This window comes from Physcomitrium patens, chromosome 9 (genome assembly GCF_059467195.1).
Source record: "Physcomitrium patens ecotype Gransden chromosome 9, ASM5946719v1, whole genome shotgun sequence".
Lineage (NCBI taxonomy): Eukaryota > Viridiplantae > Streptophyta > Bryopsida > Funariales > Funariaceae > Physcomitrium > Physcomitrium patens.
The window spans coordinates 1,417,552-1,489,640 of NC_143418.1; the positions used below are offsets into that span (position 1 = coordinate 1,417,552).

Sequence of the window (72,089 nt, forward strand, 5' to 3'; positions counted from 1 at the left end):
AGATCATGTCATGCCTACAACTTAATTTTTATCAAACTTAAATTGTTTGCTGATTGTTATTTAGAAAATACATGTCTATTATAGCATGTGCAAATAGTAAACTCTTATTCTATATTACCCCTTCTTTTTAATTTTCAACTTTTGCAGAACTGTGAATGAAAATGTTCTCTAAACGGCGCTTCAAATACCTTTCTCAGGCACCTAATCTTCAACCAGGTATAGATTCTTCAAAACCTGGAACACATATTATATCACATGCGAGTGGATCTGCGCTGCCGCCTCTCACTAGCTCTGCATCGTAATTCAGGCACTATCCTTCTACTCATACACACCTCTGGACAAGGATAAAGATGCTAAAATAATTTCGGTAAAGAAACAGCCACATCACACGCAACAAAATGTGCACTGTGTAAATGAATCTTTACGGCAAAAGCCTCCACTCGGCGATGATTCGTAATACTGAATACACTGAAACAAGATACATTTCATTAAGAAATGGAGCACTGTAAGCTCCAAATTATACTTCTACACTTACTGTTGTAAGTCGGCCAGGAAGGACATAAATGGCCTCTCTCAAAAAGAAGTTGAAAGAGGGGGAAAACTGATACTGCTTGAAACCCCTGAACCACTAAATCTACGACAAAGATTAGTGGATAACACTGGACCTCAGAGGCAAATGCAGTGCTAAATCTTGCACAGTCAGAGCATGCACTGAATAATAAACCCAAGAGGTTTCCAGTTACGAAAGCTACATAGATACTAAACTCCTTGTCTGATTTACACAGCGATTCTCCCGTGACCCGCTAAATATACTACGGAAAAAAATTGTCGTTTTCATTGAATGGGACAACCCTTGTATACACGAGCCAGGTGGGACTCTTTGGATGAAGAGGCACTAACTTTACACTTTTTGAAACACGCCAGAAAAATTCGGAATCTTGTTTAAGTGCTTCAATGCCTTCTCGGCCAGCTGCTTGGCTTGATTATTGCCGTACCTGAATGCATCAACAAGAGCAGTATGAACATGTGGATCACCAGAAATTTGACGCGCCAAGTCACCGTTGCGAAGAATTCGCTCCACCATCCACACTGCCCGTTGGCGCAGCACTTCAGTTCGATGCTCTTGCATGATCACCAAAATTGGTTGTATACCTCCTGCATTTTGTAGCTCCTGAAAAGCCAACCATGGTTACTAGCGAAATTTTCTGCTCGACAGAGAACTTAGAGGCGTTGATATGAAAACTCACAGAAGAAACTAACTCAAAAAGTGGTCTTCACAAACAAATACCAAACGTAATACATGCATTCTGCATTTGCTGCTAATTACGGCGACATGCAAGCAAAAACAGGTGGAAAAAACAGTAAATTGGGTGTGCGCAATGACAAACTTCATTTATACCTGTGATCCTCTTTCCATATCAACAGTGTCCATCAGCAACGTCGACAAGGCCCCAATGGCTGCTTCCACAATGCTAGGATTCCTGTGATCTAAGCAGGACACCAAAGGCAGAAGGGCTTTGGCGTGCAACAGGCAAAATGTCTCTTTAGATGTGCACACCCCCGAGTGTACAGGGCAAAGACCAATCAAGGGAGTAGGCTGCTTGAAGCAAGCGAGTCGATAAATTCCTCTTGGTTTGGGAGGGTCTGGAACACTAGAAAGTTGCGGTGTCTTCTCGGACAGATTTTCCAGTGCCTTCGCTGCTGAGTTCTGAAGTTCGTCCGATCCCCCACTTTGCAAAAGTGATGTGAAAAGCTCAGTAAAGTTGTACGTACTAGCTAAGTTTAGGATCCTTTGGTCGTCGAGAGCACAGGTAAAGCGAACTAATATCCCAACCATGCCCGTTTTAAAGGGAGTTATGTGTCTCCTGTCGCTTGGACGGACAACCCCCCTCTTGAGATCGTCTAAGCGTTTGAGCAGCAAGGCGGGAGCACCCTCATCTAGCATGGCCCGAGTGAGGTGATAGTCTCTCATGGGCAAGTTTGCGAGCAGACCCGCAGCCACTGCTTGCTCCTCCATAGGTTGATCTGAGTCTAGGAGCTTTATCAAGGTCCCTAGCTGACGAGTCGTGACACGAAGACCATCTGCAAGCTCTTGATCCATGTGTGAAGAAAGGAGCATCAATAGCTTCACTGCTGTCACTCGCAAATCAGCTTGCGGCGCTTCTAAAAACTGAATGAGGCTTACAGTCGCACCTGCGCTCCTTATGTGTTGGACTAACCTGGTAACAGATTTATTTGAAGAAGCCAGTCCAACTAGCACCTGCAACATGAACCCAAAAGGCTCAGTACTCCGAACTTTAATGCAAAATCCTATCGCTTCTTGGTGCTGACCAAAAAAAATAAAATAAAATAAAATAAAAATAGAAAAGCCAAAGCGAGAAGGTACACTGACCTGCAGAACCTTTGCCCCAATGCCTGGACCAGTATTACTGACTAAGTGTAAGAAATTATGCACGATCTTCTCTGAAGCCAGAAAATTTCCTTCCTTATCCACAGAAACAGTCTCCCAATTTGCACCAGAACCAACCACATTGGCCAAGACACCCGCCGAAATCTCCTTTTGCTTAGTAGGTACTTGGTTAGGGCCAACAATAAATAGATCTCGCATCAAAGGTGACAATACACCAGCTTCGATCAGAAGATTTCCATTACTCGGAAGAGTAGACAAACTACGCAGGGCTTTCAGCGCTGTTGCACGAGCCACAGAGTTGTGACTGCCAAGCATCTCCACAAGTGCAAAAGCTGCTCTCTGAGCAGCTCGGCTCTTGTCTTCAGAAGTTAAAGGTACAATGGACAGATCTTCCGCCATTTCAATGCGAACCTCTTCCGGTCCTGAACATGGGAAAATTAAACAAGGGATTAAACAAAGAAAAGTACTACAAATTCCTATAGCTTATCACGAAAAACTCATCCACCGGCACATTGGTTCATTCCTGAATTGATCAACCAACAAATTAACATGTAAACAATAACAAATCCATCAAAAATATATATCTTTATCAAACGCATTTTACCACTTAGATTACACTTTCCCTACCTTCCACAAGTCGTTTAAGGAGTGGCTGAAGGCGTCCATTCTCAGCCATCTGCTTCACATTGTTATCACACCGCTCCAGATTGGCCAGCGCCTTCTCGGCATGGTCAACTACAGCCACATCCTCAGAATTGCTGCTAAGTATTCCTACCAATATCAAAATAGCACCATTTGTTTCTCCAATTTTATTGCAAAGTGAGTATGATTTTGATAGTTCATATAGCAGGTACACAGCCCCCTCACGCTCTTTCGTATGTTCACGTGACAAGCACTTCACCACGCGTTTAAGATCCGTGGCACCAATCTCTTCCTGGAATATGAGCACGCCGGGTTCAATATACACAATTTTCAACACCAAATTCGTATTCAAAGAGGAAACACTGAAATGTACCAATCTATACCTTTATGTCATCGTCGTTCTCTGCAAGTAGGCGAAGGCTGCTCAAGGCGAGACATCGCACTTCCTCACTATTCTTCAGAAGATCGACAATCAACGGTATCAACCCTTCGGTACGTGCTCTATGCTTGTTTAATCGATTTTTCCGACACAGAATCTGCAGGTCCGAGAGCGCAAACGCGATATCAGCATCAGCCTTGCCGGACGTGATAATCTGCTTCACAATCTCCATGCGAGCCTGCTCATTCCTCTGAGTCCACTCCTCGATCGTGTGCCATAAAGCCAAGCTAGGCTTCACCGTCGTGCTCACTTCCTGCCCCGTCATGGGACACAGTATCGGCCGACCGTTTTCCTTGCATTCCTGGAACCAGCGCTCAATCGCCGCTCGTTCATAAGTTTGCCCATTCTCTAGAGTCACAGGATCCTGCATCACTTGCTTCGTCAAGGGGCACACAAACGCCTCATACAGCGGCTCAAGGCGTTTGTGACATGGGTGCACAGCAAGTGCCTCTTCCGATTGACTTGGTTGCTCATTCAATTGCAGCCATTTGTTGAACAAGTCACTGACCACACCAAACAACCGCATATCGTTCGTATTTTTCGAGTCCTCCACGTCTCTCCTCAACAGATCCAGCTCAATTCTGAACGCTGTTGGGTTTCTCGACAAATCCTCGATCCCCACAGTGCGAGCAATGTCCATGAGAATGGCCTGCTGCACACCCACATCACTTAGTATGTTCCTATTCTCTGGCTCCAAGGTCTGGCATAGCTTGGCCTCGTTATCTTTATAAGGAAAGAGAGCAGATTTCATTTCCAGGGCCAGGTCATCCACAACGGACTTCTGTTGGTCGTCACCACGCAGAGAGGAGGACGGTATGGATGCGAGGATATGTCCCATTCTATGGGTGACATCTTCCAGCTGCTTCGAGATCACACGGCAATGGAAAAGGAGATAAATCCGGCTCCTCACAGTGCAGAGGACGATGAGCCCCAGTGCTTCGTCCAATTCTTGCTCTAATTCTCGCATTGGTGCCTCCAACTGAAATATGTCGCCACCGTCTTCCAAGTCTATGAACACCTGCTTAATACTATCTAAGAGGTCTGCAAAGTTCTGAAAGTTGTCAAGCTCCACAATAACCTCGTTGCAGGCACGAATTGCATCCGCAAGCTTGTCCACAAGAAATTGGGTTGCAGCCTCTGCCATTGGCGGCTGCAGCCTGTCGTCACACACCACTAGGTTAACTTTCAGCGCACTTACTGCATACTGATCAAGGCCAGCAATTCCAACTTCGCCATTTCAGTGGTTAAACTCCCACAGAAATAAGAACTAAAAAATATTGTGAAAGATCCCCACATTAACAGCCTTCAGGTTCGTGGGCAATACTCCTAAGGCAAAAACTGCTTGTAAATGCTGCAAGTTGGTAGAGAAACGTAAGACAATTGCCAGTATCACGGATAGCTAATGCTCGACCTAATCCGTAAACAACAACCGGAGTTCGAAAACATTGCTTCAGAAGTACACTACGTTGCAGTTCCAGAAGTTGGAGGACTTTTTTTGAAAAAATAAAATAAAGTAAAATAAGAACAAAAAATAAAGTCAAGTTATACCGATCTTCTAACATTGCCGACAGCTCATAGTACTGAAGTCTTTAAAAGAAACTCTCACTCAAGTTAGGTCGCTTGAACGCCGACTAACAGTCCATCATGTAATGCAGTCTCCCGGTCCTACACTTAGTAAACGAGAACCCAATTTCTCGAATTCGGTACAAGAGTGACAAGCTCCCAGCTGCAAAAACCGAACTTGGGAATCGGACATAACTCCCTCGCTGACGCCCTCACAGACGCCACAACCTCGGATGGCAACTTCAAGGATGCGAATCAGCTAAAAATCTAACCACACTCTACAGGGCGGACACTCGCTCGCTTCGTTCGCGACAACACCTGTAAGGGGAAAAAAAACTTAACACGTACTCCCCGAGTACCGACAGACCCGCTACGTGCGAAGATCATCACGGGCAACAAAATATCACTACCATCAAAAACCAATCAGAGGCTCAGTTCAAAGAGATGTACAGGTCCAAGTCGCTATTCATCTTGCCCGCTGCCACAACCACCTCCTCCTCCTCCACCTCCTCCAAAGGAAAAACCCTAAAACATCTTCAGCTAGAGTACGCCCGTCGCCCAGTCAAATCCACGACCTCGGAACCATTAAGAAAACCAATGCACCGTTAAGCTCGGCACCGTAGCAATGCGCCACCAACCTGCTTTGTCGGAGTGTTTTGGCTGTGCAGAAGTGGCGTTCACAGGGCTTAGCTCATGAGATCCCCTTGCAGCAGCAACCCACCACACGGCTTTGGTCCCCTTCTACTCTACCTCTGCTCTGCTATCCTCTTCCCTGCCCTGTCCTGCGTTGCCCTTCCTTCGGATCGTTCCGTTGCCCTTGTGTTGCCCTTGCGTTGCGTTGGTTTGCGTTGCTTTGCATAGCAATGCGTTGTTGCCTCGCTGACTTCCTTCCTTCCTTCCTGCCTGCTTCGCTCCGTCGCTTTCGTTCGATCGTTCGTTCGTTCGTCCTTCCGTCCGTCCACTGGACTATGAGGTGGGCGCAGGAATGAGGGGAGGTTTCTCCGAAGGCCATGGTCCACGGGGGAGCCACCTCCGCCAGAGACGTTGGGAGCAGGGGCCCACTTGGCAGCCTGGCTGGCCTGCCTGTACCGCCGCCAGGTACCAACTCATCCCCCTCTCTTATTACCGCTATGTCAAACACTCCCTTTGTATGCTATCCTCCCTCGCTTTGTATCCTACTCTCCCTCCCTCTGTATTCTACTCATTGTATTTCTCCCTCGTATTTTGTATTTTCTGTGGGAATCGCTCATGGGGGGGGGTAATGCGGCTTTGCTGGGGTCGTGCTACTGTGTCTTTCCAACTCTGTGTGATGGTGGGTGTTTATGTTTGTTTTTTTCTTTTTTGGGTTAGACTACAAATAGCTTTTTAAGTGGTAAAGAACATGGTTGCTAAGTGTGTTTTTTGAATAGAGGGGTTGACTCAAATTTGAGTAAAACATTTAACTTGCAACAGGTGATATTGGTTAGTAATTCTGTTGTAAATCAAGCAGGTGTGTCAAAAATCAAAATGAATCATTTTTACATAAAAAAAACTCCGATGAAGACTAATCTTAATATTGCAACTAGACCATCAAATATTGAAAATACTTTGGATCTTCAATAACAGTGAAAAATGAAGAAAGAAAGAAAGAAAAAGGTGATTATGATTTCTTCAAAAAAGTCAGTAAAACTCGAATTATAGCATACTTTGACAAGTATATACATATTTACACACACATCTACAATATCAAACAGTTCTCTTTTGCTATTGAATAAAAATTAATGATATGATATTTTGGCTTATTCATTATTTCTATTTCATAATCAATTGTTCTTAATATTACAGAAGAATAATTAAATATCATTACCAACTTTGAATAGAAATTATTATTCAAAATATAAAAATCTCATCGTGTTTCTAAAGTAATTCAATATTTTTAACTCAATCTTCATTAGTACAATTGTTTTTGAAATTATACTTGCCAAACTTCTACTTTTAAGATTATTATTGTTTCTATTTATAGATTTATAAAATTATAGATAATAAATTTATACTTTAAATTATATTTATTAAATTATAAATAATTTTTATTATTATATAAATTTTTGATTATAAAGTAAGCCTTATTCAATTTTCTTATTAATAATTGATATTACTCTGATTTAAAAATATATTTTTTGCTTATCTATTAATTTGAGAATAAACAATTTACAAAAGAATGTGTTTTCAATCCCATTGCATTATAAGAATAATCATTTAAGATAATTAAAAACTAATTTAATAATAATTAGCAATTATTTTGTAAAATTTTATGCCTTATACCATTCTAAAGTTTTCAATCTAAAACTTTGTATGTTTCTAAATTTTATTTATAGAAAGCCATTTGGTATAACATACTCTAAAAATATCATTCGAATTTTTTCATGTATACATTGTTTAATCTCAACACATAATCTAAGATCTTAATTTTTTTTAATATTAGATAAATGTGGTGTTTACATTATTTAGATTCTTGAAAGAGAAAAAAAATGTTGTCTAAATAACAAAAAATAAATAAATAAACAATTATCATATATATTACAAAGAATTATAAAATAATTGGATTATTTGTGAGTCCATGAGACATAATATCATGTTGAAAACATATAAAAATACTCTCTCTCTCTCTCTCTCTCTCTCTATATATATATATATATATATATATATGTAAATTAATTAATTGACTGCATATTATATTGTGGGCTCATTCTAGATTTGTTTTAGAATATATTTCAGCTTGACCTAGCTTTATAGAAAGTTTTGACTTAAAAAATAAAATACAAATTAAAATAAGTTCAAATTATTCCAAATGGTTGTTGAATTTTTTCTTAGAAGTCAATTGTATAATTAATGATACAATGTTAAGATGAAGTATTTATGTCATTTTAAAAATTGCATCTTAGAAGTTATAATATTGATCTAAAATATTATCAGAAGATTTATGTAAATGAGAGCTAGATTTTTTATGTGTATGTGTGTGAATACATATATATATATATATATATATATATATCTGTATATATTATGAAATTTGCATGAATATCCTTGATATAACAAATAAAATTTTATTTTTATTTTTAGTTTAAAAAAGATCAATTATTTTTTTTGAATTTTTAATTAACATGAAATTAATGACATTAAAATGTCTACTTTATCAAAACATGATATTTCTTCAATTGAATAACCTAAAATAACTACACTAATTAAAAATTATTATTGTTATGTTACTATGACAATATATAAATACATTCACATAAAGAGTTGTATGAGTGATACGTACTAAGGCAAAGATATTTAATTTACAAATAAATTATTGTATTTTAAAACACTTTTTTATTTAAAATTTGAGCATTAAAAAAAATTGAAAAAAATTACGTCATATAATATAGTAATTCATGTATTAATTGGTTGTTAAGTACAACATTATTCAAATTGACATTGATGTTTGGTTGTTAAAGCTGTAAAACACACATGAATACAAAACAATTTTTTTTGCAAGTTCTAATTTTTTCTAGTTTTTTACGAATAATGTCATATTTATTTTATTAATGTGAAAAAATTATATCTGAAATATCCAAAATGAAATCTTGTTATTATTAAATAATAAGAAATATTTTTTTTACAAATTGATTTTTTGAAATTTACGAAATTTAATTTGAGATCCTTGAGTAGGAAAACTTTAATGTTGATATTCACTAAAAAAGTATTTGATTGATGAATCCTTCAAATAGGGGTATGAAACCATCAAACTTAAAAATAAAAAAAAATAAAAATCCTTTAGCTCTTTAAGATTTTTTTTGTATTTATATAATAACATGCAATAAATATATTTGCTTAAGATAGTAAAGTTGTTAGAGAAATCTCTATTGTCTGCATATTATCAAGGTTAGTGATGTTAGATGTTGGTTGTGGTGGTTGAAAAAGTAGATATTATTACAAAGATAAATTCTTTTAGTTTTTTCTTGAAGCTTTTTTATTGAACTATTTATTTATAATAATTTTAAATAAATTTAATAATATGTAATTACATGTATAAGAATTCAAATAATGAACAATTATCAAATATAAAAGAAAATAATTTGCAATCTCTAAATTATTTTTATGTTAATTATTTTATTCAGTTATTGTCTAATTATTATAAATATATATAATAATTTAATAATAATAACAAAGAACTAAATTTAATTAAATCTGAAAAAATATATATTCTAGATAATAATTTATTATAAATTATATTAAAATTAAAATAGATAAAATATTAAAGTAATATTAGAGCAAAAAAATAAATTAAATGTCAAAGATTTTCTTAGTTTTGCTTTAATTCATTATAGCTAACAAAAAATATATGAGGATTTTGTTTTAAGAAACAATATACTTACAAGCTATGTGTATAATTTTTTTAAATACGTTTATATTAGCTTTATAAGAGTAGAAACTTCTAATAATTTTTTTTATAGCCACATGGCATAACTTTACATCTAATCTATGTGTAAAAATGTATTTTAATGCTTCTTGAAGAAGAATTTACGTACTTAATTTGTTTTTAATTGTTTTTATTAATTTTAATTATTCAAATAAGACATGTAAGTATAATAATAAGATACCAAAGAATTTTTTAAGACTACAATTAGATCTTATATTAACTTTTGACAAAAATATTACTATTTAGTAGAATAAATCAAATAATAATATGATCATAAATTATTCTTTTAGGATTATAGAGCAATCCTTTTAAAATATTACAATTTTTTTATATATATATATCACTAATTTTTTTAAAATTGATATATTTTTATTTATTTTTTGAATAGTTATTTATTAAATTATATAAATTAATAAAAACTACTAAATATTAAAAAATTAAATAATCTTCTATTATGAAATTTTTTTAATTTTATTATCTTATATGTTTTCATATTTTATACCAATTTTATGAAGTAAGATATTTACACATCTAAGCTCTTAGACATAACTATTAACTTACTAATCAAAAAACTTTTATAAAAGTTGTATTCATCTAAAGTTCTATGAAGGGCACATCTAAAACTTCAGTTATGAAGGAATATTTTTAAGAATTGAAGACTAAGATGTGTATAAAGAAAGAAGGAATAGTTGAAAATATAATAACCAATAATTAATGTCAAAAACAAGAAGGCCTAAAGGCTACAAGAAGTATAAAGATGAGTTGAAAAGACTGAGAAGGGTCTCAATCTTGTTTCTATTTATATTACTTGCAAGACCTAAAGCTTGAAGTCTAAGCCTTTCATGTCTTTCTACACAAGACAGTAGATGACTTCTTGACAAAGTCTCAAAAAGTTTCTTAAGAAACTTCCTAAATAGATTTGTGGTCCAAGTTAAATCATGTAGCTTAATTTCTAAACTATTCTAGAAGTTTCCTAAAATGCCATCTAATGTAGCTTAGTTTCTAAGCTTCTCACCACATATTTCTACAAAGTTCTTTGAATATTCTAGAAAAATCTATTGTGATGTGTAAGATTGTTTAAAGGCTCAAAAATTTTCTTTGTATATATGTAATAAGTTCTTTAACATTTATTTGTATATTTTATTATTTTTCTAAATTCTTATATCTTCTATTATTTTATACTTGAATATAAAAACATAAAAAAATAAAAATAAAAACTCATGGTTATTATATACTCACATATTTTAAACAGAGTATTATTAATTCTATAATTTATTCTAGTATAAATTTTAACATTACAAGTGTAAAGTTGGTAATATTTCCATTTATTTTATGATGATGTTACACACCTCTTATGTTGCAAAATGTTCTATTTATTTGGATTTGTAGATTTACAAATTTTATACAATAGATTACCTTTCTTGCATGCTAAATATTTGAAATTCTATCTTGATAAATCTAAAAAAAATAAAATGAAAATTGATTAGTTAAAGTGATAGAAAAAAATCAATATGTTTTTTTGGTCTAAGTAAAACCCTTAAACAACTAGACAAAAAATGTGTAAGATATATTCTAAAATCCATTGCTGAATCTAAAATCTTAATGAGTGTTTTTTTGTAATTTTAAAATTATAGTGAATTTCACAAATCACAAAGATAAGGGGGCCTTAAGATACATAGAATTTGCAAACAATTTCCTTACAAATCATACCTTATTTGATATATCTATATTTTTTATGTCTTGATTTATAATTTGGATTCTATATTATTTTAGTTTTTCAATTAGTGTAATAAAAGTAATTACATTTTTCTGGTCTTTTAGAAAAAATCAGTAATTTCAAGAAAGTTTTTTTTTCCTCTCCAATAATCTTGATTTAAAAAAAATATATAGATTTATTTATTTATAAATAAATTATCTTATGATTTTAGTAGAAAAATAGTCATTATTTTTATTTTATGATCTACTCACAACAAAAGGTGAATGTTTTGAAGCACTTTGTTGTCATAATACTTTTTGAACTTAAATTATTGTTTTTACACTTATAAGGTCTTGACATGTTTGTATGTATGTAATAATTTCATAGTTTCTGTTCTTTATAATCGTGTTTTGATTTTTTTATATAGTCTTTGAATTCTATATTACAATTCATATTAATTTCTGTGAGATTCTTCTAAAACATACTAAAATTATTTTAATTAAAAAATTGTATACTAAAAAAATATAAATATTTCTAAATGTATCATTATCATTATCATGTAAGATTTAGTTTTGAAATCAAGTCAATATTTCCCAACTCATATGACATACGATTCTTAACAAAAGTCCATATTTAAGTTTAGAACTATTAAGCACATTACAATTTTCTTAATTGTCTGTTGTTACTTTCTTGTAATATGCAGCTCCATACACTTCGTAGTAATTTTATTTCTATTATTAGAAATTGAGTTAACTTTGAACTTTATAATATATTTATATATATATATATATTAAATATATTAAATTAATTTAATTATATATATAAATTTATGTAATTGATGTTCATATATATATATATATATATATATATATATAAATAAATAATGAACATCAATTAATAAAGTGTTGAACTTTGCTATGTCCATAACAATACCTACTTTTAAGACAATTTTCAGCAGTGTGTTTTAAGTATATTTGTTTATTTTTGTCTTTAGGATCGCAACTTCATAATGTAGTGTAGGATTATTTTCGAAATATATTAGGCCTTTGTAATAGAGTTGAAAATAAATTAAAAATACATCTATTTTCTCCAAACACCAACTAAGTGTTAATTTAGAGTTTCCAATAATCAATTATTAGACCAGGTAGTGCATAAGAATAGTATTTGAAATTGGTGTTCATCCTAAACATATAATTTGGACTAAGCTGAAAATTGTGAGCATGTCTACTTCATTTGGAAGTTTAGCCCAAAGAATGGAGGCCAAAGGTGAAACAAACTCACAAAAAAAGATCTAATCTTCCAAAATCAAGTTTGATAATCAACGCATGATAAAATTTGATGCAGCCAGTACTAATTAGGGTTATGATTGGAACATCTACAATTCAAAACACTTTGGTTTACCACACTAACAAGCATAAATGGCACTTACGTAATAGGATAAATATACAGTGATTTACAAAATGTACAGCTTTGCCCCCTTACCCACTGCCCACTTGTTTGGAGATAATATTCCATGGGGGTGTCATTCATTCACGGGTACAAGTGGGACAGGTTGTTTGGCAAAACCCCATTTATACTTGCAATTCCTCTTGAAGATAAACCACGAGTTTTTTTTTGAAATGGAGCAAAAATAGAATTGTTTATAAACAAAATGTTACCACCATATTGTCTGCTAGTAAGTCTCTGTGGAGTAGTGCACCCGAAACCCTAAAAAACGAACCAAGAATGTACTCTGAATGACAAAATCATCGCTGGCAAGAGAATCAATCCCCCACTCCCCTAAAGATGTCCTTAGTAGACCCAGAAATGATGCATCCCATAAATGTAGGGAAGCCAGGAGGGCATGGGATCACGTGCAAGAGTAAGGGAACACGGGGAACAAGGGGAATGGGCATAAGGGGTGGAATTCGTCGAAGTGGGCAGGACCCGGAAGCAGCAGCAGGAACTGCAGACGCGGCGCTCATTTGGGAGAAGGATCGTGCATGGGCTTCATCGCAATTCCCCCGATCGCAATTCCTTGGAACCAGGCACACGGATTTGCGACTACCCAATGCAATGTTCTAGTGACTTCGACGATGATGATTTCGTCGCGGTTACTTTGCCATCCAAAACAGCGACGAAACCTCTTTCCCCCGTCGCGCGCATCTTTTCTTCATAGGTCGCATCTCTCATGACCTTGTAGAGTCCTACATTTTCGAGATGCGTGAGATTGCAATACGGAGCTGACGTGCAGGAGTGGTAGGTAGCGCAGGAGTGGTAGGTAGCTGGGACGGTAAACGCTTCGTGGAGAGACAACAATTCGGGAAGAAGGTTGGGTTCGAAGTGGGAGGTTGTTGACGAGAGGGTGATTGATCGATCCTCGGTGGAATTGAGTCGTGAGAATTCTGGAGGAGACGACACGGCTCATGACTTCGACCGTTTTCTCAAGCTGGTGCACTCGCTGGGGCAGGTAGGCAGGATAAATGGTGTTTTGGTGTGTCCTGAAGTTGTTAATTGGGATTAGGTCTATGTCTTGGCGATTGGGTGAGTTCGACCGGGAGAGGTTGTCTTTGTTGTGAGTAGCTCCATCCTTGGCTGTCAGATTAGTTTCATTCATTCCTAGCTTGACTGTAGGAGCAATGTTTGAGTTGTGGGAGTGTAATTCAACGAACTGTAGAGGAATCTTTTGATTGGCAGCAAAGTTAAGCGTAGTTAGACTTAACTTTCTTTTAATGTGTCGTGTGCATGTTCGGACGTTTCTTGATCGTGGTTTGGCTTATGTCAGTTCTGCGTGCACCGATTTGTCGGTTCTTTCTTCGAGGTTGGATATGAGCTGAGGACAGTGGTTAAGAGAGTCCAATTTTTGCCGGCCTCCTTTTTTTTTACTTCTTGCGTAGTCTTTGGATCGGTTGAGCGCAGAGAGTTAGTAATCGAAGCCCTGATGTGGGGCGCGGAAGAAAGCCCTGTCGCATTTTAGTGTACAATTCTCAATTTAGCATGAGAGAGAAATTGCGAAGTGTGTACGACACTATTGGGTGGTTGACACAATTTTGTCCTCAGAGGTTGGTACTCTAAACTATCTCCATATAGTGTGCATTCAAAACTGCAATTTCAGTCTCCTGTGGATTCATATACATGTGCAGGGGTTGCTCAAATTGGTGATCTTATTTGAAGATGCTATTCTTGGACAGTAGACCTGTAAGTGATTCGGGGATTAGTACGAAAGCAAGATTTCGTTATACTGGCGTTCTGGACACGTTCTGAAAATTTGAGAACCGCATTGTTCTAGGATTCTGGATTGGCACAGGCAGCAGTCACGGTGATATGGTCTCGCTAGCTGATGGGAAGAAACTGGAGTAATGTACGCAATATCTTAGATTTTGGGGAGACACTTGGTAAACCTTTTTGTTGCAAGACCAAGACTTACTGAAAGTTTCCATTGAGGACCTTGTGAAGATACTGTAGGAAGTTTTGATAGGGGAATCGGTAGAGGTTATCAGCGCGTCAAAATGAGCTTTGTATTCAGAGGAGCCCGACCAGACTTGGAGGGTGGGCTGGCAGGGTTGATGCCTGATCGGCGCTATGTGGTATACTTTCTTACCAATGCTACGTTTTTCTTTTCTTTTCCACCGAATTTAGTCTTTGGACTTTGGGTTATACAAGATGTATGATCTACATTGTGATTTGGCTGTGAAGTTCACCGTGCGGGTACCATTATGTACTACACCTATTACAAGGTTTACATAATAGAAGTGTAATGGCTTGGAAAGCTTAGAGGAATGACATTCTCTGACTACAGTTTTATTAAATTCTGATGGCTGTTATGTTTTGACAGTCTGGACATGGATTTCATGGAACTGTGCGTCATGTGAATACTAATTCCATGGCATTCTTAATTTCAGGTATTTAAGAGTCACCTCACCGATTGTTAGTGTCAAGTTTTTACTGTATCTTTTAAAACGTTCGATCTCGTTGGGCCTTTGACGTTACTCCTCGTTCCTCCGATCAGTTAACTTTCATTTATCCTCACAGTTTTTCAAGACTGGTTCATACTTACCGTGTTTCATGTGTCGTGCAGTGGCGTTATTATATATGATCCTCAGTTCTGAACAAATGTCCCTAAACCTAATGGTGCGTCCTTGTACCCTTTTCAAACGAAATGGATATACTCACGGTCTTCGTTGGTTATTAATAAACAATTTAATAAATAAATTACAATATTGTGAATCAGGTGTTGCAAATTTCTTGGGGCGACAGTGACATACATTATTTGCAATCAATATCTCTCGGAAGCTCGGAAATATTTTAACATTGGTATAGACGTTAGGCACTTGGGAGTTGCAACTATGGGTTTGATTTTCTTTATCTCATGACATGTTCTTGCAGATTTGGGTGGGAATGGGCGTACTTTTTCTGGCTTCTAGTTTACGTATGTACTCTATTTGTCACCAACTTCAAGCTCAGGCACAGGCAGCTGCAGCGGCGGCGACTGCGGGTGGATTTCTAAGCCACGCAGAGCTCCGCCTACGTATGCACCCCACTCTATCTTTTGCCATCAGAACCCAGCTCCACGGTTTTCGTTTGCAGCTTGCCCTACTTGACAGGGAATTGGATGACCTAGGTGATTCCCATTTCTGGTCGTGGTCCCAGCATTCACGATGTGGTCTTGTAGGTAGAGCCCAAGTCTGTCGTGATTGAGCGGAGTTCAGTGTTGTTGGCTATCAGCTCTTGGGACAGTGCTTTTATCTAGAAGTGTGTGCACGATCTATGTATCTTCTGCGTGTAGATTTATTCGTGTCTACTTGGCAGAAACCTAAGTCGCATGTTAAATAGAGGTTAAAAATACCATTACTCAAATAGCGGACTTGATGTTGTATACAGATTACGATGCTTTAAGGGCATTGGATGGAGTCAATTCCCCTGGCGTTCCAGCGATGAGCGATACAGATATTAGCAGATTACCGGTTCGTGTGTACAAACGCTCCTCACAGATACCTGCAGCTGATCAATCACAACTCAGGTACGTCAATCCTCTCTAATCTCTATCGCCTCGTGATAACATCGTGTTATCCACTTCCCCCGTCCTCATGCTTGTGAAATGCCTGTTGCAGCAGCGAAGGAGAAGAGCTGTCCTCTGAGGAAGTCAAAGTCGACGTTGTCGATGAAACTCCGGTACGTGTACCTGAAAAGAACAATTTTCTATTTTGACTGATTTAAAGATGTGCAAACCAATGTTGAGGATGTCACACACAGAAAATAAGTTTGGCGTAGCATTTTTCATCTTTCTTTAAGTTGCAGTTTGCTTACTTGTTAGTTCTTATCTTTCTGAATTCTAGAACATCCTTTGGTACAAGGAATCTCATGATATCCTTTCGAGAGAATTTTCGGATGTATACTTAGTGCATTGGAATGATGCTGGGACAATGCAGGACAAGATTGTCCAAGGCGAGCAGAAAACATTGGAGGAGTTGACGTGCAGTGTTTGCTTGGAGCAAGTGGTGGAGGGTGAAATAATTCGAACTCTTCCATGTGTACATCAGGTTTATACGATGTCCTCTTTGGTCTTATCGACTGCCTTGAATCAGATATAGTTCAGAAATGAGTTAGACATGTAGGTGTGTCTGTGCGGGTGCCGAGATGATATCAAAGCTAAAATTTTGAGGTGGGTTTCTGCAGTTTCATGCTGCTTGCATCGACCTGTGGTTAAGGCAACAAGCGACTTGCCCCGTGTGTAAATTTAGGTTGGGTGGGCCAGAAACTTCCATGGCGAGCAGCGCCGCCACGACTACTGCTTTCATAGTGTAAGGTTGGTCATTCGGTCTTTCGCTGGAGTTGGTATCCTTGATATTTTTACAAGACCAATGATCCCAGACTTGAGTGTACACTTTGGGCTCAATGAGCACCTATGGAAGCAATTTGCACGGTAGTTGGGTAGCGCAGAATGAGCTGAGGGTCGGGAAGGCAGTATTTCAGTCACATTGTATAGTATGTAGCGCTGAGTTGTTATACCAATATTCATCTAAAAATGGTTTTTTTATATATTTATACTGAGTTTAGGAACCGACAGTAGTCACAATTGCAAGGCTCCATGTTTCGAAGCAGGAATTGGAATTAATGTATACGCATGCTAGTTCACAGTTGACAATTCAATTACGTGGTTACTCATTGACACATTCAACCCAGATCTGGGACAGTTGTGAAACAATGGTGTGTACAATATGCATGGTGAAAATACAGGCTTATTTCGATGTCAATTTTTTGTGGTTTTGTACAATTTTCTCAGAAACTGATATTAACCTACTGCTAGAAATCTTAAGTGGTAGGGCTATTACGATGGCTAGACTCCAGGTTTTAAAGTACGCAGACTCCGTATGGTCGCAGTTTCGCAAATCTGCCTGCACACACTAAACTGCCGTTTTTGTAGAGAAAATTGAAAATGATATTAGAGCCTCGGAGGCATTGAATAGTCTCGTATTGAGGTAGAATCTGCCTTGCCCTTGAGGTGGCATATGTTTATTGAAAGCTCTCGCATCGAGGTCTGGAATCGGCCAATGAAACCACAGCTTCTACTTTTGCAAGCCCAGTAAAAGTTGGATGAGTTTAAAAAATCTTCCTTCAAGAAACGCCCTTAACATGGCCTGCTTCCAAAGTGTAAAGGGAGGATATCGTATGGGAGCATCACCTGACTGGCTCTTGTTGAAGATACTCTTGAAGTGGCTGAATGTGTCAAACGAGGCCTTGCCGTGGTATGCACCTGTGCCACTCTCTCCCACTCCGCCGAAGGGCAACTCAGGGACGATGAATTGCATGATGCAGTCGTTCATCACCAATCCGCCACTAGATGTTTCTTCAGTGAACATCTTGACATAATCCTTGTTGGTGGAGAACAAATGAACTACCAATGCCTTCGGCTTATCGTTGATCAAATCAATGGCGGCGTTGACATTTCTTACCTACTCCCTCGAAGTCAAGCGCAATTTACTTGGTAAGAATTTCACAGACAGCACAGACAATTCTCTATCATATTTTCCTTAGGAGTTTAGGTTTTCAGAGTTTGAGGTGTACAATTTAGAATGAACTTACTGTGATGATTGGCAGCAAGGGGCCAAAGATTTCATCAGCCATGATGGGGGAGTCCAGCGCAGGATCTTCTATCAAGGTTGGAGCAATGTATCTGGAAAGTTCAGCAGCATCGTAAGCAATTGTTTGATTCAAAGGAACCCCTAATGTTACACGTCAGCATGTGGATGTTAATCGAAGGGCAGGACTGCCTTACAACGAATCCTCGTCTCGTTCTCCCCCATGCACGATCCTGTCGGCTGTGGCAGGATCGTCCAAGAGTCGTGACAATCGTTGGAAGTGGTTCTTGTTCACAATGCGTGACAAATCCTTGGAGGTGCGTGGATCTTCTCCGAAGAACTCCACCAATGTACTTCGGAACTGCTTGATCTGTATTGAAAGACGAGCTAACCCTCAGTAACTCAATTCTTCTAAACAATAGCAAATACAGTAACATCCTCCACAGAGCTATGGTTAGCAAGAATGACGTAGAGGATGTACCAGTTTAGGTGCAAGATGTTCTTCAACCAGAATATAATCTGGAGAAATGCATGCTTGGCCACTATTACTTCCATACTTCCCTGCCATAATCCGCCTTGATGCCAGCTGCAGATCAACTGTGTCGTCGATGAAGACGGGACACTTACCTCCAAGCTCGAGAGTCACTGGGGTTAAATGTTTGGCAGCTGCTCCCATGACGATTCTCCCCACCTTCGGATTTCCTGCAGGTTCAGCCAGATTGCAACAAAGTAAATTCCACAACCGTAGATTTCAGCATTCCCTCTACACAGGGTGATCAAAGTAGGCTTCTTTTTGGGTTTTTGGAAAGATGAAGAAAGAGTTGTAACAAAGTGAGGGTAAAGTCAGAGTACCCACCGGTGTAGAAAATCTTGTCCCATTTCTGTTCCAGTAGCGCCGTAACCTCAGGCACTCCGCCTTCCACCACCTTAATGGCATCATTGTCGAGATACTTCGGGACCAACGTGCTCAGTAGTTCAGAGGTGGCTGGTGTGACCTCCGACGTCTTGAGGCAAACTGTACAACCGGCTGCAATTGCTCCAATTACGGGATCTACCGCCAAGACTGCCGAACATTCAATCCCACGTCATGTACATAAATCACATCATCATCTAGCATAAAAGATAAACTCTCAAACCTGGATTATAAAGTTCAACTCCGACATGATTGCAGTATGAATTTGGGTGGGAAGTATTGAAAGTAAGACAAATTCTTACGGAAAGGAAAATTCCATGGAGCGATGACGAATGCCACTCCAAGAGGCTCTGGTAGTATGAAAGCAGACGCTGGCCAAACGATATAGGGAGTTTCTTTCTGCAGAAAATGCAACGCAACGGTAAATCTCCGCCTCGAACTTGTAGTGCTCACTTTACGCAGTTGACATCTAAATTTGGCCAAACACACAATGAAAGGCTTACATGAAAATCGTGTTAAAGCGAACAACAACCGTCATGTTGAAATTCAAAATAAAACCATTGCTTAGGAAATAGGATCGGCTAAGCTTTACATACGAAAGAAGCTGAATACCTTCACAGGAGCTCTCCACTTGTTCAGATTCTTGATCGCATGCTTGGCAGATGCTGTGACGACAAGGCTCTATATTTTCCAACAAAATTATTTCACTCGGGTTTCTGTTGCATACGGATCATGAGGTTGATTCTATGCAACATGATGGTTCATGTGTAGATAAAACTAATGATATGGCGACGAAGAGTTGGGGAGAAAGCATAACAAACCTCCATCGTTAAGGCTTCGTGCCTTGGCTTGTGTAAATCGGCAAAAAGGGCCCGGCAAATTTCATCTTCGTTCTCCTCGATGAGTTTTACGATTGCATGGAGTTGCTCCAGTCTCCAATTCGACGGTCTGGTACGTCCGGTTCGGAAAGTCTCACGCAAACAGGACGCTACCTTAGCAGCATCTAGCACCGAGTGTGGCTTGATTATCGTCATCAAATCTTACTCTTCCTCGAATCCTACAACTCGCAGCGAAGCAGAGAGATAAAATATAGCAAAGAAGTGTCAAATTGTGACAAAATATTTGCAACGATTTTCCTTATTTGCAATACAGACATCTACTTCGAAGAGAAAAGGTAGCAGTGGAAACAAAGCAGGCCCCAGCATTTGTAAGGACTTTTCATCCTCTCATATAACCCTGCTACCCATTCCCTACATGCTAAAAGCTTTTGCTTCATACAGAGAACGTGAGCGGACTGTCTGTGGAAATTCGCTTCACAAACTTTGACAGTCATTGTGCAAAATGTGCAGCTGCAAGGATGAGTACATCGCAGATGTCTAGTGTTCCTTTTGTTGAACACTAGCTGCAATAGTTGATGATCAATTGCGGGGTCCTACTGTCCTTAGGTTGGCTACAATTTTTTTTTCAAATACTCCATATTATCTTCTATTCTCCGGAATGCTCTTGACTTTCACTTCTTGCAACTCAGTAAGAGAGAGTGTTCTAGCAACCCATTGCAACTTTACGAAATTTTGCGAACACATAGAGAAGAGAATGATACACCGATATCCATCTAAATAGGGTGGTCCCAAACTGGGTTTTCCACTTGAAACTACAACAGTTCCAGAGTTATTAAATTCACTATGATTCGCGGAAGGGTCCATAATGTCGAGCAATCTAGTGAACTAGACACTAAGGCGGAGGATCTCTATTGCGATTGTCTAATCTACTCATCGACTAAATACGGAATTTTAGTTTGATTTTTCTAGGAGGTTGTCATAAAATGTGCTAGAAGAACATATCACTTTGCCTTCCAAGAAACGTTAGGACATATAGTTCACTAAACCCTACTTGCCCACAGTGGAGATTTTAATATTTCACCGTCATCTCTGAGGGCATCTCCTAGAGCAACAATCTCACTTGGACTTGATGAATTCAACATGGTGAGGAGGGAGAAAATAAAAAAACAAAAAAAGTCTCTGGAGGAAGGGGGGAGGAGTGCACCAGTCCTGCCGAACAGTTGCTGAATCTTGTGACACCAGTTGCGGTACATGAGCACAACAGGATTCGGTGGATTCGAAACTGACTCAACGAGAAAGATACACTCCGATTCAGTAAGTCTTTGCGCCAGACTAGGAGTGTGAAACTATAATCAACTTGGTTTTTGCAAGCTTACAGATCTCAAATCTCAACAAGGTCCAACATTGAGCTCAAGCTCAAGCCACTCGAAGGAAGGAAACCTGACTATGTCCTCAATGATTCGAACACCTCTGCAAATTGTAGAAATAGGGAGCTCTAGAGAGAAAGTTCGAGTGATCAAGTGTGAAGAATCTTAGTCATCACAATCACACTTGATCACAACGAATCAGAGGCCTTCGTTCCTTGACGAAAAGTCGAATAGACCACTTAAGTTGACAATTTTGTATAGTTTACTTTTAACAATATCTTAGGATTCTCGGAAGAAGGTAAGAACAAATATAAAAACACTCTGGTGGGGATAAGTTCTTTCCAAAGAAATTCATGACCACATGATTCAACTCCTCAATCACCCCACCATGAGTCTTAGTCGCGAATCAATCGTCGTGACCAGATGTAAACCCAGCTTATTCTACTCATTGCCCTCGCTCCCTGTGCCCACAAAGCCTCTTTCGTAGCTTTCATGGTGACTGGAATCTGTCAAAATCCGTATTGTTGAACCTCTACTTATAGAAACCTGGCGTCATGATACGATGCAGCTGCACACATGAAGCACCTTACACCGTCGAATGGCGTAGTCCACCCTAGTAAAACTGACTAATGACGCTGCTCACCGTGCTAGCGGCGGCCAGAACATGTGGTCTGCCGCCGCAAAGACGCCAGCTTAGATTCACCCGAAAGGAACATTGCTTGACTTCGGTACAACGAACTGCTGACCGATTTAAAAGCTACCCATTTGGCCTCTGTGCAGCGTCCAGTTGACAACTGCCACCAGGAAGCAAGTTGACTCCATTTCCACAGCTAGTTGACACATTTATTATCTTACATCGAAACCTCGAAACACGATCAGTTCAAGCATTTTTCTCGTCGACGGATCCTGGCAAAATCAATCAATGCGCGTCGTCAGTGAGCAGCAATTGCAGCAGCTTGTCGTCAAGGGTTCCACGTCACTCCAGTTATCCACCACACTTATCAGCTTGATTCTTCAGGCTGAGTCATTTCTTTTTCTCCTCTTAGATCCTTGGCTCTTGTGTGCATGCTTGCATATATATATATATATATATATATGTATAGATAGATAGATAGATAGATATGGGGGTTCATTTCTCATTAATTGTTGCATGGTTTCAGTTGAAGTTTTTTTCAACGCAGTCGATCCAAATGTCAGTCCAACATTATTTATTTATTTATTTATTTATTTTTGAAACAAATAGAGATAACTCTATTGCAGTAGAAAGATAAAGTTCAAGTGCCCCAGCCAAGACCGGACAGTGCAGAATGATACAACCTAAATTGACCTTCTTACACTAGGGCTAGGACTTACTAACTTCCATCTGGGTTGAGTGTTGTCCCCAGACATTTTCACAAGAATGGAGTCCAATAAATGCCGTTGAATGTTGCATCGTTTTGTTCCATCCATAAAAGCCAAGGGATGGACTCCTTGGGTAGCAACCACCGACTTTGCAAAATTGTGACTTTGCAAAAATTGTCAAAGCCTTTGATACAGAAAAACACTTTATTTCTAGTTGGGCAATAAAGATTTGCTTCAATGGCGCCATGGAGCTCCATGAGCTTCTAGAGCATTTTGGGCGCCACATGAGACTAGGTAGTTCATAGGGTAATTGATGATTGTATGATATGTGCATCATATGATTAGTTTTTTATTTTTTATTTTTTTTTATTTTTTATATACAGATAAGCATTCTCAAAACTGGTAGAATGCTATTTTGTAAGAGCCATTTATGCAAACATGGCATTATTAATCAACCTAAACAATGACTAGCCATCTTCAAGCATTTATCACAACTGTCTTGTGCCATAATGGCTACAAAAGATTAGCTTCTTTCTTTGTTCTTTCCTTGTCCCATATGTTGGACCATTATAATTTATATATGGTGGATAGAATTTTGGCCTACTTCCATGTGATTATGAGTAGGACATGGTGTTGCTTTTGTAGTAACATTCATTGAAGTTTGGCCAAGTAATCCATGAATGAAGTAGTGATGTTTTCATTGAATATACAATTATTATCAACAATCAATCTATTCCACCTATAATGGCTAGGATCTCAAATAAGGCAATCAATGTGCCAATAAAAGAATAGGATGCATAATTTTTAGGTCCTTGCTTAACTTCTACCACTTGCACTCTTCAACAAATACTTGATACTCTAAATATCATATTTGCCATTTGGGCATTATATTATTTTTTTTACATTTTGGGCTTCCTTCAATATTGGTATTAAAGTAGACAATATGGTATTAACCTTATATGTCTTATATTACAAAGATATCTAAGACCAGACATGATTCACAGTTAGTTGAAATATTGGAGTAATTTTACACACAAAGAATAATATATTATTATAATTAGTATAATATATCTCCATTCATTTGCTTGTGTGTATAAATGATCTTATCTTATAAATTAATAATTCCTATGATTGATATGAAGTATCTACAATGGCACCTCAAGCAATCTTCTCATTAGCTACAAAGCCAAAATGTTCTTGTACATTTTAATATTAAAATAATCTATTATTTGTCTATATATCTTTGTATGTTTGTACTCCTTGTCGATGAAGTTGTACAAGGTAGGTTTTTGAGAAGCCAATTCCAATAGTGACAACCAAAGAACAAAATCACATACTATAATTTAGAAGTTCTTTGTAGTATGTTGGAGGGACAAATGTTAACTTTGATAGGAAGGCTCTCTATGTCATTAGCACCTTATTCCATGTCTTCGATGCTTACCAGTCTTGATGACTTGATAACATACAAAATTCAAGAGTGGATTCCTATCACAAACACATTTATTTATATTAATATTCACTTAGATAATATGAATAGGTAGAAATAATTGAAAGAAAATAAGTTTGATAATATCTTATATAAAAGCTTTGTAGAAGCTTTATAGATATGATTTCACCTTCATATGTATCTAAAGATGATTGATATGTTGAATACTTGGCCAATAAATTAGCCACATATTATATGTATTGGTAGCTTATTATATAAGCTAATGTCAAGGACATAAATGAAAATAAGGAGAATTTCAAAATATTCTTATATAACTCAAGAAGAAGAATTATTTACTCCAAAAATATTGTACTATTAAAACTAAAATGGCTATTATTAAAGAGAAAAAGAGTATAGACTCTTAAAACTAAATTAAGAACAAGAAAGGCATTAAGAAGAATAAAGAAGGCTTCACTCTTGCATCCATATATATTATCTAATTAAGAGCTATGTAGCAATATTCTATAGGTCCTCTAACACGTTTCCAACTTATTGTCAAGAACAAGAACTTGATGAAAGCAAATAATCAAGTGAGACTTTTTTCATAGAAATATGAAAAAATAGAAGTAAAGAATCATGTATATTAAAAAGAAACTGGAATAGTTACTACCAAAAGTCAAAAATATTAAAGACTCTTGGATCTAGACTAAAACAAGAAAAGAGTTGACAAGAATGAAGAAGGCTTCACTCTTGCTTCTATGTATATTATCCACCTTGAAATACCTTCACTAAGTATTATACAAGGTTCCAACCAAGCGATCCCTATTATAGCTAGACAAACTTGTTTTCTAATATACTATCTTCTTCAATAGCCATACCCTTCATTTTGTGGTTGTATTACTTATTTGAATAATATTGAGTTATATGCTTAGATTCTCTATAATACAAGTACAATTCTTTCTAATGATAACGAGTTATTTCTTGTTCAATAAGAGATTTAAAATACATCAAATCAATTTATATATTCTTTATTTTTAAATCTATGTGTTGAAGAGATGTTGATATTGCTATTAAATTATAATAACATTGAGGCACATTTGTACGACTCTCAAATTAAAATTCAAAAAGATGACTGTCATACTTCACAACAAAGTCAATTGCTTGATTCAATGTTTGAAGTTCAGTTAAGTTGAGCATCAATATTTTTATCTCATATTATAATCCATAGAAAAATTGGCTAATAAGTGTAGCATCATTCCACTTGATATTAGTTGTAAGTTGTCAAAATTATAAAGCATATAATATTACTGATTGATTATTTTATTGCAAAATACATATCTTATTAGTTGCAATATAAATTACATCATGTTTTTCATACATGGGTCAAAACTTTGTCAAAAAAAACCTTTAGATTGTCTAATATTAAATCTTGTTGTTCAAAAAAAGATAAAAACCATGATAATACTAAACTAGAAAAAAGTGTATGAATGAATCTAACTTACAATCTTGAAATATGATAGCTTTAGATTTGAAGTTTAATCACATATTATATTTGATTAATAAATCTTCAAAACTTAGATCTTGTGCCATTAAACTTTTTAGATACTGCAATCTTTAGTTCTTTAACACTAGAAGGTTGTTCCCTTATAGGAGAAAGGACATGATTTGGTGCAGATGTTGAAGTAGCTCTACTCATCTCTATATCTTTGCTCCTTGTTATTCTTATTGCTCCTTATAGTAGTAAATTAAGTTGATGCTTTGTAAGCATTAATTCCCTTAATTACTTTTATATTTATACCATTGCACTTGTTATTTAAAGAAGTTCTACCATGATAACACTTATAAAAGAAAAGATGTCTAATAAAAAGAAGATAAATAAAAGAAAATACTTGAGAATAAAAAAATATTAAAGATAATATCAATTTAGAAGAAAGTAATCTGCAACTTCTAATATGCTTATGTCTCATTAAGACAAAGAGATAATCTATTTTTAATCAAAAAAAGACAAAGCTTTGATATTATAAATACACTCTTGTTAATTTATCAAAAACAAGAATCCAATGAAAGTAAATAATCAAGTGAGACTTTTTTTATAAAAGTATAAAAAAAAATAAAAGAAATATATATATATATATATATATATATATATATATATTAAAAAGAAACTAAAATAGCTATTGCCAAAAGTTAAAAAAAGCAAAGTCTCTTGAATCTAGACTAAAGTAAGAAAAGAATTGACAAGAGTGAAGAAGGCTTCATTCATGCCTCTATATATACTATCTATCTAGGAGTTATATGATGACATTCTATAGGACCTCAAACATGTGTTGACTTTATAAGCGACATGTCTTAACTTGCAAGACAAGTTTTCTACGTGAGTACCACATAGTTAGCTTATTCAATAAATTACCTATACGTATCATATGTGGCTAACTTGTTGATGAAGTTTCTAATCTAAAAGCCAATTATAAACACATATAAAGTCAAAATTATGTCTATGAAGCTTCTAAAAAGCTCATTTAGAAGATATTATGAAATTGATCTGTTTTCATTTACTTTTATCTATTTCTACCTAATCATATAAGTAATTATTAGAATAAGCATGTATATCCATGATAGTATGTCCATGACAAACAATTTGAATGAGCATCCTTTACCAAAGATACACAAAGAAGGAGGTTGTCTAATTCCTCATAAAAATATTTAACTTTATTCTTGATTAGTAAATTAAATTCTCTTTAAATTTTTTGTATGTGTTTTCAATTAAGATTTTAAATATTTATTTTTTTTGAAGTGAAATAAAAAATTAATCAATAATTTATAAATATTTTAATTTATTATTAGATTTAATAAAAAAATTATAAGATTTCTTTAAGAAATTGATTGCGATTTGATTAAGGTGGATAGGATTTTTTATAAAATCTAATTTGGATTTTATCAAGAATTTAATAAATTTAGTTTAGAATTTTATAAAAAATATATATGGTTGTTTAAAATATGTTTAAAGTTTTTTTGTTATTTGATTGAGGTTTGTAGTTGCATAAAGAGTGTTAGTAGAATCTATATCTATGAGCTTGAAATACACTCCATTGTCTTAGAGATGAATAAAGGGCATATAAATGTCCTTAATAATTATCTTAAGAAGGCCATTTGAGAATTTTGATTGATTAATGGATAAAATGATTGCTAAAAATTGATTAATTTGAGGATTTTAAAAATGGTCACAATTGCTAAGATGGATGTTTTTAAACACCTTATAAATTTCTTTTTGATTAAAAAAAAAATTCAAGATAAGTTGAAACTTTCTACAACCAGATGCCTAATGTATTCTTCAACTAAATTTTATATTACATGAAAATATTTTAATTGAAATTAAGTTGTATAAAATTCACTTTAAAATTGTGATTTGTACAAAATCTTTTAAGATATCAATAATGGCTTCAATTCATATATATTAGCAAAGACAATAGCAATGAATTGGTGTTGTAGATTGATGTTTAATACAAGGTAGCATAATTTAATAGTATTTAGAAGTCATGAATAAGTCTTAATTAAACTTCTAATAAAATTTAATTAAGCTCTAAATTTCTAAAGTGAGAACAAATACATGTCTACAAAACTAAAGTCTATTTCAAAGGTTTAATAGTAAGAAGTGTTAATTCAAGACTAAGTTTTTTTTTTTTTTTTTTTTTTTTTTTTTTTTTTATTTTTAAATTTTTTATTTCTATAAATTTATAATACTAAAAGAAAAACACCTCTTCAAGTGATGTTAAAAAATTTAAATTTAATGGTTTTATGTTATCCATAAATTTTTTAATAAATAAGAAATCATATTTAATATTAAATTTAATATAAAAAATATACTATATTTGATTTATATTATGAAATTATTAAAATTAATATATGTACATTCTATTTTTAATTTAAAATATCTTTGTCATCTTAAACAACTTAGTTATAATTCTATTATAGTTCTTCTAATTCAATCTTTAATATATAACTAAAAATAATTATAATAATATCTATGCACTTGTTTTTAGAGTATATGGACCAACATTGATTTAATGATTAATTTCACGTCTTTCATAAGAATAATCTTTCATTCATAAAATCAATGGTGCATAATACTAAATTCCATACATATACAATGAATGTTGCACAAGCGATTGGTCAAAATCAATGTTATTGATTTTCAAATCAAAACACAATATTTTATTATTATTTACATACCTATAATCTACAAGAGATACTTTATGCATTACATAGAGTTATCAAGTCAAAAAAATATCCTTAAAATTAAACCACAAAGAATATAATTTTATATTATTTTATTAATATAATTATTTATTATTGGAATCTTTAAATTAACATGAACAGTGATATCTCTTCTCTGCAACTCTCATTTAGGAACTAAGTTCTTAATAATACATTTAAACATCTTATCTTGATGAATCTTCTAATAAATTTTCATGCTTATTTGCTTTAATATTAACAAAGCCTTCATATATATTTGTTACAAAAACATTTCTTTCTATATAAGGTTTTATATCTTCTACATCATTTGGTTATATACTTTTATTGAAATAGAGTCTTATATAGTTAAAATTGGATTTAATTTAAAAAAGACGATCTTCTTTTTTGATTGGATTTTAATCTATTTGTATAATAATACTATAATAAGGTTTTTGTAATTAAGCTAAATATTTCTTTCATCTAACCAAAGAATTTAGTATATCATGATAGAAGTTGAACATTATTACTGGATATTATAGAAATTTGTTCTTAAGACACAACAACATTATAATCAACTATCTTCTTATTTAACTCTTTTGATTTACAACAAAGATGTATTTTGTAAACCTATATTATTTCAATAATAATACAATAATTTTTGAAATTTGGAGGCATATAATAAATCTTCCAAACAAAGTTTTTAGAATCTATAATAGAATAGATCTTATTCTATAATAAAATTACAAAATTTAAAAGCTCTTATATTTTAAGATAAAATGATGTTTGTTATCTTAGAAATTACAATTCATAAAATAAAGATATTATTTTATTAAAAAGATGTGTGAAAAGAAATAAAATTAATTTAAAAATTAACTTATAAAAAAAAGTATAAATAAGATTAAAAAAAAATAAGAGAGTATGAAAAGCAAAGTAGTTAGCCACCTAAGTGTAAAAAAGACAAGGCAATTAAAACCACTTTAGGAAGTTAAAACCACCTTTAATAATTATCATAGTTAAAAATAAATTTATTTTATTATGTTTTAAATAATATTAATAGAAATTTATTATAAAAATATATAAATAGATTCAAAATCATATTATTATTATTAAAAAAATCATAATAAAAAAATATAATTGATATGCTTGCATGTTATTCTATATACTTTTGGTCTAATATTGAGTTATAAGAGTTGTAAGATAAAATGAAAATATAGATGGTTGAAGATTAAATTGAAGAAGACAAAGAAAAGATTAAGTCCATGAAAATATGAATGTTTAAAGAATAGGTTGAAAAAGACCAGATAAAACTGATAAATAAATTGAAGATAGTTTCTAAAGTGAATTTTTTAATCATAATTTTGACAAAATCAAGAGCTGTAAAAAACAAGCACATGGATAGTTCCTATGTGGAGACATAGAAGGAATACTTGAGATTCTTCAAGTATAAGAATCTAGGTGTTTAGTATTATGCATCTATATCTTCTTTAAAAAAATTTGCAATAAAAAACTATTCTATTTGCTTGTTGCTTTTCTTTTGTAACAAAATACTGCCTTATAAATGCATACAAGAAAAAATTTGTCTATCTTGTTTTGATGTTATTTACAAAAATGATATGACTTCATGTTTTTATTTATAAATTTTTATTAAACCAAGTTAGGCTATCATGAAAGACTCACATTTTTTAATTTATCTTCAAATTATTATATCATCAAATCCTAAACAATAGCTTTAAGAGAATTATTTGATATTATCTTTACAATACAATAGTATGCTATTGCAAATACAAGTTATGGATCTTTCTTCTTCTTTATATAAAATTTATGTCTTGTATAACTACTACTATTCTTTGAAAAAAAAATACTCTAATATTTCTAAAGGTTGAAATAGTTTTTTTGTTACTATCAATTCTTATACTATCTTATATGTAATATGATTAATACATGGTTGCTTAATTTTTTTTTTCTATGGCTAAAATTGTACAATATTTGTATCCAAAAATTTATTGAATAAACACAATAAGCAAGACATAAGTAAATAAAAATCAGGAAGGTTAGATACAAGAGAAGTGTGGAATGGCATACCTCCCACTTCCAACACCTTTTACTTATAGGTAGTAGTTGCTAACCAAAGAGACAACTTCCATCTTCTTGATATTACATCCATTTCTACTTCATCCAACTAAATCCTAAGTTCGTTCTTAACTTAGCTGCCACCTAAATCCTAGCTGCCACCTAAATCCTAGCCACCACCTTAGTTACTTCCTTCACCCTTTTGCTGCCCTTTGACTATTAGCAACTTACTTAAGATAATACTTACTTATTTTAATACTCTCACTTTGCTATTGGTCAAAGGCTATTAATTTTAGTACCTTTGTTAATTTTTTTTGCCTATCCTTAACTAGTGCTTTTGTAAGCAAATCTATAAGTATGTCTTCTATTGCACAATACTTCATGTCGATTACTTCCATTTCAATCTTTTCTCTTGTGAAGTCATGTTGAATGTCAATGTGCTTCATTCTTAAGTGATACTCTGGATTCTTTGGAAAGGCAAGGCATCCTTGATTTTTACACTTCATTGGAGTTGCTTCTAGTTGCACAAATCCAATGTCTTTTAAAACTTGTTTTAGCCATATTGCTTCCATTGCACCATGACTTGCTGTCATGTACTTTGCCTTCATTGTTGACCTTGCAATTGTTGGTTGTCTCTTTCAAATCCATGAAATTACTTGCACTCCAATAAAGAACACATATTCTATTGTTGACCTTCTATCATTTGCATCTCTAATTCTTCTGCTGCCCCAAATTGTCACAATGGTTCTAATGGTGGTGAATTTGGTGATTAAAGAAAATATCTCATTAAAATGAACACCAGCAACTTGTGAGTAGCCTTTGGCAACCAATCTTGTCTTATACCTCACAAAATTATCCATTGCATCCCTCTTTATTCTAAACATCCACTTACAACCAATTGAAGCTTTAGAAGTTGAGTCAATTTCCATGTTCTATTGTCCATGAGTGCTTGATATTCTTCTTCTATGGTTTTTTCTGACTTCAAAGCATCTGAGGACTTCATTGCATCACACAAACTCAACACATTAGAAAAAGTACAACATTAGCATGTTCTTAATTTACTTGAAGAAAGATGTGATTCTTCCACTATTCGCCATGTTGTTTTCTATCTTTAAAAAGATATCTCCTTTCATTTGAAGAAGATTCAACTTTTTGTATTCTATGGTCTCCTCCAACCTTCTTTTCTTTAGTAGATAATCTTTTCTTACTTAAAGATTGATAATCCTCATCACCATCATCATCAACATCTTCATGCTCTTTATTGGTGGTCTTAGCATTTTTAAAGGCCTTATTTTCTATCGTCTTTGCCTCTTTATCTTTATTTCCACCTTTATAACCATTATTATTTTCATCTTCTTCTTTCTTTGCTAAATTTGAAGATTTATCCACAAATATACTATTACTTTTACATAGACACATCTCTAAGTGCTTACAAGTACTCTTGTACTCCAAAAACTCAACATCAAGATTTTTGATGATCTTTTTGGTCTCCAAACACATAAGCCTATAAGCCTTTGTACCTTCACAATATCCAACAAATACATATTTTGTACCTTTTGCATCAAATTTTGATCTCATACAATCTGGTGTCTTTGTATATGATATGCATCCAGAAGTCTTCATGTGTGAAACACAAGGTTTTCTCCTACTTCAAGCTTCTTTGAGAGTTTTTAATGTAAGTGCACTTGTAGGGTACATATTCTTTGTATACACTATTGTTATCATAGCTTCCGCCCGATACTCAAATCCAAGGTTTCATACATTTAGCATACTCCTTGCCATTTCTACAATGATATAATTTGCTCTTTCAGCAACTCTATATTATTAAAGAATGTAAAGAGTGAAGGTTTGTTTTGTAATACCATGCATCTTCAAGAAATCATTGAATTGCTTTGATATATACTCACTTCCATTGTCTGTACACAATATCTTGATTTTGCATTCACATTGCTTCTCCAAAAGTGCCTTAAACTCTTTAAATCTTGTAAAACACTCACTCTTTGCTTAGATGATGAAAATCCACACCTTCCTTAAAAAATTATCAATGAATGTGACAAAGTATCTTGCACCTCCTATTGCTGGCATCCTTATAGGTCCACAAACATTAGAATGGATTATTTCCAATAATTTTGTTGCATGTGTTGCAACTCCACTTAGAAATGTAGCCTTTTGTTGTTTGCTTTGAATACAACCTTCACAAGCAAGTGTCATAGCACTGTGGCTTATATGACCAAGATCTAAGCTACTTACTATGGATTAGAGCTCTTTCATACTCTTGGCATTCAAATGACCAAGGCGTTGATGTCAAATGCCAAACTTGTCTTCATCTTGAGGAAATTCAGCAAATGCAGCCACTTCAACTCCATTCACCTTCTTACACTTGATGAAATAGATGTTTCTATCTTTGAAGCTTTTTACAACATCATTTCCTTCCAATGTCTTCACAAAACACCCATTCTTATCAAATTACACTTTACAACCATGGAAAACAAGTTTATTCACCGAGAAGAGGTTTTTCTTCATCTTTGATACATGTAAGATGTCTTTCAATCTGATTTTCTTAGTTTGGCCTTTCACAACAATCTCTACTACAATAGAGCCCATTTCAATAGCTTCTACTATGCCATTGTCTCCCATGAGTATATTTATTGCTGAAATTTCTTTATAAGTGTCAAATGAACATTTGTATGGAATCATGGCATCCGAATCAACAATCCACTTGGATATAGCAGCCATGGAAGTACCTTCTCTTACTATGAATGCATAATTATCACCTCCATATTCATCACAAGTATTATTTGTATTTTTTTTTTTTTTTTTTTTTTTTTTAACCTTGTAGCAATTTCTTGCAAAATGAATTGATTTTCCATAAATGAAGTAAATTCTTGCACTGCAATATTGGTTAGAATAACTCTCCTTGCCTTGTCTTGAAAAGAGAGCCAAATCCTCACTTTGAGGCTCTTTTTCTTTCTTTTTGGTCACTTCATGAGCAAGTCTTGCCGTCACATAATTCATTGTGAGCTCTTTTAGTTTGATGGACTCCAATGCCACAATGAGGTAGTTGTAGGACTTAAGAAGGTTCATAAGCAGAGTCATGAAAATATCACTCTCTTTTAAAGACTTGTCAATAATTGTAAGTTGATTATTAAGTGCCTTTACCTTATTGACATGAGCCATGAGGTCATCACCTTCTTCCATCTTGCAAGCGAAGAATTTTCTCTTTATAAAGATGATATTGGATAAGTTCTTGCTTTGATATATGTTATAAAGGATCTTCCATGCTTCTACTCATCCTTTGCAAGAGATGATGTGAGAAAAATTAGCTTCATCCAAATTGCTGGCAATCATGCCAAAAGCCTTCTTTTCATGTCTTGTAAAGTCCTTCTTCTTTTTAGCATGAGCATGCATGCTTAGAGGCCCTTCAATTTCATCTACAATATTCCAAAGGTCCAAAGATGCCAATAAAAGTTCCATTTTTACCTTCCAATGGTAGAAATTGTCACCTTTAAAATTCTCAATCACTCTCAAACCTTCACCTTTACTAGAAGCCATGTGTAAGAATAGATCTATCAAAAATATCAAGAAAAAAGAGTCTCTATGTACTTAAAATCACCAAAATAATTTTGCATTGGCAAAATCTCAGAATGCCCTCTTGTGAACAAATGAGTGTTTCTTTACTCCAAATACTTCCAACTCAACTTTCAAAGCTTTTAATAAGTACGTGGACTCCAATCAGCCTCACTATCAATTTTTCTAACTCATAAAACTCACTTTCTTACTAAAACTTCCACAACACCAAAGACACTATCAAGGTCTTTGTATAAGGTATTAATCACTCAATCCTAGGAATTAAGAACCTTCAAACAGATGTTAGGAATCTATAAGGCCCAAATTAGAACCTTCACAAGCCAAAATATAAGATTAGATTATACAAATTCTAACATCAAGAAACACCATAAGATTTATTCTACACAAGAACAACAACCAACAAATAACTTTAACTTACTTGAGATGAATAATCAAGTGTGTGTGGGTCCATAACCTTTTGAATAAATACAATAAGCAAGACACAAGTAAATAAAAATCAGTAAGTTTAAATACAAGAAAAGTGTGGAATGAGATACATCACACTTCCAACACTTTTTACTTATAGGTGGTGGTTGCTAACCAATCAAATAACTTCCATCTTCTTGATATCACATCCATTTTTATTTCATCCAACTAAATCCTAGATTTTTTTTAATTTAGTTGCTACCTAAATCCTAGCAACCTCCTTAGTTACTTCTCTTCATCTTTTTGTTGCCCTTTGACTATTAGCAACTTACTTAAGATAATACTTACTTATTTTAACAAATTCATATAGTCAACTTCAAAGATCATCCAACATTAGTCACTTTATACTATTACCTTCCATAATTTTATCATAGATAGATTAGTGCTTTATAGGATCCCATATGCAATGTAATGTTGGCTTGAAGCATATCATATATTTTATACAAAAACCAAGAGTATTGTCTATAGAATATCTTTTTGCCTTACTTTCCTTTGATCCTACTTGTATCATTACATAATCTTTTAATGTCTTCATATACTACTCTATAGGCTACAAATAAATAATTTTTGAATTAAATAAATTATGACATAAATTATTATGTTAAAAAATCCTAATAGAAACTCTTTCTTTAATATGCACAAGGCTATTATGGCATCTTCCACTAGCTTCTCATTTTATTTAATATGAACTACCTTTATACAAGCTTGTAGAAGACACAACAAACTTTTATGATAGCTTAGTAGATCTTATCTTCAAGAATATGTTGAACTGCCAAAGACAACATTTATATTCTAATATTATATAAATTTGTTGTAAAATAATCACATTTGGAGATACATATTGATTCTTGTATCATTTTTTTCTTGTCTTTGTATAATATATACCAAAAAATTTAAAATATTAAAAAAAAATCAATAAATGATTGCATTTCATCATTCAAATTTCTTTTACAAATCAAGTAAAGTGATTTTATAAATCTAATGTAGTTAAAATAACATATATATATATATATATATATATATATATGAGAATTAAGTTTTAATGCACTTAAAAATTCTGAAATAATATCTAATGTATTAAGAGATAGAAGTCATATCACTTCATATACTATAGCCTACTATTAGATATCTATTTTTGTATTATTCCATTATAATGTCTTAGTGCTTATAATGCTACAATAATGGCTAAAAAAAATTTTCTTTCTTTTTTTTAGTACATAATAAGCATTTGGTATATAAACTTTTCTATTTTCAAATATATTCCAAATATATAAATATTTGATAGTCCTTCTTACCAAATAGAATTTTGATTAGGTTCTCACATAATTTTTTTCACAGTGCATTATATCAAGGATATTTTGTATCAACAAGTCATGCACATTTATTTTGCTCCATAAAAAAAATACTTTCAAATCTGTGTTGGAATAATCCTTAGGTTCAACTTTTCTATTTCCAATATATTCTTTTAATAGTGATATGACTATTATTACCTCCTAATTTAAGTAATTAGATATCCATAATATATTTTATAAAATTCTATATACTTTATGGTGTACACCCTTTATACATTCTGGGATATATCTATTTCTATCTAAATTTGCATTACAATCATAAAAATCTTTGTCCATAAAATTTTACTTTCTTATAATCTCTATCCAAGTCCCTTGGTAGGATATTCTTCTAGAGGGTCTCTTTTAACTATTAAATTCATAAGATATAGATCATAGCCTTGTTTAATCAAATAATTTTGGATTATTTGTAATTGTGTACAAGTTCTATTATATCAATCTTTATAGGGACATCAATGCTACTTCAAAAATAATTCAACTATGACTTTCATTTCAACATTAAGAATTAAATCCTCTATGGCTTTTCATTCTATATGCCTTCTTTGTTTTGATAAGGCTACATAATGTCTGTTGTAAACTTGTACTTTTTATTACATAATTTTTTAATCTAGTAAACAAGTATTTGATATTATTATCTTTGAATACTTATCCTCTTATTACTCTAAAATATATATATATATATATATATATATATATAATAATAATAATCATTATTAATCTATAAAAAATATAATATTTAAATGTTGATTATATTATATTATAAATGTAAGATTATCATATTATTACTTTAGCAAATTTCTTTAAACAATGTATATTATGAAAAATTTCATGTGCATGTTTCTAAATCAAAGCCAAAGCATAAGTCTTTTTTATATATTATAGAATATTATGACTTTTGAATATTGTCTCTTTAATATTTGAAACTTCTAAGTATGACACTTGTATCAAAAGCCTATACAAAAATATATCACTTTATTTTAATTTAAATTATATAATAATTATTAAATAATTAATACAAGATATTTATTTTTAAAGACAATCCAAAATAAATATATACTCCTATTCTTTACTACAAAGTTTATCATAGTACATACCTAAAATTTACCAATCTTTTGTTTTAGTTTAAATCACAACACTTCCTCAAGCAGAAACACCATAGCCACCAACATAGATTAGATGTAATGAAATATAGATAAGATAATTGTATTATTGATGCATAGAAATAAGTAATTGGGGTTTTTTTTGAAAAGTTTTGAAAAGTTTTTAGAATTCGGGCCAGATTGGTAGTCCATGTCAAATCCATCATGGAACATCCTAAAAAAATTAAAGGCAATTATTTAGATAGAATCCACCTCTATAATCTTCTAGAAGAGTAGTTATTTTAATAGAGCCTATTATTAATGACATACTAAAAATTTCTAAGATGATTGGATAAAATATAAATAAAACTAATTGAGGCCATTTGGAGCATTTAATTAGATATGGATTTAGTCCCTTTTTTCAATAAAGTTTGATTTGCATTTTTTGTTCTGTTCTATCCTATTTCCTTTTGTTCTGTTTTATCTTTCATATCCTATTTTATTTAGTTTTGTTCAATTTTTTTGTAGTTCATTTTTTCCTACTTTGAGATGGAATTTATGCTGCTATAGATTGGAAGGATTTTAGATCTTTAAGAGAATTTAGATTTATTTCATTAGTATCAAAGTAACTGTTAGTCTATTCTTTGGTAGTTTCTTAATAGCCACTGTCTAGTTACAAGCCAATTGTTATGATCATACCGATTACTATTTTGGCACTACCAAGAGCTATTTTTAAGAAGTCAATTAGAAGGATAGAAGGCGTTACGATAGCAAAATTTGGCAAGAAAATTATAGTATAGGAGATATGGTAGAGCCATCCCGGATGCAGACTCAAGTGCAATACTTTTTAGACTAGATATCTACTTTGTAAGGGCAAATAGAAGCTTCTAGGACAATGGAGTTGATATTTTTTAGACTAAAATTAAGCAAGCCCAAAACATATTCTAAAACTTCAAAGCAAAAAGAAGTATGCCAATGGATCTTCAACATGCGACAATACCTCCAATTATTTGGGGTAAGCACTAGTCAAGAAATTATATATATAGCTAGCTATTTAAAAGGTATGACAGCCATTTGGTAGCAATATCAAACTCAAAAATATAGAGCTTTAAGTAGATTTTATAACTAGGAGGAGTTTAAGGCCGAGCTTAGGAATCAATTTTGGTCCATTAATGGGGAGAAGTTAGTACACAATTAATTGGCTAACCTTATACAATCTAGGTCAATGCAAGATTATATCTCCCAATTTAAGTCCCTATGTCTCCAAATTAACAATGTTTCAGAGGTAGAAATAATAGATTGATTTGTATAAGGATTAAAACTTATAATTTAGCAAGAAGTGGAATTAAAGGATTCACAAATATTTTAGGAGGTAATTATGATTGTAAAGAAGATTAATGCTATTTATTTTAGAAATCATAGAGTACAACTTATAGAATAAAATCCTATGCCACTATCCAATATTATAGCACAACAACCAATACTGATAGAGATTGATACCTTATAAAGACCATTGACACGACAAAGATAAAAAATATTGGCACAGAAGGGATTGTATTATTATTGTCAAGAGCCAAGCCATTGGATCAAAGATTGTTTGAAGCATCAAAAATTTAGGTACCAACAAATTAAGGTCAATTCACAATCTCAAGATTCATCAATATGAAAAGAAGTGGAGCAAGAAAATGGGACTCTCTAGTAAAAGTATTGAGGGCTAGTACTAAAGATAGCTATTGAAACTTGATTCGATTTTCTAAGATCTAAAATCTTACCAATTTCATAACAACAAAGATGTCAATACAATGTAAGATCAAGCATATTAAAACAAAACTAAAAGTAACTAAACAGAATAGAATATGAAAGATAGGTCTGAGTAAAAGAAAATAGAATCAAATAGAATAGAATAAGAAAAAAAAACCAAACTTTATTGAGAAAAAGAGTTTGAAGCCGTAGTTGACCAAATGTCCAAATGGCCTCAATCAATGCTATTTATATTTTATTCAACTATCTTTAGAAATTTTTAGAATATCTCTAAAGGTAGATCCTACCAAAATAACTAACCTTCTAGAAGTTTGTAGAGATGGGCTCTATTATAATAACCACCCTAAGCCTTTTTAGAAGGTTTTATGGTAGATCCCACATGAACCACCATCCTAACTTTAATTCTAAAAACTTTCCAAAAATAACTCCAACTACTTATCTCTATGTGCAAATAATATAAATATCCTATCTATGCCCTGTTACAATTGTTGTCTCTCAAAGACAAATGGCATGACCTTCAAGAATTATCAAAAAGGTGGATTAGTATATCTAGCAAATCGATTAAGAAGACAACTATATTGAGTGCTTATAGATTGCAGTTCTATAGAAAATTATATCTCGACTAAGATTATGAATCAACTTGGGATTAAAATTAAGGTGATCAAAGGATGTTTTTGACTTGACTAATGCTCCAACTTCTTTTATAGGTCATATAAACAAACTGTTTTAGGATGTTTTGGATAAGTATGTAGTTGTCTTCATTGATGATATTCTAATCTATAATAAAATCCCTAAAGAGCATGAGGAACACTTATAGGAAGTATTATGCAAGCTACAAGTTAGTCACTTCTATTGTAAGCAATCAAAGTGTAAACTTTGGAAGTTGAAGGTCATCTTTTTAGAGCATATAATGTCATTTAAGGGCGTGTGCATAGAGTAAGATAAGATAAAAGGAGTAGAAGATTGGCCAACTTCCAATGATGCTTTTAAAGTCCTCTCATTCTTAGGCCTTACTAGATATTATTGTTGTTTTGTTTGGTGATTTGCACACATTACTACCTTATTAACAAGCCTATTGGAGAAAGATGCGCCATTTGAATGGAAATTGGAGTAGCAAAGTGCCTTTGATAAGTTGAAGGAGGCACTCATTATTGCTCCCATATTGCAATTGTATGATTTAAACCTTCTTTGTATACTTGACATTGATGCTTCTCACTGTGCTATTAGAGTGGTCTTTTAATAAGATTTTGATAGAAGCCTTCAATCAGTGGTGCATGAATCATGTAAGCTTAAAAAGATAGAGTGCAATTATTCTACATGTGATCGAGAGCAATTAGCAATTATACATGCCACAAAAGTGACGCAACATTATTTGTTGGAAAAACTAGTGATTGTTTGGAATGACCATTAATCCATGCTACATGATTTGCATCTAAAAAATATGAAATCACATCATTGTTGAAAAGAACAATTGTAGTTTTTTGACATTGAGCTTGAGTACAAGCAAAGATAGCAACATATTGTATAAAATAGCTTATTGCAAAGATTAGAATTAAAGGCCAAATAAAAAGATAAGGTAAAAATTTCTATCTTTAATAGTATCATTTCAAACCTAACCAAAGAGGTAAAATAGAAGGAGGCTATATTTTGGGATATTTATTTTAAGATGATTAGTGATTGGCTGAAGGTGGCCAATGTATAATATTAAGATTACAATCTTAATGATGGCTTGCTCTATTTTAAAAAGTAAATTTATGTACTTGATGATATTATACTCTGGATGTGTATACTTCAAAAGGGACACAGCGTTCTAATATCTAGACATCTAAGGCATGAAAAGAATCTAGAACAAATCTTAAAGATATGATTTTGGATAATTTTGGACCATAATATTTAAGCTTTTGTGTACTCTTGCAAGTTACATCAATGTAAAAAAGTATGTAATGCAGCATCTCCTAGACTATTGCAACTAATTCTACTATTTGTAATATATTAAAAACAAGTGACCATAGACCTTATTATGTATTTATCATAGATGCTTCATAATCACATTGTGGTTGTTGTCTTTGTAAACTAAGACTTGAAGCAAATCCACTTGATTGTAGTGCAATCTGATATTAATGCCCCAATATATGCACAAATCTTCTTTAATTTTATCTTTTGTCACCATAGATTATTTCATGTCATCATTTCACATCATGATCTATATTTTATGGAGAGTTTTTGGCAAGTCTTGTTTATACTACTGGATACATGACCTATTGTCACGGCCATAATCATGTAAGCTAATAATTACATATAGAAATAGGTAGAAGTAAGTAAAAGTAGATAAAAGTAAGTTAATTCTATAATATTTAATATAAAAGCTTCCTAGAAACTTCTTAGATACTGCTTTGACTTCATAAGTGTCTTTAATTGACTTTTTGGATTAGAAACGTGGTCAACAAGTTGGCCATGTGCCACACATGTTGTAAGCTTGAAGATCAAGCTAACTATGTGGCCCACACGTAGAAAAACTTACCTTGTAAGTCAAGGCATGTGTCCTACAAAGTCAACACATATTGGAGGTCCTATAGAACGTCGCCATGTAGCCCCTAGTTAGATAGTATATATAGAGACAAGAGTGAAGGCTTCTTCACTCTTGTCAACTCCTTTCTTGCTTCTAGTCTAGTTTCAAGGGTCTCTAATTTTCTTGTCTTTTGGCAATAGCCATTCTAGTTTCTCTTTTCAATATATATACTTATTATTCATATTTTGTTACTTTTCTTTGAGTGAAGGCTTACTTGTCTGAACTATTTTTTCATAGAGTTCTTGTCCTTGACACCTATCATATCCACGACCTTCTATCCTCAAATGAATAAATAATTGAATCTTAGAAGATATGCTACAGGCATTTATAGTGGTTCACCATAATAACTAGGACGAATATTTGATGCCATTAGAATTTTCTTATAATGATAGTATTCAAAAAAATACTAGTCATTCACCATTTTTTTTTAATACCAATAAACATCCAATTATGCCAACAATTTTCTATCGTCCCATCGACACTAATAACTTGATAGTAGAAGAGTTTATACAATGGCTTTCAAGTACCTTGGAGGAAGCACAACACCGACTCCTTACTGTACAAATCAATAGAAGCAATATAAAAATAACCACTTGCAACATGAAATCTTCTAGAAAGATGATTAGGTATTACTCTTCAACACCAACTTCCTACTTGCTACATCAATCTAAGTCTATAAGCTGGCACCTCAATGGCTTGAATCTTTTTGCATTTCTGCAATGATTATAATGTTATATATGGCCTCAAGCTTCTACCAGATATTCACATCTATCTTGTCTTTTATATTTCATAGCTCAAGGAGTTTCATATTGAACCAAGGCGCTTCTCAAACCAATACCAACCACCACCACCATTGGTTGTAATTGATGATCAACAAAAGTATGAAATAGATAGTATTTTGAAGCATTGCTACCTTTGTTGTGGCAATGGACATCCACAACTTCAATATAAGGTCTTCTAGAAAGGCTATGTCATCTTTAATATAACATAGAAACTTGTACAAAACCTCATCTATTATCAAAAAATAATTTGGAGATACCATTGGGAGTAAAACAAAGACATTCCGCATTAGTGGAGGGGGGTTAATTGTAACGGGGCATGGATAAGATAATTATATTATTGACACATAGAAATAAATAATTGAGACTATTTTTGAAAAGTTTTTAGAATTGGGGCCAAGTTGGTGGTCCATGTGGAATCCACCATAGAACATCTTAAAAGAACTAAGGACGATTATTTAGATAGGATCCATCTCTATAATCTTTTAAAAGAGTAATTATCTTGGTGGAGTCTACCATTAGAGACGTTCTAAAAAGTTCTAAGTTGATTAGATAAAGTATAGATAGGACTGATTAAGGCCATTTGGAGCATTTGGTCAAGTATGGCTTTGGTTCCTTTTTTTTAATAAATTTTGGTTTACATTATCTGTTCTGTTCTATTCTATTTCCTTTGGCTCTCTTTTGTCTTTCATATTCTATTCTGTTTAATTCTGTTCAATTTTATTTTCGTATGTTTTGTCTTACTTTGTCATGGAATTTATGTTGCTATAGATTGGAAGGATTTTAGATCTTTAAGAGAATTTAGTCCCATTTCATTAGAGATTTGAAAAATATACTAATAAAATTTATATGTAAAATCATAGAATATTTGTTAATTATATTATTGCATTTGTTTCAAGTACTAATGATATACTAATGCTCAATACAACATATAAATAGCCTAATTTGTATCCACATGCAATAAAGGTGAGGTATTTTAAGCTCAAACAAGTCATCTTTTTTAATCTTATAAAATAAAGAATATTATAATTTAATTCCACTACATCGATGAAATTTAGATTTTGGATATTAAATTTAATTCTATTATATTAGTTGCTATATTACCAATGTATGAGTTTGATAAGCCATGAAGTATATTGTAACTATGCTTTTTGCTCAAAACCAAGTTAAAATTTTTATATAGAATATAGATCTACAAAAATCATACAAGCAATAGCTTTTATCTCATTTGCTAAGATGAATAAAAATTAATTGATAAAGATTTCATTTCTATCCAACAATGGAAGGCCATTGGTTGTCAAATAAACTTTAAGGTACTATGTAGGGAGAATTTTGAGCAAAAAATGTAAACAACGAGCAATCATTTAGTACAAAATACAAATAATGCTTCAAACATTTGAAGTTACCCTTTTCTAAATACCACACTATACATTATCAACATTAAAAACTTCATAATATCTAACAATATTATAATAAACTTGAAGTTATAAAGTACATAATATTTTTTTTTAAATATCCTTAAAGATGGAAAACCTAATTATAACTTATTCAGCATCTTTTAATTCTATCTAATTATGCTATTGAGATTTTGTAGCAGATAGTTTTGCAATTGTTTTGCTCTTTTGTATTGATTTCTTCCAAACACATATTAATCAATTCGCTAGAACCTGCAATAAGCAATTACTACTACAGACTACAGTAGCAATCCCTTATGCAAGAATTTTCCTACAATGTGCCAGTTTTGTCCACGTGTATGCAGCCAAGTTTTCCTTATTTTTTGGTAATATCTGGCAAGCTTTCCATTTGATTGCAATAATATAATTAACAAATATATTTAGTACAAATAAAGATTTTGCTGAATATGGGTTCTGCTGAATTCCAACATGGCTAGACTTGAAAGTATGGATTCATATCAGTTACTTTTCTTCACACTTAGTTTGTATCTACATTTGTATCATCCGAAGTAGCAGTGGTTAATATTTCCAACAAGTTTGTTTACAGTCTTGTAAGTTCGTTTACAGTCTTGTGAATTACTAATTTCGACTTGCATGACTGAGTTATTTCAGTTTATTGCGACATTCCGTGAGATCAACAATTCCTCTCGACGTGGCACAACGGCATCAGGACCGGATCACAGGCCAGATGAGGCAACTCCGTGATCCGACTTATGAGGTTTGACATTGATACATATTGTTACAACATGATCTCATGAATGAAGCGATGAGCATGAGAACATCTGAGCTTGATACATTGATTTGATTCACAAGAAGTACGACCGAGTTAGCTTCTTTCTACATTTTTACAATTATTTGTTTGTTCTGGTGAACTAGGTCTTTCAGCAAGCTGTTGGTGCACATTTCTGCCGCTTGGCAAAGGTTATATAGGTCGAAAGTCGCAATCGTACAGACATGGTGGACGCAGAAATCGACTGGTGAAAATGGTATTGCTTTATTCTATCATTTATTTTTAAAAAATAATTATTGTAGGAACCGGACTGAAATTACAAATACGACTTCCTTGAAGGTTTAATTGGGAAAGATAATTCGCGTGAAGAAATTCAACCGAGTTTGAGTCACCAAGTTGAGCATTAGCATCGAGAAGCTGATCCAGCTGCGTATTGCTCGATTCAACACACAGTGATGGTTTTTGCTTGCCTGGGGTCTCTCGAGTAATACGCTACTACATGCAGTTGTGCACAGACACTCAAATCTAGATGTTGTAAATTTAACAACTGCTCCTCAAAAATTATCGGTGGATTCGCTGTTATTGTTTTAGATCCTGAGCTAATTTTTCTTCCAAATTTTGGCAGAAATCTTGATTCTTACAAGAGATCTTAACTACACTATCATCTCTTAGGTACCTCTGGTTGCTGTTATGAGTCGATAGACATGAGATGAGATCTGTTGTTTATAATCGTTCGAATTCAACGATTTAGCGGGGTCATGTGCCACAGGACCTTTTGATCTTCATGATTGGATTTTCCAGAAGTCTGAATCTCTAGCATTGTAACCCAATAGTAACAGCCGAAGAGATGTGCTTCGATATCACCGAAAACATATTTCCATTTACAATGTGTGGGTGTTTCTTCTTCTGCTCTGACCAGTACCATATCAGCTTCTCCTTCTTTCTTTTTTTAGCACGGCTACTGTAGAGCACCACACATAAACTTGTGTTTATTGTCGCTTTACCATCTCATATCCAGTTATTACGCTTTCCTCTGCAGACAGATGGCCACAATTTTAGGCTTGGAGCATCCTTGCGCGTGGCGTTCTTGATAGATCTGCTCTCTTTACTTCGAGTCTCAAGTCGTGATGTGTTTGTGTGGAGAATAATGAATCTGTTGCTTGCACTCGTCGTGATGACAACATACATGAAATATGGACTCCTTCAAGTGTTGGGATCTCCAATTGTCAAGCAATACTGTTATGCAATACTTTGACCATGGGTCTGTTCTCTCTTACTAATCACACTTCTTCCATGCTGAGGCCAGGTGGACGCTGTCTAGCAAAATTTGAGCATTATTTTCCAGCATGAATTGCATTGGCTTTCCCTGCCGCTCTGTACATCATCTGTTGAACTTGAATGTGTGAAGCTGTGCAGCATATTCTTGATATGTCAAGCGAATTTGGAGGAGATGAAAATTACGCTAATGAATCTTTTGTGTCAAATGGTTCTTTCCTCGAGGATGATAAGTACTGCAACCTTGGATACCTCAAAAGTCAACGGAAACAACGCAATGTCTAGAAGTCTGTTTATTGATTGGGGTAATCGTAAGGGTTAGAATCGCGCTGAGCTATTCTGAAGGAGCGCTTTCGCTCTCACTCCCATTCATGATCGCCTTACTCATCTCGCCCTCCATCACCAACCTGCAACCCAACTATGACCTTGTCTACAAAACCAGCAATTAGTTCCAGGATTATCACCGACTTTCCATAACGTCAACTGGGTACTAGCAACACGAGGAAATGATTACGCTTCTAAACTCGCTGCTGTATGCCATGCGCCTGCAGCCTGACTGCCCGCACATTAGCGTCGTTGCAAGCAGTGTTGTCAAAGTCGATCTATACTTTGCAGTTCAAGAATTCCACTCGACGCCGTCTGGGATTGTGTTCTCGGAGCGCCCTCACTCTGGCTGTTATCTGCATTTTTTCTCTTTTACTGGCCTCTTTTCATTCATGTTAAGGCAACACAAGCAGGTTGGCTATGCATCCGCGTTTCGCATATTAATTAAGAGTGACCCATGAGGTCTTGTTTGTGCAGACCGGGTTTGATGAGTTGGCGGTGCTTTGGTATACGCGAATCCATGGTGACGAACACTCTATCAATGCTATGTGGATTGACGCGTAGACACAACTTCTTCACATTGCAGACTTGGCGAGCATCCTTGAGTCTCATGGCAGTCACGTCATGAGCGAGCACGACGCTGATCTCAACGATGAACAGGAGCAAGGAGATGCTGAGGGCAGGATAAAATTTTGGAATCGCAAGTTCCTTCGAGGTAAAGAAGAAATTGTCTTTTTCACCCCGTATAGGCAGCAGCCACTTTGGACAGTTCCGAGGGTCGTCATATTTTGTCCCCTCTCGGCTGTTTATCTTCTTTCGTAGTCATCGTTTCATTCAGACATGGTCCTCGACTAAGCTTGTGGCGTACTAACCAAAGTCTATGACCTCCTCTCTTGTTGGCTGCCTATAATTAAGACAAAAAGGGGGCAAATAAAATTTGAGGGAGGCCACAGGCTTGACTACTAGGTACTGGTGTATTTTCATGATTGGGCTTGTCCGCAGCTCACTGTAGTGATTAGCAAGTAATATAACTAGAAATAATTCCATTTCTACATTATTATAGCTTGAAGGCACATTGCTTTTATTGACAATTACTATTGTGGTACTTAAAAATCTGAGGCTATTAAAGTAAAAGTAGAATAAGTTATCTTACAGAAGATATTAACTTAGATAAGTTGCTAGTGGTCAAAGGTTTGACTCTTGGTATATGGTAAGGGCATCCAATGGATATAGGACGAAGTCATGGACTAAGAGTCAAAGTCGAAAGGATAAAGTATTAACAAGGGAATATCCAAAGATTAAGTATGAGTCATTAGTATGTGTTATAAGATACCCTCAAGGCTCGTGAGATGCCAAAAGGATCCTAAGACCACATGTGTAAAAGTCAAAGAGTGGAAGTTGTCTTTATATTCAAAGACTAAGTATGAGTCATTAGTATGTATCATAGGATATCCTCAAGGCTCGTGAGATGCCAAAAGGATCCTAGGGCCATAAGTGTAAAAGTCAAAGAGTGGAAGTTGTCTTTTAGGGTAGCAACCACTACCTATAAGTAATAGGTATTGGAAGTGAGAGACATCTTATTCTATACTCTCTTTGTGTACAACCTTCTTGATGCTAAGTGTTGTGTCTTCAAAGTACTTGTTCTTCAGTTAGTTATGGACCTACTCTCCTTTACTTGTGAGTTTTAAAGTACTTTAAAGTCTTTCTTGTTGTGAGGAATAGATCTTATGGTTGTTGCTGAAGTTTGAGCTTGCTCTCTTCTAACCCTTCTTATGCATGTAGTTGTTGATGTAATTTTTGCTCTTACTTATTGTTAAGTGCATTGATAGTCTTGGTTGTTGTTAGACTCCATTTAATGATGTTTTAGAACTTGAGTATTATATTTCTTTGTTGAATTTCATCATTGGTGCACTAACTTTGTGCTTTCATATACTTAACTTCATAAGAGATTCTCCTCTTATTATAAAAAGCATTTTGTATGATTAGAGGGGTGATTGAAGAGTAACAAAGCTTATGCAAGAGGTTTAGATAGAATATAAAACTTGTGAGAAGTCTTATATGTGAAGTTGAGAGTGATACAAGAGTGAAATCACTTGTATAATTACAAAGAGGGCATTCTGGATTTCTAAGGCAACAACACCTTCTTGTTGATTTTGAGAGTTCTATCTTCTCTTTTCTTGATTTTCTTTCACACATCCTTTCTTTAGACATGGCTTTAAGTGAAGGTGAGACCTTGAGAGTGATTAAAAAGTTTAGAGGTCACAACTTTTACCATTGGAAGAAGAAAATGAAGCTTTTGTTCACTTCATTGGACCTTTGGGACATTGTTGATGAAAGTGAAGTCCCTCCAAGTGACAATGCTGATATTAAGGTGAAGAAGGAGTACAAACGTCATGAAAAGAAGGCTTTTGGGATGATTGCAACAAACCTTGATGATGCCAACTTTTCACATGTTATAGCTTGCAATGGACTAGAAGAAGCATGGAAAACTTTTTGCAACATCTATGAGAGTAGAAACCTTGCCAACTTCCTTTGAACAAGGAGGAAGTTCTTGACAATAAAGATGGAAGAAGGAGATGACCTCATAGCTCATGTTAACAAAGGTAAAAGCACTTGCTAACCAACTAGCAATTGTTGACAAACCAGTTGATGATAAGGACATTGTGTTGACATTGCTCATGAGCCTTCCCGAATCCTACAACTACCTCATTGTGGCATTGGAGTCCATCAACATGAAGGAGCTTACCATGAACTATGTCATGTCAAGACTTGCTCATGAAGTGACCAAGAGGAAAGAGAAGGATCTTGCAAGTGATGACTCGGCTCTATTTTCAAGACAAGGCAAAAGTAGTTATTCTCACCAACGTAATAATTCAAAAAGTAATATGAAGAATTGTTATATTTGTGGAAAATTAGGTCATTTTGCTAGAAATTGCTACAAGGCCAAGAAAGGAGATAGAGAGAATGCAAACAATGCTAGTGATAGTTTTGGTAAAGATGAGTATACTTTCATGTCAAGGGAAGGAGCCTCCATGGCTACTATTTCAAAGTAGATTATAGATTCAAGTGCTACTAAGCACATGACACTATACAAGTGTTTATTTCACACTTATAAAGAAATTCTAGCAACAAAAGTATGGTTGGGAGACAATGGCATGGTGCAAGCCATTGGAATTGGCTCCATTGTGGTAGAGATTGTTGTGAAGGACCAAATCAAGAGGATCACATTGAAGGAAGTCTTACATGTGCCAAAAATAAAGAAGAACTTCTTTTTGGTGAGCAAACTTGTATCACATGGTTGTAAGGTTCAATTTGATATGAATGGATGTTTTGTCAAGACATTGGATAGCCAACATGTTGCCAAAGGCCTTAGAGATGGAAATCTCTACTTCATCAATTACAAGAAGATGAATGGAGTTGAAGTGGCGGCATTTGCTGATTTTCCACAAGATCAAGATAAGTTTAGAATTTGGCATGAGTGACTTCATCATTTGAATGCCAAATGTATGAAGGAGCTCCAATCCATAGTAAGTGGCTTGGATCTTGGTCAATTCAGCCACAATGCCATGACACTTACTTGTGAAGGATGTATACAAGGCAAACAACAAAAGGCTTTATTTCCAAGTGGAGTTGCAACATGTGCAACAAAATTCTTGGAGATTGTGCACTCAAATGTTTGTACACCAATGAAGATACCATGAATTGGAAGAACAAGGTATTTTGTCACATTCATAGAGGACTTTTCAAAAAAGGTGTGGATTTACATCATTAAAGCTAAAAGTGAATGTTTCTCAAGGTTTAAGGAGTTTAAGGCTCTTGTAGAGAAACAATGTGAATGCAAGATCAAAGTGTTGAGAATAGAAAATAGAGGTGAATACATGTCAAAGCATTTTGATGAATTCATAAAGATTCAAGGTATTGCAAGACAAACTTCTACTCTTTACATTCTACAACAAAATAGAGTTGCTGAAAGAACAAATCGGACCATTGTGGAGATGGCAAGGAGTATGCTTCATACACAAAACCTTGGGCATGAATATTGGATGGAAGTTGTGGTAAATGCGGTGTATACAAGGAATAGGTGCCCTACAAGTGCATTTACATCAATGACTCTACAAGAAGCTTGGAGTAGGAAGAAACCTTGTGTTTCACACATGAGGATTTTTGGATACATTGCTTATGCAAAGGTACCAGATTTTATGAAGTCCAAACTTGATGCAAAAGGTACAAAATGTGTATTTGTTGGATATTGTGAAGGTACCAAAGCATATAGGTTAATGTGTTTAGAAACCAAGAAGATCATCAAAAGTCGTGATGTAGAATTTTTGGAGCATAAGAGTGCTTTTGAGTACTTGGAAGAGTATCCAAGTGAAAGTGAAGGTATGTTTGTGGATACATCTTCAAGTTCAATAAAGAAAGAAGAAGAAGAAGAAGATGATGATGACAATGAGGATGGAGGAAATAGAAGTTAAGATTAAGTGCCAAAGAAGGTAAATCATAGTAAGCCTTCAATTTCTAGAACCAACAATGAAGACAATGAAGATATTGAAGGTGATGATGATGATGAAGAAAATCAACCTTCCAGTGAAAAAAGACAAGCATTGACCAAGAAGAAGGATGGAATGCAAGAAGAAGTGTCTTCTTCAAATGAAAGGAGATATCTTTTGAGAGAAAGAAAACCACGTGGTGAATGGTGGAAGGACCACATCTTTCCTCAAGTAAGTAAAGAACATGCCAATGTTGTACTCTTTGCTGATCCATTGAGTTTATGTGATATAATGAAGTCCACGAATGCGTTGAAGTAGGAGAATGATATGGAAGAAGAGTACAAATCACTCATGGAAAATGGAACATGGGAATTGACTCAACTTCCACCAAATCGATCTTCAATTGGTTGTAAGTAGGTGTTTAGAACCAAAAGGGATGTAATGGATAATATTGTGAGATACAAGTCTAGATTGATTGCTAAAGGCTACTCATAAGTTGCTGGTGTGGATTTCAATGAGACATTTGCTCCCGTGGCCAAATTCACCACCATTAGAATCATTGTGGCAATTGGGGCAGCATTGGACTTGGAGATGCATCAAATAGATGTGAAGATGGCTTTCTTGAATGGAAGTTTGGAAGAAGACATCTAAATAGAGCAACCTCAAGGATTTGTTGAAGAAGGCAAACAATACCTTGTTTGTAAGTTGAAGAAATCTTTGTATGGGCTAAAGCAATCACCAAGGGCATGGTACCAAAGTATTGATACATTTTTTGTGAGTGAAGGATTTGTAAGGAGTGAGGCTGATCATTCCCTATATGTGATGCAATCAAATAAGTTCATATTGATTGTCATCCTCTATATTGATGATTTGATCATCTCAACCAATACATTGAAGATGATGGATTGATTGAAGGCAAAGTTAGAAAAGGAGTATGAAATGAGTGATTTGGGGGAGCTTTACTATTGTTTAGGAGTAGAATTTATAAGAGATCATGCTAAGAAGACCATTACAATGAGCCAAAGTAAGTACATTGAAGAAGTGTTAAAACGATTCAACATGGACAAGTGTAAGCCTATTGGAATACCATTGGAGGTTAACTTGAAGTTGATGAAGCTCACGAATGAAGAATTTGCTAAAGTTGAAGGTCAAATGCAAGGTATTCCATACAAGGCAGCAGAGGGCTCACTTATGTATGCAATGGTTGGCACAAGGGTGGATCTTGCATATGCGGTGAGTGTTGTGATCCAATACATGTCAAAGGACCAATCTATTGGGCAACCATCAAAAGGATCATGAGGTACTTAAAAGGTACTTTGAACTTCAAATTATGCCTTGGAGGTAATAACATTAGTTTGCATGGTTATTGCCATGCGGATTGGATTGGAGATGCAAATGATAGAAGGTCAAGAATGGGCTATGTATTCTTTGTTGGAGTAGGAGCAATTTCATGGAATTGCAAGAGACAACCAACAATTACAAGGTCAACAATGGAGGTGGAATACTGTCACGGCCATAATCATGTAAGCTAATAATTACATATAGAAATAGGTAGAAGTAAGTAAAAGTAGATAAAAGTAAGTTAATTGTATAATATTTAATATAGAAGCTTCCTAGAAACTTCCTAGACGCTGCTTTGACTTCATAGGTGTCTTTAATTGACTTTTTGGATTAGAAACGTGGTCAACAAGTTGGCCATGTGCCACACATGTTGTTAGCTTGAAGATCAAGCTAACTATGTGGCCCACACGTAGAAAAACTTACCTTGTAAGTCAAGGCATGTGTCCTACAAAGTCAACACATATTGGAGGTCCTATAGAACGTCGCCATGTAGCCCCTAGTTAGATAGTATATATAGAGACAAGAGTGAAGGCTTCTTCACTCTTGTCAACTCCTTTCTTGCCTCTAGTCCAGGTTCAAGAGTCTTTAGTTTCTTGTCTTGTGGCAATAGCCATTCCAGTTTCCTTTTAATATACCTACTTGTTTATATTTTGACTTATTATATCGAGATAGCCTTTTGGTGTATATTTTTCCTCATCGAGTCTTTGTCCTTGACAGATTGACAAGAGTACACTTACAATATTAGAGCTTTGTTTTTTCTTGAGTAAGAGTGGATTACCCCTTTCTCTTGACAAGACATAAGCGTATTAGAAGTTTACGGATTACCCACTTCTAAACTGATATTGTTCTTAGTATCTTCTTTGTTATCAAGTCTTTCTTTTCTTTTGTCTTGAGCAATATCAAACAAATTTTTCTTCTTAGTGTCATTATGGCAGAACTTGTTGAAATGAAGAGTGCAATGGCACAAATGCAAGAGCAAATGAGGGAGTTAATGCTTGCGATGCATCAACTCAATTCACCAACACATGAAAGAACAAGAATAGCAGAAAGTGGAGATATAGAGATGATCGGAGCTGCTTCAACATCTACAACAAATCACGTTCCTTCTCCAATTGTACAACACCCTATAAGCACTAGAGAACCAAGAATTGCCTTACCTGAGAAATTTGATGGTACGAGATCAAAGTTTCGAGGATTCATCAATCAAGTACAATTGGCAATTGAACTTCAACTGCAAAGCTATCCAACTCCAAGATCACAAGTCAAATTTATTGGCACTCTACTTTCTGGTTCTGCATTATCGTGGTTTTCGTCTTTTCTTGAACAACGAAATCCAATATTTGACAATTTGGAAGCTTTTTTGGCGGAGTTTTGATCTATGTATGGTGAACACGATGCAACTCGTGTTGCAACAAATAAGATCCGAATTCTGCGACAAGGAAATCGTTCAGTAATAGTATATGCTTCACAATTTTGACAACTTGCAATTGACATCAAGTGGGATGATGCTGCACTCATCAGTCAATTTCTTTATGGATTGCAATACGAAGTAAAGAAATTGATGCTCAACTTACCTGATCCTCAAACTTTGAGTCAAGCAATCGATTTTGTGGTAAAATGTGATAATCGACTTTTTGAATTTCGATCTGAGAATCATTCACGGGAACCTCAACGTTATTACTCAATGGCAACATCAACATCTTTGCCAAACGTACATTCGGAAGTAGAAGACATGCAAATTGACGCGGTACGTTTTAAACCTCTAACTGAGCAAGAAAAGATTCGTCGTCGTCAAGAAGGATTATGTTTATATTGCGGAGAACCTAAGCACACTGCTCAACATTGTCCAAAGAAATGACGCAACTATAAAATGAGGGGTACGACGGTCAAAGAAGACAACATGTCGGAAAACGGATTCGTCCAGCTACAATAGGGACCGTGCAGCTGGAACCTTGTACAATTCCTAATGAAGGTCCTATCCCCTCCTCAGAACCCTCTCCTTGTTTTATAATAGACTTATATTTAGGACCTAAGAATTACAAAGCCTCTGCTTTATTAGATTCGGGAGCCTTAGCATGTTTTTTAGATGAACAATTTGTTAAAAGTCGTAAAATACCCTTTGTACAGAAACCTAAACCAATACATGTACAAGTCATAGATGGTCGTCCCTTGTCTTCTGGAGATGTCACTCATGAAACTCATCCTATAGAAGTAACAATAGACGGTCATGATAGCTACATAGCTTTTAACATAATTAAATCCCCGTCCAATCCAGTTATTTTAGGTTTATCCTGGCTAGAAAAATATAACTCTCGAATAGATTGGAATTCACGTAAACTTGACTTTTCCAAAAGCGTTATTAATAGTTCTACAAACCAAGTAAAAAATTATAAGTCTAGTATAGTAAAACCCATACTGATAGGTGCAAAAGCATTTATACACACAGCAAAAGAAGGATCAACTTTTGCTATTTATGCTGCACCTATTTCTGAAAACGTAAAGACTTCAAGTGGCATTCCAAGTCAATATCAGGAGTATCAAGACGTTTTTGAAAAAAAGAATGCAGATATTCTTCCTGAACATCGTCCATATGATTGTTTAATCGACCTCAAGGAAGGAACTCAGCCACCATTTGGACCAATTTACAGTTTATCGCAAGATGAGATGGCTGAACTCAAGACATATATTGACGAGAATTTAGCGAAGAATTTCATACGCCATTCAAAATCTCCAGCAGGAGCTCCAATTCTATTCGTAAAGAAAAAAGATGGATCTTTACGAATGTGTGTTGATTATCGAAGACTCAACAAGATCACAATCAAGAACAGGTATCCATTACCTTTGATATCAGGACTCCTTGACCAGTTGAATCAAGCTAAGATCTATACAAAAATAGATCTAAGAGGAGTATATAATCTAGTACGGATCAAAGAAGGAGATGAATGGAAGACTACATTTTGAACCAGGTATGGACATTTCGAATATAATGTCATGCCCTTTGGACTCACGAATGCACCAGCTGCTTTTCAACATCTCATGAATGATATATTTCGTGAATTCTTAGACAATTTTGTCGTCTGCTATCTAGACAATATCCTGATCTACTCCAAGAACGTCGAAGAACATGAAATACATGTTCGTCAAGTATTACAAAAACTTAGAGATGCAGGATTGTATGCCAAGATGGAAAAGTGTGTATTTCACACTACTCAAGTTGACTTTTTAGGATACATCATTTCAAATGATGGTCTCATGATGGATTCTAAGAAAGTCCAAATAATCGTGGATTGGAAGATTCCAAGGACGGTAAGAGATGTCCAATGTTTCTTGGGATTTGCCAATTACTATCGGATCTTCATCAAAGATTTCTCACGAGTTGCAGCTCCACTTACACGCTTGACTAGTAAAGATAAATTTCAATGGAATCAAGAAGCGGAAGCAGCATTTGAAGCCTTGAAGACATCGTTTGTCTCTGCACCAGTCTTATATCGTGTTGACTTTTCCAAGGCATTTTTTATGGAAACAGATGCATCAGATTTTGCCTTGGGTGCAGTTTTATCACAAATGGGAACAGATGACAAACTCCATCCGATAGCTTTTCATTCAAGAAAATTCTCAGCAGCCGAGATCAATTATGAGATCCACGATAAAGAACTTCTTGCGATCGTGGATTCCTTTCAAGAATGGCGTCATTATCTAGGAGGCGCTTCTAGTCCAGTCACTGTGTATACAGATCACAAGAACCTCGAGTATTTCATGTCAGCACGTGTGTTGAATCGTCGTCAAGCTCGTTGGAGTATGTCTTTGTCAAGATTCGAGTTCATTATCACTTATCGACCAGGAAAACAACAAGGTTTGTCTGATGCCCTATCTAGACGTTCTTATTTTGCACCAAAAGAAGGAGATGCAGCTTTTGAGCAACAAAGAACGGTCCTCTTGAAACCGGAGCAATTTCATCTCCGAGCAATGAAATCAACATTGATTGTTGATTCAACTTTTCTCAAGCAAATCCAGTCCAGTATGTCCTCAGACCCTCTTGTTTATGATATCGAGAATAATTCTTCCAAGTCTCATGATCCTTCTAAGTTTGAGTTCAAGAATAATCTATAATATTTTGAAGGACGCCTATATGTTCCAGAAGGAGAAGCACGTTTACGTGTTCTTCAAGCACGTCATGACTTTCCAGCAGCAGGGCACTTTGGATATAATAAGACTTTGGAACTCATATCAAGAGATTTTTGGTGGCCACAAATGTGAAAGTCAGTCAAAGACTTTGTACAATCATGTGATATTTGTTCAAGATCAAAAATTCCTCGTCATCGACCTTACGGACTTCTTCAGCCATTACCTATACTAGAACAACCATGGTCTTCTGTTTCTATGGATTTCATCACAGATCTTCCAAGCTCAAGATCTTATGATTCTATATTTGTGATAGTAGATCGTTTCACCAAGATGGCACATTTTGTGTCATGTACAAAATCTATCACAGGTGAAGAAACAGCTAAGCTTTTCATTGATAATATCTATCGCTATCATGGATTACCTAAAGATATCATATCGGATAGGGGAACTTAATTTGTGTCAAGATTTTGGAGGACCCTTTTCAAGATTTTAAAAGTGGACATAAAGCTATCTTCGGCTTTCCATCCTCAAACTGATGGACAAACAGAGCACGTAAACCAAGTCTTGGAGCAATATTTAAGGTGTACTATCAACTACCAACAAGATGATTGGACAACCCTTCTGCCATTGGCAGAGTTTGCTTATAATAATACGGTACATTCTTCCACGCAACAAACACCTTTCTTTGCCAATTATGACTATCATCTATAACTTGATACTTTTGATTTTTCAAAAGTTGATAATCCTGCAGCAGAAGATATGGCAAATCGGTTGTCAGAGTTACATGCAATAATGAAGACACAATTGAAGGAAGCAATATTTAAGGTGTACTATCAATTGATCTATATCGTAAGGAGCAACCACAAATCAACGTGGGTGATAAGGTATGGCTACTTCGTCGCAATATCAAGACTACTCGACCTTGTGACAAGTTGGACTATCGTAGGCTTGGCCCCTTTTCTGTTTCTGAACAGATCAACCCAGTTGCATATCGGTTACATCTACCGGAGTCAATGAAGATCCATCCTGTATTTGACGTATCTCTTCTTGAACCATATAAGACAGTGGATATACAAGGAAGAAGACAAATGCCACCGCCTCCTATAGAAGTAGATAATAATGAAGAATTTGATGTGGAAGAGATATTAGACTCAAGGCGGCGCCGAAATAAGCTGGAATATCTTGTTCATTGGCGCGGATATGATATTAGTGAACGCACATGGGAGCCATCCAGAAATCTAGCAAATGCATCAGCTAAAGTCAAAGTTTTTCATCAACGACATCCATCAAAACCAAGATGAAAATCTCTCTTATAAAAGAGACAAGATTGAGGCAAGATAACATTCAATTTCCTATCCTTGTTTGTAACTTCTTTACATTTGTGATGCTAATTAGATGGAGAGCCAACAACCAGTCGATTCAACTCAAGAACCTTCGTTTGCTGACCTGCCGGACGAGACATTACGATTGTCACAACCTTCAAGACGATGCAATCGAGATGAAGATCTTCAAGAACGACATGTTCTTCCTCGAACAGATGGTGAGATACAATGCGTTTGGTATCACGATTTGGGAAGGGACTCCCGATGTTTGGTGATTTTGCTAGAGGTAGGAACAACTCCTGATGGTGTTCCAAATATTCTATTCGAAGGAAGTTACGAAGGCCTCAATAATGATCAAATAACTGGGTGGTCTTCCCGCCCTGGTATGGGACACTACCGATGATTGAGAGGCCCTATCAATCATCTTCGAAGAGAACAGAGATCAGAGTATGTGGCGAATATAATTTGTCGCATCATAGATTTCCTCAACATATGATGACCGGTCCTCGTGGAACTCGTCTCTAGAAGGGGGGGTAATGTCACGGCCATAATCATGTAAGCTAATAATTACATATAGAAATAGGTAGAAGTAAGTAAAAGTAGATAAAAGTAAGTTAATTGTATAATATTTAATATAGAAGCTTCCTAGAAACTTCCTAGACGCTGCTTTGACTTCATAGGTGTCTTTAATTGACTTTTTGGATTAGAAACGTGGTCAACAAGTTGGCCATGTGCCACACATGTTGTTAGCTTGAAGATCAAGCTAACTATGTGGCCCACACGTAGAAAAACTTGCCTTGTAAGTTAAGGCATGTGTCCTACAAAGTCAACACATATTGGAGGTCCTATAGAACGTCGCCACGTAGCCCCTAGTTAGATAGTATATATAGAGACAAGAGTGAAGGCTTCTTCACTCTTGTCAACTCCTTTCTTGCCTCTAGTCTAGGTTCAAGAGTCTTTAGTTTCTTGTCTTGTGGCAATAGCCATTCCAGTTTCCTTTTAATATACCTACTTGTTTATATTTTGACTTATTATATCGAGATAGCCTTTTGGTGTATATTTTTCCTCATCGAGTCTTTGTCCTTGACAAATACATGGCAGCAAACTATGGTGCAATGGATACAATATAGTTGAGACAACTTTTGGAGGACATTGGAGATGTGCAAATAGAAGCAACTTCAATAGACTGTGACAATCAACGATGTCTTGCATTTGCAAAGAATCCAAAGTATCATTTAAGGACCAAACACATTGACATTCAATATCACTTTATAAGAGAGAAGATTGAAATGAGAGTGATTGATATAAAGTATTGTGCAACGAAGGAAATGCTTGCCGATTTATTGACAAAGGCATTAGTAAAGGATAGACACCACATATTCACAAAGACATTAGGATTAAAAGCCATTTGACCAATAGGAAAGTAGGAGTGTTAAAATAAAACTAAAATAAGTTACCTTATAGAGGATATTAACTTAGGTAAGTTGTTAGTGGTCAAAGGTTTGACTCTTGGTATATAGTAAGGGCATCCAATGGATATAGGACGAAGTCATGGACCAAGAATCAAAATCAAAAGGATAAAGTATTAACAAGGGAATATACAAAGACTAAATATGAGTCATTAGTATGTGTCATAGGATATCCTCAAGGCTCGTAAGATGCTAAAAGGATCCTAGGGCCACGTGTGTAAAAGTCAAAGAGTGGAAGTTGTCTTTTAGGGCAGCAACGACTACCTATAAGTAATGGGTATTGGAAGTGAGAAACATCTTATTTCATACTTTTTTTGTGTGCAACTTTGTTGATGCTAAGTATTGTGTCTTCAAAGTGCTTGTTCTTCAATAGACGCTCCATGGTAGCATGTCTGGCTAAGATCCCAAATCATCCCAAATCATCTGTAAATATTTGAATGATTTGGCAATATAGTATGAAAGAATCGGATAATGAGTGGGTTCTGCTACTTGAATGAGTTAATGGGAGTTAGTTCCATGGCTCCAAAGAAGTTCCTAGTGCCCACACAATTGAACATACATATGTCTCATGTGGTTGTGACAAGATGTGGAGCCTGCATGGTTTAGTTATTTTGATCAGTATAACTGCTCTTCAAGATACAACAGCTCTTGCTTCCTACATTATTTATTCTCTTCATGATCTATTTTGAAAGATGTGTGATACATGTGTGTTAAAAAAAAAAAAAAAAAAAAAAAAAAATGTTGTGTATTCTTTAGGAAAAAATTATTTCCATATAAATCATTGATTTTAAGCTATGCTCTTACAACCCACATTTTATACCTCAAAGATTGACTACTTCAATCTTATTTAAAAGTGCCCAAATAGTACACTTTATTTTTATCAATGAAGTCCAAAATGCATGCTACATGCACTCAAATAAGAGTTTTTGTAATGACTAAGTTCCATATTGGTTATATTAGGCATAGAGGTATATCTTTATTAGTCAATTTAATACGTGGATTGCTCTCTAATTGTTAAGACTTATGTGTCGACTATTCATGTATCAGCTGCTCATGTATCTTATTGTAATAGCAAAGTAGATGAGATAGAAAAAAACTAGTGAAGACTCAAGAAGAGGTTGCATAGTATTGGTACCAATGAGGATATAAAATAAAAAGAATAAGAATTTGATAGAAAATATACATTTTGTTCTGTAGGTGAGTTAGAATGGGATATAGCATGTCTTTGCTTTGAATGTTGTATAATATGTTTTTAATGCATCTAATAACTTTATATTCTAAGAGATATGAAATTAAGATACTATATTGTTGATAATTTAGAAGACAATATCATTTTTATATTTTACTTGTTTCTTAGCTTAGAAGTAATATGATTTAAAAAATTGGTGATTGATGCCTTTGGAGGCCATGTAATAGCAGATTTAGTCGTTCTTGAAATGAAATTCTTTATCAAAGATAATAATAAGTAATAAGCCCTAATGACTAATAAAAAAATTATGAAAGAAAGATACGACAACTTGGTTGATGGCTTTATAAAGTGACTAAGTTTTACACTACTTAGTTATATAATTGATTGCAATAAGTATGTAATAATCTCAAGTGTGTGTGGCAAGTCATAAGATTAGGCCAATAGAATTGATACATCATTGATAAAATGGCTGTATAGTGAGGAGTGGCTCAAATTACATGCAAAAATAATGAAGTAGCTACTCTTGTCATTGGCAAGCATTGCAATGGGCAACAAATCAAAATACATCCTAAATTATTGTTGACTATTAATACTGAGAAATATAGATTTTTTTGGCTATTAAAAATTTTCAAAAATTCCATCTAAAGGATTTGTATGACATGCTTTTAAAACAAGGTGAACTTATTTCAATGTGATACAATATCAGAAGATGTTGTTAATAATAAAAGATGTCATTGATGAATGTATAAAGGATAGTAGTGTAGTAAAAGGACTTTAGGTTGAATCCAAAGATGTTAGTTGGAGCTTGTTTGGTATGGAGGTAGTATGTGATTTGACCAATTTAATGTAATTAGAATATATAAATATAAAAGAGATCTACCAACACTAATTTTGTAGCAATTAACATCAATAAAAGAGACCTTGGTATGTGAAATACAAAGTTTGTATAGAAATAGGATTTGTTTTGGTTATAACTCAATAATAAAAGAAATTTGTTAAAGTTCCAAAATCCACTATGTAAGTTGTCTTGAGCTTGTTGGTTTATTTAGCAAGAACTTCATGGCTTTGTGATTGACATGGACATTGAATTTATTGCCCGAGGTAATATTTGAACTTTTGTGTAGCATTTATTATGTCAAGGAATTCTTAACTTAGTAGTGGAATAATTTTTTTTTAGTATACCAAGTTGTTGCAAAGCATAGTAGATAGAGTGGTCTTTTTTTTCATTTTAATTAAAAAAAAAAAAAAAAAAAAAAAAAAAAAAAAAAAACACCACTCTAATAGAATAATTAAAGACATTGACATAGATATAAATTTTTTTATTCTAATTTGGCAAAAAGAGAATGAATGTAGTTATAAGAATATATTTGAGTGTTTCAAAGGTTTAATGGCAAGTTTTTTTCTATTCGAATTCTATATTAATATAAAAGAGGGCTATAAATGGAGATATAATAAATAAATATTTAGAGATAAATTGACAATAATATCCTATACATTCCAAAAAGTGTTAGAAATCTTTGTTGTTCTAAGTAGCAAGATTTGTTAAATAATAGCCATTTTGACTTGGTAAACTATTATACCTTGAGAGGTGCAAACATGTCATGGAAGCATGCTACATGCCACTCCAAAGATACCTTTATTTGGATTTAGGAATATGTGGGCTTTTCTACAAATAGTGAAAACTTGTTGAAGATCTCCAATATAATGTATATATGAGTTGTATATACAAATGTTGTCTAATTAAACTTCTAGAAATTTTTACAAGGTAGAAAAGTCAAGCATCATATTTTGTTAAAAGATTGTTTGGATATTTTAGAGGCCAAAGGTCATAACTTTAAATACAAAGATATCAAATTTAGTGATGAAAGTGGTTTTGTGTTGGTCTTTGAAAGCAATGGAAATTTGATTGTAACCAAAGTAATTAATGAGTAGAGAGATGTGCTTTTTATTTGTTGTCTAGTTATAGATTATGTTTGTAAACTATATGGAGTAGTATAAGTCACATAATTGACTTATTTGTCATTTTAAAACAATATATATACATAGAATGCCAAAACACCACAATTTAGGATTAGATAGGACAAAAAAATCTTTAATAAGTGAAAAAAATAATACTAATTGTAGAGGTGCAACTTCTTAAAGGAACTCTAACATAAAATTTTAAGATAATTTCAATTTCTTAGTCCTTGTCATCCATGTTGTAGTTGGTTGTTTTATGCTTGGAATTTGGCTAAGTGGAAGCTCCCAACTTCTATATAGAATTGTTGCCAATTTAATATTTATTGATATACTTAATCTAGAATATCAGCTGAAGAAGCTTCTCTCTATTTCTTCAATAGCAAAAGCAAGATAAGGTGTTGTGCTGCACATAAGGTGCTGCACTCAAGTAGTTCCATAAAATAAAATAGCCTAGGTTAGGCTTTTGGACTTATGGTAGAGAGAGGGAGATTGAGAGAAGAACGTAGGAGGTATAGAGTGGTTGGCAGGGCAACTCCGGTGTACAGAAAGGAGAGCCACGTTGAAGCATGAACGGAAGAAGAAAAAAATTAAAACATAGAAGCAGTAGCAGAAGTGGCATGATAGAGGGAGCCGTCAATGCGAGTTGCTGCTCCAATTTCCTCGGGGAGGATTTACGTTGAAAAGAGTCCCGTTTTGTCATGGTTTTAAAAAAAAAAAAAAAAAAAAAAAAAAAAAACTCCCCTCTCTCTCTCTCTCGCTCCTAATTCAGCTCCGGCTTGCAGCAATTTTTTTTCCTGCGATGTTTCTCAGTTTGGTTTTTTCGCATTATTGTTCTGTCGTGATTGCGACGTCGCCAGCATTGGTCGGCGTTCTTTATAGCTGCGGCCTTGGTAGTGGGCCCTTCATTGTATTTGTGCTGCAGTGGATCTGCGACGTTGCCGACGTCTGGTTCCTGTTTACGTTGTGTTATTGTTACTGATCAAGGTTATCGGCTGAGCGGTTGGTTGACGGCTGTGTTCTCTTTTTCTTTTCTTTTTTTTTTCTCTCGCTCGGGTGTTTGGCGGCGGTGTCATTGGATCTCCTATTCTGCTACTTGGCTGATTTCTATTGTCGTCAACACTTCTCGTGCCATTTCTCATTCTTGTTAGTGCTCCGAACTTGACATATGGTAGTTGTTGACGTGATTCGTTTGTCATCGGCCTTCCTTTAAGTTACTAATTCATCATGATCTCCATTTGGATCAGCCCTACTTCGAGCTGATCTGATTCTTGATCCGTTTGTTTGTGACTTATCCTCAAACTGCTGGCCGACATCGCGCCGGTCCTTATTTACGGGGGTTGGTCTTCATTGTTTCGGTAGCAGTATTGGTGAGCATCGCTAAGCGTGTTGTTGTGAAGTTGCAACTGGAATTACTGTGTTTCCCATCCAACGTCGACTTCCTTCAACAATGTTCTGTTCTTACCTCATCCTGCTACGTGCAGCAGTAGAGTTCTGTGCCTGGATTTTTTTTCCTCTTCAACTGGTCTGTAGTAGAAAGGCGAGTGATACTTGTGTTGTGCGAAGGTGTTGGTGTCGACGTGAACCCGCTCTGTTTGATTCTTCTTTGGTGGACCTGCCAAGCCAATTCCGCTTTTGATTATTTTTTTCCTAGTGTTGCTTCTAGCTCGGCGTTGATTCTGACAGTTCCTGATTTTGTTCTTTCTTTCGCAATTCTTATTTTTTGGATGTGCCTTGTGAAGTCTTCTCGGGAGCGGCGCCATTTTGCATTCCTTGTGGATGCCCTTCTAATCTAAATCCCTGTGCCAACCAATCTAGCTAACAATTTTGCAACGTTGTCAACGTCTCCTTGTTTTGTTTCTTTTTTTCTTTTTTTCTCTCGCTCTCAAGTGGTTCGGCAGTGGTGGTGCGGTTTGTCTTCTTTGCCATCATCGCACCTCCGTGCATCGTCAATTCTTTCTTTTTCCACGTTGTGGATTTCTAGAGGCCTCTAGTGCTTGCTTCTTCCATGCAGCCACTTTTGTTTTGTTTTGTGTTTTGTGTTTTTTTTTTTTTTTTTTTTTTGAAAGAATAAAAATTACTCTTTGGCCCCGCAGCTTAGAATGTCAATACGATTTGCGTTGATTTGCACCTATAGCGGTGCTTAAATTGTACCCAGATATTTTGTGATAGTATTTCCGTTTTCAGTGTTGTTATGGGCTGTTTGTAGCGGTGAGGTTAGTTGAGCAATGGAGATCTTCACTGACAATTGTGACGCAAAATTTTGAGATGCAAAATCTTGGTTCATCACCGACGTGATTCCATGCAGCTGCTTATCTTGATTCTGCTCCACATCAAAGTCTTCTTCCTTTCTCCCTACTACAACTGTATTGTTGCGACCACTAGGGATCTACAACGCCTTGTGATGCTTACCGCTGGTGGTCGTCGCCTCGCTTATCCGTTGATGTGGAGCTCACAACTGCGCTTGTTGTTGCTGTGTCAATCTTCATCCGCTGCTGTCCATCAACCTTACGCTTTGTGAGATTTCCAGAGTGGATGAGGTTAGGTTAGATGAAATATGAAACAGATGAACAATATAGTAATGAATTGATTATGTATTGAATATGAACATTATTGAATCCACTACAGACCAGTTGAAGTGGAATAGAAAACCAGACACAGAACTCTACTACCGCACGTAGCAGGATGAATACGAGGTAAGAACAGAATATTGTTGAAGGAAGTCCACGTTGGATGGGAAACACAGTAATTCCTCATCTAGTAGGAATTCAAGAGCATGCTTATAGTTGATGCAAATATAGATGGACGCAAATATAGTAGGGGCCAAATTGGTTGAATAGAGATTTTGTCATAGGCTTGTTGTGGTAGGAAGGCAACAAGTCCATGGTTTTGAAATGACTAACGCCCATCTGATGCATTATTGTATTTGGTGGTGCTTATTAATTTTGAGTGAATATCTGTTCTTTATAAGTGGCACTAAAGAGTTTTGAAGTTTTATTTGTTGCATTATAATGGTGGGCTTTGCTGAATTCAGAGACCAACAATTGTTGGGCTCTGAAAATTGCTCTAGTCCTGTTAAATACACTTTGTGCTCTTGTTGTAGCCAATTCAAAACCAAAAGAGCTCAAAATTTGATCGTAGTGATGCGTCTAGTTCTCTAAGAGAATCTGAACACTATGCTAACTGTTGTGAGGCAAATCTAACACTCAATTCTACCAAGAAATGATGTTCCAAAACAAGGGGATCTGAGCCTCTATGCGGCTACGATTTTCAAGGAGTCTGGCTTGCTCCCTTGCTCTCTCAAACCAACCACTCTCCTCTAACGAACTGAGCTATTCCAGCCGATGTCTCAAGGCTAACACGTTGTATGATTCATCAACATTCACAGTGAGCTGTCCTTCACATCGTAGTCACCTCTCCAAGCGTTCCCCGCTGCCGAGGGCAGCCATCTAGGTGACAGGTGGAACGCACTTACTGCTGCACTCCGATCGCCTCCCCCACAGCTTTCTGCACCCATCGTTGACTCGCCACCCCACCCGGTGCTGTTGCGGTATTCACCAATCCCCCGCCCACCGAGCCTGCGATCGTCTGCCAGTACTTCATCCTCGCAGGGATAGGCACCTGTGCAATACAGTCCTACATACATCCATTCGATGCTGCTTCTGTGCACAGCACATGCAATCCTCAACCGCAACCATGTCATTCCAATCAAATCCCCCCCATCATTACTGTGTTCCTGTACTCACCCGCACCATTGCCATCTTCCATTCGTGATCGCTGCACTCGATGACTTGCCCAAGGTCACTGCGCACCCAGCTTCCACATTGGTTCTCGCACTGCTTCGTGAAACCTGGGGCTTGCCAGTGGCTGCTGGTCTCTAACTAAATATCCAGCTTCTGCGCGTGGACAACTGCCAAGACAACTTGAACCCCTCAGGATGTGGCAATCCGCACTTATCATCAGGCTACCTGCAGCTGCTGCAGTGGCCATGAACCCCGTATCCCCTCCCAATCCCCCGAAACCTCTGTTATAGCTGGAGTGGACCCAGTGGGAACCTCCCCGAACGGTTCCCTAGGGCACACAGTGCCCCCCTCCCCCATATCTTCATAGCTGCCGGCCCATCATAGTGCGCGTTGCTTTACCCTGACTCACAGAGTCGTTATATACGCACCTCAGACATGCTCGTGCCCCTCCTTCCATGTCTGAGCCGGTGAAGGAGCAACGATCTGCCTCGATTCCGGCGAATCGGGCAGCTTTTACCAGCCAGGGAGCGTCATTCCTACTGAGTCAGCCGGTGAGAAGCCAATCTCTACACGGAAGTTTGCTGGGCAGTTCGGTGTTATTTCTGTGACTTAGTTGGTTGGTGTTTGAGCCAATGAAGCTTGATGGGCATGGTCCATTCCACTGCTCGAAGTGACGTCCAATTCTCTAACACGCATCAGTGCTGCCCTGAACACGGGCATGCTGTAGTTTCGAGGCCGGAGACGAAGATTGTCAATCCGGTTCATCGAGGGGCATTGGTTGACGCGAATTACTTAATGTCTGGCATTCGCTGAACAGTCACTGTGCTTGTTCTAGTGCGCCCGGTATGAGTTTCCCATGATTATTTTTGTGGGCATGCTGTGTACGTTGGGCGTACAACACATCCGTCCTGAAAAGGGGAGGGATGGTTGTGGAGCCGATTTCATCGGCTAGGTTTGTGTGGCAAGGGTCTACATGGCTCAGGTGCATTGTGTGGCGTTCACGTTGCAGGTCGACCGGGGCGGGTCTCAATTATACCCGAATGCATGTAAGTGAGAGGGATGTCTCTGAAAAATCTGTCGATCGGGCCCAAAAGCTGTAGGTCAGTTCTGCATTATTTTTCATCCTATGCGCACCAGACGTATGTGACCATGCGTCCTTTTTGTTTGCACAAAATGGCACTTTCGTGCGTCTTGACTGGTTTTCGCTTGCAGCACATGTTCGTGTCATGTACTGTGAATCGTGCATTGTGCTGTTCCGGAAGCTTCGGAGTTTGACTCCTCGTTCTTGGTTCCTGTGAAGACCAGTCAGCCAGTACCGAATCTTCACCCCGTCCTGGTCCCCGTGCCGTGGGTAGATTTCCGTAATTTATGAATGACACCAAGAGGAGGCCGGCACGGTTCCGGTTCGGCGACCGAACGGCAAGCAAGATGGACGGCGTGGCGCAGAAACCCCTATATCGAGAGAAGTCCAGTTCGACTGAATAAACCGCAAGACGTCTCCAGCACACCGTGACCGACCTTTGCGAATCCTCAACAATCCAAGGAAACGGAGAGATCACCCAAGGAGCCAATGTTTGTGGTTCCCGCTGACGCAGCGTGCGGGTTCGTGTTTTCTGTCGATTGTGTACCCGAATCGTGTGTGTGCAATCGACAAGGAGGTTTCTTAATTTGTCATGCACGTCTTATTCAGCGAGAATCGAACGGAGCATGCTGCCATTGTACTGCATGGATATGTCCCCTTGACTGTGCGCGATGATGTGTTTGAGGGATTGAATTTGTGTAGGTTGGAAACAGTGTTCAGATGTTGAGCGCATTTAGTTCTGTATTGTATACATCGTATCAGTCTTCAAATAGTACAGTAGTCTCCGAAACGCAATCTTTTCCAGCACATTATGAGGTGCTACTTTTTGCTTTTTATTTTGATTTTTCTTTCAGTCCCGCATTCTGAATTCTTTTTACAGCATAGGAACATTGTCATATCATAAGCTACAGTTTGTACTTGTCTAAATGTTGTGGAATGTGTGCTGCAATGTGTTGTGGGTTTCTTTTACAAGTTAGAGTACAATAGCGGATGTGTATTTTATTATTATTTTCATCATTATATCATTTTGTTTCGTTTGAGTTGTGCTAAATAAATTGGAGATTAATATGTGTGTGAGGACAAGTTTTTATGTAGAATATTCACCTGGGTTTGGGCTGAAGAGCTTTGAAGGCAAGTAAACCTTGTGATGCACAAGAAACATGTATTTGCTGGTATTGGTTTTGTGTTTTGAGTAGATACTTTTACATTGAATTTCCTACAAACCTTGATCAGGAAGTGTGTTTATTTGTTTAGTGTTGAAAAACAGTATGCATCAAGATACACATGCACAAGTAATTTTGATTGGTGTTGAAAGATATGATGAGTTTTATCATTATTTTAGCAGGATGCTGTTGACGAATGCATGATTTGAAAACAGATCCTAACTAGTATGTGCAAATCAATCAATAAAATTTTAATTTCAATTTTTAATGACATAATTATTTTTGTGTTTAATTATTTCAAGTTGTGTATGATTGCATGTCTGAATACCATGTACAATATATACTAATGTTGTTTTTCCTTTTTTTCTTACTTCTAAGAAATAGTTTTTTTGGTTTTAGCGTGTATTTTTAGTCAAATTGTTTCAAATTCTTCTAGACATGGTCCTTTTGAAGGGTGGATGTAGTATGGAGATCTTTGACCTAGATGTAGAATTTATTGTTCTCCAAAATGTCATGGACTGATGAAGTGTACATGGATGCTTCTGCATCATAAAATCAGCATAAATTCCAAAATCACATTTCATTGAAGAGTAATTCAATGTAAATTTTGTTGTGTCTTTTGGTTTCCTAGACAACATTGCATGGTATTGTTTCCTACTAGAAAGAGGTTGGGTAGGTTCAAGTGTAATCCAGTAAAAGCATAATTTCTAAGTTTAGATTTTTCAAATTATGTTTTAGTACCAGTAGGTAATAGTTTTTTTAATATTAATGTAGAATAGAATTTTTTGATATATTGCATTTAAATATTGATCATGTTTATAATGTAATTCTATTGGAAGACTTATTGTTGTATGCTCACATGCTAATTCATTGTTTTTTTATTAGATTATAATATTATTGTGGTTGAGTTCAAATATCAAGCTTGAAGATCGTATTAAATATCTCATTTGTCACAAATTTGTGAAATTGAATTTTATTTATATATTTTTTGTGTTGCTATGACCTTACATCAAGGATACTATAATAATATATAAAGAATGTAATAGAAAAATTTTATTCAATAAAATTTATAAAATTTTTATATTATATAAAATAAATATATAAACCACTAAAATATAAGATTTTATTTTTCTTATTCCAGCTTATATATTATAGATGCATCACATTTTAATTTTATATAAAATTATTATTTTGTAAGTAAGGTGCATGCACCAATTAATAAGTGTTTTGTATTGAATTGTACAAATTAATTTTGCACAACAAAAAAAGATCTAAGAGGTCTAACTTATAAGTATTGACATGTGTATTGCTATTTTTTCCATTATGTCGCTATGTTTTAGATTCTAATTTTTATTTATAATATATAATAAAAATCTCTATAAAAATTGATTAAAACGGCATTTAATATATTCCTTAATGTTAATAATTCTATATCCATTAAATATTTGGACTTTAGGATCTCTATAAATATAAATATAAATATATATATCCATTAAGATGAGTTAAAAAAACTATCTTATTATCTTTCAAATTAATAATTTTAAAATAAGCATTAACTAATAGTGACATAGGAGAATGTGAAGTCTCAAAGTTAGAATAAGGAATTAAGCCAATGTAGTACTATTATATTGCTATGGTGGCATTATAAAAAGCTGCAAATATCATGATGAGGGTTTCATACAAATGTTCAAAATTAATTTGAATTACAATTTGGAAATAAGGATATTGAGTAGCATAATTATTGGAATAATATGATATAAATTTCTGATGGCATTGTGTTGTGTGGTTGTTGTAGTACAAAGAAGGGATATTGGAGTCTTATGTAATGTGTTGTAAAGAATTGGTGTATGTAATTTTTTATTTGGAATTATAAAGATCGTATGATATCCACATAACATTTTGTTATCAAGACCAAAAAGAAGGTTTTGGCAAGGCAAGATAGAAGAGAAATAGAATACCTAGTTGAAGAGGTGTTGAAAGAAGACAACAGCAATAATCAATCTCACCTCCTCCTAAAAAAATTAAAGTAACATTTCACACAATCATCAAGACAACCTAATGTATTGGTGTTTTAAAGATGGTATTAAACTTAAAATGATGTTTTATTCTAAGAGGTATAATAACTCGAGTGGTTTAGTCCTTAGGAGTTAAAAGACGTCATATTTTAAAACATTCAAGCTACTACAACTATAAGTAGAAAAACTTATGTAGAAAAGTATATCAAATAAAAAAAATGTTGCAAAAAATGTCCCCTTCTTAGACAAAGAACAAAAAGACGTGTAAACTTAGACCTTTCTTTGCCTTGGCTTCATAGAGTTGATTATCATAGAAACAAACTTAAGTGTCTTTTGAGTGTTCTGGCTTTAAGATTGCAACATTCATAGAAATCTTACATTTTCTAGTACAAATAAGTATATAATATTAAATAACAATGCCATATAAACTTAAGCACAACAATGTAAAAAAGCAACTCAATCATATAAATTTGGACAAAGTAAGAATAATACTTAAACTTTCCAAACTTCTATAAAACATACATGTAGAAGTAGTAATCCTAGCAAGGTACATTGATAATTAGTCATCTAGAATTAATAAGCAAAAGACCTCAATGGAGTTTTTTTTTAACAAAAAATCCAATATTTTAAAATTATGGACATTTAGAGCTAAGGTGTTTGAATTGGTGCCATTACAACAAAATTGGAAGTTGGACACATTTGACAAAATTAGATATCTTATTGATTACCAATCTTATACAAAAGACTATTGCATCTACATTAACAATAAGTTGATTGTCTTTATTAATGTTTTTTTTCACAAACAAAGAAAATTGCTAATGTCGGCAAAGCTTCCTATGTAAAACTTGCTACATTAGAAGAAACCTCCACTAGTGCATCTATTGGCAATGTAAGCATTGACAACTTTGTCATAGTTGTAAGCAACATTGAAGACAATACTAAGAATAAAGAAGGCGGTAATAAAGACACTCACATCCACAAATTTCTTCAATACTCTAAAGATTGGATTTAAACAACTTCTATCTATAAAAACAACCAAGGAACTATTAAGATGTTGAAGAATTTAGGAATGCTTATCTTACTGCCATTACTTGTAATTACAGATTAATCATCATTATCAAATGAATACAAGAAGCCATATTACTTGACTTAAAGACTTTAACAAGAGAACAAATATGAGATATAATGTAGGGAGCTTTGAAAAAACAATAATGTATGAAGCATACCTTTTTAATTTCATTGGAATAAGAATAAGGAGCTTTTCAAAAATTCAATTGCTTCTGTGGCAAACTTGCCAAATTTGAGTGAATGTTCAACCTATATTTTTTGTTTCCTTTTTTTTTTGTTTTATTCTGTGTGGGGCAATGGGGTGAGGAAGGCGATTTGAAGAGAAACATGCTAAACTCCTTGTGGCCAAATACATTTAATTGTTTTTCGATATGTCAATCATGTGCCCATCTAATTTCTTATTTTTTTTCCTCTTTTGTTTTCACTTTCCACTACTTCCACAGAACAGGATGTTCAATATGCAACCTTTCAATGGAAAACATATAGGTATCATAAATTTCAATTCTTGACCATTCATAGTGGACTTCCAATTTAGAATGTGGAATAACTCTTCTTTTTTAAAACTGGAATGTAGGCATTTTCAAAGAGGTGGAGTACATACAATTAAGTCCTTGCAAAGGTGTACAAACTTTACCTTTTAAAATTTTGTTTAAGAAATAAGTATATTCTCTGCAAGGTGCATTGTATTCTATATTTGGAAATAGGGATACTTATCACAAAGATTGGAGTTATTCCCCAATTATAGGTGCATTGAGTCTATTTCACATGGTTCACTTTCGCATTGGTCTATTTTTAACAATAAAAACCTTGCAAGGATGAAATAACATGAAAAGTGAATAAGTATATTTGGTACTAAAATTCCATGTTAATTTGACTAGGTATGTGTGTAAATTTTTCTTTCAATGTATTGTGTAATGGTATGGGTCACTAAACAAGTACACAATGGAGATGTCTGGATGGTCGTTTGTAGACTGTTGCGGAAAGTGTCTACATTCACATCAAATATGTTCACATGATTCTATTTATGACTTTATTGGTTTTTGTAACATCTTATCCATATGTCGACATGTTGCTTAACATCACGGGTCAAATTGGAATTGAACTTTGAAGAGTAAACTATTTGCTAATAAGATATTATTTCAATGATAATATGATATTAAAACAACTGTCATTTAACAAGGGAGGAGGGGGTATTCAACAGAAATGGTTTAAGTTGCTTTGTGATAATTGAGGTGATGAGTTCAAATGAGTTTCAGATGATTCAGTTTGTTTATTTCTAGTTTCTCTTCTCTTTTTGCTTACAGAAACAGAAATCAAAG

At 34.8% G+C, this 72,089-nt stretch overlaps 3 protein-coding genes and 2 long non-coding RNA genes across 22 annotated transcripts in view; 2 read left to right on the forward strand and 3 right to left on the reverse strand.

The window, feature by feature from the left end:
* Positions 1-464: 464 nt before the first annotated feature.
* Positions 465-5,907, reverse strand: LOC112286707 (U-box domain-containing protein 43). The gene is made up of 6 exons (XM_024528858.3): positions 5,505-5,907; positions 3,436-4,648; positions 3,038-3,344; positions 2,393-2,832; positions 1,400-2,260; positions 465-1,171 (listed from the first exon to the last, which is right to left on the reverse strand). The coding sequence occupies exons 1-6, from the start codon at positions 5,522-5,524 to the stop codon at positions 902-904; spliced, it is 3,111 nt and encodes a 1,036-aa protein (XP_024384626.1). The 5' UTR covers positions 5,525-5,907; the 3' UTR covers positions 465-901.
* A 7,218-nt stretch (positions 5,908-13,125) lies between these two features.
* On the forward strand, positions 13,126-17,348 carry LOC112286637 (E3 ubiquitin-protein ligase SDIR1). 15 transcript variants are annotated; one of them, XM_090252871.1, is made up of 10 exons: positions 13,398-13,640; positions 14,068-14,232; positions 14,460-14,757; positions 15,006-15,072; positions 15,249-15,301; positions 15,557-15,698; positions 16,052-16,190; positions 16,285-16,342; positions 16,600-16,710; positions 16,847-17,348. In XM_090252871.1, exons 3-10 carry the CDS (start codon positions 14,680-14,682, stop codon positions 16,973-16,975), a joined length of 777 nt encoding a protein of 258 aa, XP_090108997.1. In that variant the 5' UTR covers positions 13,398-13,640; positions 14,068-14,232; positions 14,460-14,679; the 3' UTR covers positions 16,976-17,348. The 15 variants fall into 15 exon arrangements, with proteins under 15 accessions (XP_024384473.1, XP_090108995.1, XP_024384478.1 ...); XM_090252867.1 differs by having other exon boundaries at positions 13,494-13,640; positions 16,282-16,342; XM_090252861.1 differs by having other exon boundaries at positions 13,500-13,640; positions 13,956-14,232; positions 15,557-15,791; positions 16,282-16,342.
* Positions 17,349-17,391: 43 nt separating this feature from the next.
* LOC112286636 (aldehyde dehydrogenase family 3 member H1) lies at positions 17,392-21,500 on the reverse strand. 2 transcript variants are annotated; one of them, XM_024528704.3, is made up of 10 exons: positions 21,206-21,500; positions 19,984-20,219; positions 19,775-19,843; positions 19,465-19,561; positions 19,106-19,312; positions 18,731-18,951; positions 18,447-18,619; positions 18,254-18,344; positions 17,853-18,123; positions 17,392-17,565 (listed from the first exon to the last, which is right to left on the reverse strand). In XM_024528704.3, the coding sequence occupies exons 2-10, from the start codon at positions 20,194-20,196 to the stop codon at positions 17,522-17,524; spliced, it is 1,386 nt and encodes a 461-aa protein (XP_024384472.1). In that variant the 5' UTR covers positions 20,197-20,219; positions 21,206-21,500; the 3' UTR covers positions 17,392-17,521. The 2 variants fall into 2 exon arrangements, with proteins under 2 accessions (XP_024384472.1, XP_024384471.1); XM_024528703.3 differs by lacking the exon at positions 17,392-17,565 and having other exon boundaries at positions 17,630-18,123.
* Positions 21,501-65,777: 44,277 nt separating this feature from the next.
* LOC149988324 (uncharacterized) lies at positions 65,778-67,331 on the forward strand. 2 transcript variants are annotated; one of them, XR_016504647.1, is made up of 3 exons: positions 65,778-65,994; positions 66,453-66,489; positions 66,744-66,956. It is a non-coding gene; the product is annotated as an uncharacterized LOC149988324 (long non-coding RNA). The 2 variants fall into 2 exon arrangements; XR_016504648.1 differs by having other exon boundaries at positions 65,841-65,994; positions 66,453-66,543; positions 66,744-67,331.
* A 3,139-nt stretch (positions 67,332-70,470) lies between these two features.
* LOC141045794 (uncharacterized) overlaps positions 70,471-72,089 on the reverse strand; it is a 2,848-nt gene continuing 1,229 nt past the window's right edge. The window contains exon 3 of one of the 2 annotated variants that reach the window (XR_012218220.2): positions 70,471-71,576. This is a non-coding gene — a long non-coding RNA (uncharacterized LOC141045794). Of the gene's footprint in view, positions 71,577-71,960 lie in introns of those variants that run through there. The other variant, XR_012218219.2, reaches the window with a different exon arrangement.

What these genes read in the sequence shown, in the direction of transcription:
- LOC112286707 (XM_024528858.3), bottom strand. Translation starts at nt 5,524, where the DNA reads ATGAATAGCGACTTGGACCT. An exon ending in AGAACGACGATGACATAAAG is followed by an intron (nt 3,345 to 3,435) that starts GTATAGATTGGT and finishes CTCATATTCCAG; the next exon opens with GAAGAGATTGGTGCCACGGA. An exon ending in TTGGGGCAAAGGTTCTGCAG is followed by an intron (nt 2,261 to 2,392) that starts GTCAGTGTACCT and finishes TTCATGTTGCAG; the next exon opens with GTGCTAGTTGGACTGGCTTC.
- LOC112286637 (XM_024528705.3), top strand. Translation starts at nt 14,680, where the DNA reads ATGAGCTTTGTATTCAGAGGAGCCCGACCAGACTTGGAGGGTGGGCTG. An exon ending in TGCCTGATCGGCGCTATGTG is followed by an intron (nt 14,758 to 15,005) that starts GTATACTTTCTT and finishes ATGTTTTGACAG; the next exon opens with TCTGGACATGGATTTCATGG. An exon ending in AAATGTCCCTAAACCTAATG is followed by an intron (nt 15,302 to 15,556) that starts GTGCGTCCTTGT and finishes ATGTTCTTGCAG; the next exon opens with ATTTGGGTGGGAATGGGCGT.
- LOC112286636 (XM_024528703.3), bottom strand. Translation starts at nt 20,196, where the DNA reads ATGACGATAATCAAGCCACACTCGGTGCTAGATGCTGCTAAGGTAGCG. An exon ending in GAACGAGACGAGGATTCGTT is followed by an intron (nt 18,345 to 18,446) that starts GTAAGGCAGTCC and finishes TGAACTTTCCAG; the next exon opens with ATACATTGCTCCAACCTTGA. An exon ending in CCTTGCTGCCAATCATCACA is followed by an intron (nt 18,124 to 18,253) that starts GTAAGTTCATTC and finishes TCGAGGGAGTAG; the next exon opens with GTAAGAAATGTCAACGCCGC.